The sequence below is a fragment of the Silene latifolia genome, chromosome 9 (assembly GCF_048544455.1).
Source record: "Silene latifolia isolate original U9 population chromosome 9, ASM4854445v1, whole genome shotgun sequence".
Lineage (NCBI taxonomy): Eukaryota > Viridiplantae > Streptophyta > Magnoliopsida > Caryophyllales > Caryophyllaceae > Silene > Silene latifolia.
In genome coordinates, this window is record NC_133534.1 from 60,152,995 (window position 1) to 60,225,083 (window position 72,089).

General features: G+C 35.9%; 3 protein-coding genes across 5 annotated transcripts; 2 read left to right on the top strand and 1 right to left on the bottom strand.

The window, feature by feature from the left end:
• Positions 1–10,482: 10,482 nt before the first annotated feature.
• On the top strand, positions 10,483–12,157 carry LOC141599822 (cyclin-dependent kinases regulatory subunit 2-like). Its single transcript, XM_074419945.1, has 4 exons — positions 10,483–10,664; positions 10,752–10,828; positions 10,906–10,966; positions 11,752–12,157. Exons 2-4 carry the CDS (start codon positions 10,776–10,778, stop codon positions 11,911–11,913), a joined length of 276 nt encoding a protein of 91 aa, XP_074276046.1. The 5' UTR covers positions 10,483–10,664; positions 10,752–10,775; the 3' UTR covers positions 11,914–12,157.
• Positions 12,158–14,676: 2,519 nt separating this feature from the next.
• LOC141601097 (uncharacterized) lies at positions 14,677–25,872 on the top strand. The gene is made up of 7 exons (XM_074421362.1): positions 14,677–14,839; positions 16,575–16,900; positions 17,797–17,983; positions 18,109–18,236; positions 18,517–18,629; positions 24,975–25,239; positions 25,329–25,872. Exons 1-7 carry the CDS (start codon positions 14,677–14,679, stop codon positions 25,557–25,559), a joined length of 1,413 nt encoding a protein of 470 aa, XP_074277463.1. The 3' UTR covers positions 25,560–25,872.
• Positions 24,683–52,091, bottom strand: LOC141599824 (glutamyl-tRNA(Gln) amidotransferase subunit A, chloroplastic/mitochondrial). Of its 3 annotated transcripts, none has more exons than XR_012523961.1 (11): positions 51,445–52,091; positions 48,966–49,277; positions 48,037–48,216; positions 47,843–47,937; positions 46,406–46,481; positions 46,202–46,279; positions 41,694–41,787; positions 41,554–41,603; positions 41,205–41,309; positions 32,482–32,653; positions 24,683–25,232 (listed from the first exon to the last, which is right to left on the bottom strand). XR_012523961.1 is itself a non-coding variant. In XM_074419947.1 (10 exons), exons 1-10 carry the CDS (start codon positions 51,994–51,996, stop codon positions 32,570–32,572), a joined length of 1,626 nt encoding a protein of 541 aa, XP_074276048.1. In that variant the 5' UTR covers positions 51,997–52,091; the 3' UTR covers positions 32,220–32,569. The 3 variants fall into 3 exon arrangements, 1 of the variants encoding a protein (XP_074276048.1); XR_012523962.1 differs by lacking the exon at positions 24,683–25,232 and adding an exon at positions 32,220–32,262; XM_074419947.1 differs by lacking the exon at positions 24,683–25,232 and having other exon boundaries at positions 32,220–32,653.
• Between the last annotated feature and the right edge of the window lie 19,998 nt (positions 52,092–72,089).

The following is a 72,089-nucleotide window of genomic DNA, read 5'->3' on the forward strand; positions in this document are numbered from 1 at the left end:
TGCTTAAATATAATGCCTAAAAAAATCACCCTTTTCTAGCCACATATAAAATTGCCTACCCATGTTGAGCTAGTGACTTGCTACTTGTGTTGGGGTGCTCTCTTATATGGGATATGGTTATTTGATACTATTGTGAGCATTTTTGTTACGGGATTGCTGATTCCCGTAATTTGGTGAATGGTGGTAAAGAAAAAAAAAGTTGAAAAAAGATAGAAAAAAAATATGAGAAAATAAAAAAAAAAAAAAAATGAAAAGAAAGTAAGAAGCATGAGAAAAATGAGAAAAATGATAAACAAAGAAGAAAGAAATGTGAGTTGCTTCCATGTTTGAGATATATTGTTTTGGGAAGTAGTCTCTTTTGCTATAATGAAAAAAGGAGTCATCATCCTATTTTTTGCTCTAGTTCTTGCTCTTGGGAAAGGTTAAGGTTCGGAATAAGCATCCTTGTACTTTTTGGTTAGTTACTAGCTTGACACTTGCTCCACATGACCAGAAACATTTGTCCACCTTCTTACCTATTTCCTCTAAGCCTTCTTCTTTGTTCTTGGCTTCTTTTCTTGTGCATATTTGATCATGATTAGCATTATCTTGTTGACTTGGAATGTTTACCATACTAGATTGCGGGTGCATTCTCTTGAGTCGTAGATAGGAGAGTGTCACATTCACATATAAATTGCCTTGTTCATTTTATGAGTGTGAGTGAATCCCGTGAGGAGTCCGATGTCAATAAGATCATGCAAAAGTTGAAATGTCCATGTGAAGTCCTTTGTGCTACGCCGTCATATAAATCTCATCCATGTTGTTGCATTTTCCCTATGCCCAGGTTGTTTCGGGATTTGATTCATTAAGCTTTAAAGTTACTTGACGGGAATTGCATTTAGATGGGATGATTGTTGTTCTTACCCTTGTCCTTGTCATACATTGTATTGTGTGCTTGATTGAGGACAAGCAAGGGTTTAGCTTGGGGGAGTTTGATAGGTCCATTTTATATACATTTTAGCCTCCTATATTAGCTCTATTTTACATGTCATTTGCACTAATGTTAGTGTTTGTGAGCTAATTCCGTGTTCTAGTTGTGTTTGCTTGTTTTCATTATGTTTTGTAGGAATATAAATTTTTATTAGCTTTTTCCCGTCAAATTAGCAATTACCCAAGTTCACGAGGCTAATGAGAGCAAGTCTTGACCATGCAAAGGTGTTTCGGGAAGTATAGGGCATTTTGGGAAGAAATTTGGAAACCCGAGCAAGAAGAAACCAATCTTCGTTGGTGGATATTTAAGTAAATGAAATACAAGTAAAAGCCCAAGCCATATGCAAGCATTGGATGCCAAATGATGCTTAGGATGCCTTAGACGGACGCATTAAGAAACAAGCATCGGATTCCGCATCAACAATAAGTCCAAAGTTAAGACGAATTTAAGAGAAAAATGAGAAAAGTCACGGCCCCGATAGGGGTTGGTGGCCCCGATCGGGGTTACCCCTCTGTAGCTTATTTCCGTTACTCCCTTCACTCCTATAAATAGAAGCTTTGGTCGAAACTTCTTACATACTTTCTACACCACATTTATACTCTCATTTTAGTTCTTAGTTTAGGTTAGATTATATTTCCTTTTAGCATTTCCATTTTGTTATAAACAATTTTAATTCAAGTTATATATAATTTACATATCAAGTTATTTATATTTGCATTGTTCTTCAATTCCATTTCCATTTTCATTTCCATTTCAAGGTAATTCTATTCTTATTTTCATTATGTTCATCATTTCAGTTGTCATTAGTTTAGTTTACATTTACATTATGCTAGAGTAGTCTACCTTGTCTAGGGAATGAAGGGAGCCATGCATAAAAAGTATTTGTAACATGATAAACTAGGATGTTATAATATCGTTTCATTGTTTCTATCACATGTTTGTATTGTCACGTTTAATCTTTGTTTAAAGGCCTTATTCATTGATTAAGTTTGTTACTTCGTTCTATAAGTTGAGAGGCATGGAATAGGATTAGACTAAGCATGTATAGTAGGACGACCTAGTCATAAACGAGAGTTTCTCTAGGACCCGGTCTATGGTTGACACTAATATCGTGAGGTGGGTGTCTCTAAGCCTAAACAACGATTCATCAACTCCTATGTTCAATTTAAGCATTTACATAATTAGCATGTGTGACCTGACTTCCCTAGACTCCTTTTATCATATAGTTTACATCTTAATATTTGCTAATCATCAAACCAACCAACAAACCAATTCAAACGTAATCGACCTTGATAAAATTCACCCCATAACAACTAATTTATAACTCCCGTCTCTCTGTGGATTCGACCCCTACGTAATACATTAATTTGTGTCTAGGGTATTTATTTTTTCATAGGTGTGCGATAGCCTATCAAGGTGTAAGGAGCTTTCTAGGCCATGCGGGGTTCTTCCGCCGTTTTATTAAGGATTTTTCTAAAATAGCTAAGCCCCCCCTACCGAGCTCCTTTTAAAGGATGCTCTATTTGTGTTCACTAATGCTTTTCTTGAGTCATTCAACAGGATTAAGAAGACTTTGATCTCCGCACCTATCATCCAATCACCGGATTGGAATTTACCCTTTTAATTAATGTGCGATGCAAGTGACTATGCGGTAGGTGTCGTGCATGAACAAAGGAAAGACAAGGTGGTCCCTGCAATCTACTATGCGAGCAAAACTTTGGATGAAGCTCTAATCAAGTATGCCACTACCGAGAAGGAGCTTCTTGCAATTGTCTATGCCTTGGACAAATTCCGCTCCTATTTGATTGGGTCCAAAGTCACTGTCCACAGTCCACACCGATCATGCCGCCTTGAAGCTGCTTTCAAAGAAGGAGGCAAAACCATGGCTTATTCGATGGATCTTGCTCTTGCAATAATTTGATCTTGAGATTCGTGACAAGAAAAGAGGCTGAAAATGTTGTTCCCGATCACCTTTCCCGATTAAAAGTTGATGATGGAGGTATTCATATACCTATTGATAATTCTTTTGCCGATGACTCCTTGATGATGTTGGAAGCTAACACGCCATGGTGTGCCGATATTGCCAACTATCTTGTTGGTCATGAGTTGCCACATAACCTTTCATATCAAGAAAGAAAGAAGTTCATGCATGATGTCAAGTTTTATCTTTGGGATGATCCTAATTTATTCAAGCATTGCTCCGATGGATTGTACCGTAGATGTATACCACAATGGGATGTGAAAGGTGTATTAGAAGGTTGTCATTCTTCTCCTTATGGTGGTCACCATGGACCATCTAAAATCGTTGCTAAGATTCTCCAATCCGGGCTCTATAGGCCTACTATGTTCCAAGTTGCCAAGAATTTTGTAATGGCATGTGATGCTTGCCAAATAATCGGCTCTATTTCAAGAAGGCATGAGATGCCTTAAACCGGGATACTTGAAGTTGGAATTTTTTATGTATGGGGTATCGACTACCAAGAACTACTCTTTCCTTTATCAAAAGGTAATCGTTATATCTTGGTTGTCGTTGATTATGTCTCTAAATGGGTAGAGGCAATTTTTACTCCATCTAATGATGCCCGAGCGTTATAAACTTGTTCAAAAAGATCATATTTCCGCGCTTTGGGGTTCCTCAAGTTTGATTAGTGATCATGTCACGCATTTTTATGAGAAACAACTTGATGTATTGCTTGCTAAGTACGGGGTTTCCCATACAAGAGGCTTGGCCTATCATCCACAAACAAGTGGCCAAGTTGAAGTATCAAATCGTGAAATCAAGTCCATACTTGAGAAAGTTGTTGTTAAGTCAAGAAAGGATTGGAGCATAAAGGTAGATGACATCTTGTAGGCATATATGACCACTTTTAAGATATCATTTAGCACCTCGCCATATAGGTTGGTCTACGGAAAAGCTTGTCATTTGCCGGTGGATATGGATCAAAAGGCTTTTTGGGCAATTAATGAGCTTAATTTTGATGCTAACCTTTGTGGAGAGAAGAGGTTGTTGCAACTCAATGAACTTGATGAATTCCGATTGCAAACTTGTGAGATTTTCCGTCTCTACAAAGAAAAGACAAAGCGTTGGCATGACAAGAAGATTCTCAAGAAGACACTGAGATTGGTGACAAAGTGCTCTTGTTCAATTCCCGTTTTAAGCGTTTTCCGGAAAATCTAAGACCTAAGTTGTCCGGTCTATATATCGTCACCAATGTCAACAAACTTGGTTCCATTGAAGTAATGACCACTAATGTGGAAAAATTCAAAGTCAATGGTCATCGTTTGAAGTTATATCATGGGAATGCTATTGTTGGAGTTGTATGAAGGAGGTCTTCTTGAAACCTCCATCTTTGAAGTGATTTTCTCAAGCTTCAGTACGTCGTGCGGGACGTAAAATTAGCGCTTATCAGGAGGCAACCCGTGTTTTTGTTTTAATTTTTGAACAATTTATTATTTTTGTAGATTTAGAGACAATTTTAGATTAGTTGTTTCTTGAATTGTGATTTGTAGGTGAAAGAAGAAGAAAAATGAGTCGCTAGAGGATTTGGCACGCTTCCCCATCCTGTCAGGGACGTGGCCAAATTAATTTGAGGAACAAATGACAAAAGAAATTCGAAGAATTCGGCCTCCCGAGGGGTCGGGGACGTGGATTCCTGGGTGCGGTTGTTTTGTTTTAAAATACGATATCCTCTATTTGCTCATAACGCAATTCGACGGTATTACTTCCTTACTGTTTCTCTCTACTTCATATTTTCTACCTCAAATCACTTCTAAATCATCACACATCATCATTTTCTCATCGTAGAAGATTATTCAAGTAAGCTTTCATGCTTATTCTTTTCATTCTACTCATTTGTAGTCATTAATTCCAATTTTCTCAATTTGGGGTTTTTTGAAAATCCATTTATTTGGATTAAAATTTGTTTTTTAGTGTATATTGATTTCTTATAAGGTGAAATTAACACTTATTTCATCCTATTACTTGAGATTTGAGTGCAAAATGCTTGTCTTAAACTAGTTTCTTGAATTTTTCAGAAATTAACATGGCACCCAAGAAGAGTTCTAGGCCACCAAGTAAGAGAGTAAGAAGCGTTCAAAAGGAGCTTAGTGAGGAAGAAGAAGTTGAGGAAATTCAAGAAGGTCCCTAAGTTCCCATCAATAGTGGTCCTTCGGATACCGACTTTCCGGATGTTGAATTTGCTTCTCAATAGCAATGGGAAAATTGGGTCCTCCTTAGGAGCAAAAGTATGAAAGCTACAAGGTTCATTAATCGTGAGTCTTTGTGTAGTATTGGCATTGAAAAGTATGTGGAGAAATTATTTAAAGATATGAGAATGAGTTATGCATATACCATGAGCTATAAAACTTTCCCTCAACCCACACTTGAATTCCTTAGCTCTTTTGAATTTCATAAGTCTAAAAAGAAGAAATTTATCTTTGGTGTAAGTTTCTGGTTATCGCGACTATCGCTTGACCTTGGGTGCTTTTGCGGAGATATTTGGCTTAAAACATGAGAATTTACATGTTGACTCACCCGACTTCTACAACCCCATGTCCACTTGGAATACAATTTCCCAACACCTGATTTCTGGTTGGAACCATGTACCACACCATTGCATTGACAACCCCGCCTTCCGAATTTGGCAACGCTTCATGGGTTGGACCTTCTTGGGTAGAAATGAACCACATTCGGTGAGAAAGACCGAGGTTGAGATACTAGGTTCGTTTTTAAATGTTGGTGGTGATGAACCTTGGGGGATCAATGTCGCATATTATTTTGCCGTCCAATTGACCAAACAACATAATAAGAAGACTAGTGTCATCGTTTTTTTTTTTTGGGGGGGGGGAGGGAGGGGGGGGTGTTGGTGACATGAATTGCTCAAGCCGTTTGTCGATTTAGCAAACAGACCACCCGTCTTAGACCATTGCTTCCCCCTACCGATGTGCGAGTTGGACTTGGTTATAATTCTTTTGCCTTATTACAATGGTTTATGAGCTCTCACCCCCACATGATTTGGAGAATTGGCAACAGTGACTCCATTCGGTTTCCCGATGAACTATCCACTCTCCCCGTGATTAAGCAATGCCCCCAATACATGGGAGCGGTGAAGCTTTTGTGAAACCCACTTACTACTTGCCTCTAGGAGAAGAGACCCCTATTGTGCCACCTACCGTTAGTACTTATACCTTAAGGTCCAGTAATTCAATCTCACAATTTTCAAACACCTCATTCTTTTCAGATTACTGATTACACACCTCTTTCATCTGATAAGGAAACCCTTAATTATAACTACTCTCTTTCGTTCGTTCACATGGTGACGTTCCTGTTTGAAATCCGTCCATTAAACTTACCCACACATCAATCCAACCGTTAATCTTCACTCGTCCCTGCTCATCCCGTTGACAAATATCCCCCTTCTAAAATCCTTTTGACATCACAAATGGACGGGCCAATAATGGCGGAGGTATTATCGTTGGCTCACAAGACCAAGATATAAAACATTCTAAACTAACTTATAAAAAAATAGTTTATCTTTGTAGTACATTTTTTACTCATTACAATACTTTTTCTATTTGAATTTCCATTTGCCTACCTCCAGCTATACAAAAAAAAATATCAATCATAATTCTCTTTGTTGTTAACACTCTACCTCCCCCTAAAATATTAAAAGCTTCAATTATTGATGATAATTTGAGTGTATTTACTTCACTAATTGCATTATAACTAATTAAATTGTTGTCTTTCTTATAATATTCGTGTTTTGAAAATTTATTTTGGGGTTTATGTCAAAATTAATTTAAGGTTTATTTGTGATGGAGAAATAGTGGCAGGTAATGGTTGATTGGCTAGTCGGCGATAATAGGGGTGGGTGTTGTCGGCGAGAGGGGAGGGATAAGGGTGTCGGGGACCGGCGGGAGTAAAGGAGAGGGAGAAGCAGAGTGTAGACAAGGGGTGTGCGGTATGTGCGTTTTGCAGTTTTACTTGATTATTTTATTTGTTTTGATATAATACGTAATCCGTATATTTATGAAATTTATTTATGCAGTATACGTTTTTAAGGCAATACGTTTGTTTGTATGTAGAATTAATTTATTTGTCCATAGCGTTTATTTGTAAAAATAATTTAGGTTAACTGCGGACGATTGTTGACAGTGCTAATCTGTGAAAGAGGAAATTAGAGGGAAACAAACTAAAAGAAAATGAGAGAGAAAATGAGAAGGGAAATGAGAGGGGTATGATCGTTAACGGTGTACTGGGATGAGTAATTGTGTACTGTGAAAATTAACACCCTAAGAAATATGAGAGAACTTAAAACTAGATTATATGAATACTTGAATACACGTGAACAAACTTGAGCATAGTATTCTCCAACATATAAACTTTTTTTTTACAATCTATCTAAAGGATGTGTTGTACGACTTCTTGTATCTATTTTAATCCTATCACTTTTGCTATTATTCTGTATATTATTTATGTTACTGACTGATAAAATTGTTGTTTTCGTTAAGGAGTATAAACTAGGTATATCCTATTTATCTGAATATGTTTCAATAATTGGGGAGTTTTGGGAACAAACTATTATGAGATTTAGATGAGTGACAATAACTTTATACTAACATTAACAATTTAACCATTTATTTTACCGGTATAATTTTGATTACAACAATGATAAAAGGCAACGACGAGATCACAAAAATTTAGAAAGCATACCAGTGCAAATTTGCACGAATTTAGGATTCCATTCTCGTCCTTAGTTGCAGCTAGAGCTGGCAAGTCTTTGTCTTGATCCCAGTGACTGGACCCTATAGAACCCGAGAATTTCATGAGTTGTTTTTGGGCTTGGAACCAGCAAAATGTAGGCCATTTTTTTTTGTCTACCAAGGCGTAAGAATTTGGTCATGGATGGAACCTGCATGAAGCAATGGTTAGGTGTGAAGATAATGGATGAGGTCAGATCTTTTGTGAGTTGACCGATGGGTAAGAGTTTGAATTGAAAATCAGGCACATATAAAACATTATTTAAAGTGATATTTGGTGTAATTTTTATAACTCCAACACCAATAACCCGAGTCTTAGTTCCATTAGGAATGGTGATATGACAGGACTCTTTTAACTTAATGTAGATATGAAAAAACTGCAAGTTTGGTGTCATGTGACTAAAAGCCCCACTATCAACAATCCACTCATATTTCAAAGAACTGTCAGGGATTTGAGAACCACCTGACATCATAGCAAGTTCAGAGTTGGAAAACTTGAGATTAAATTTGCTCAGCGCATGTAGATTTTGATCATATTCCACATGACTCTGGGTGCTAGAAGACTCTCCATGTTTTGATTGGTTGTTGACAGTAACAGTAGCAGTTGCAGCCATCCTTCTCTTTCCCCTCAGTTCTGGGAGCAGAACATAACATCTTGAGTCACTAAGTTTATCCATATTGCAGTAAGTGCAATGGTAGTTATTCCTCTTGAATGGGGCCTCATTTTATTGTTTTGATTCTTAATAGCAGAGTTCATATTTCCCTTGTTGTTGTCATTCCTGAATCCAGTGTTGCATTACCACTAGTATTTCTGCTGTTGTAAGAGTTTTTGTTGGTATTGTTCCACCCCACACTGGCCATAGCAAAAGCTTCTAGGTTCAGGTCATTTTGAGAAGAATTCTCTCTCTTCTTTTCTTCTTGAATTAAAAGAGAATAAACTCCATTAGTGTGGGAATGAGTCCCATTAGAAATTTCATAAGCTTTCGATCTTCTTTATGTTTCATAATGGTTTTGTAAGCTCCACAGGTGCACCCATATGTACACTTTGCCATGGTCCAGATGTTCCTGATTTCCTCCCAGCGTTTTTTGAGATTAGTGAAATAGGTTGAAATAGCGTCAGAACCTTAGAATATTTGGTTTAAGCCATCCGATAATTGATATGTCCTTGCACATTATATTGTTCAAATCTCTCTAGTTCTTCCCATATTCCATTTGCAGTCTTAGTGAAAATGACACTAGCCTTAATCTCTCCAGAGACACTACCAAAAATTCATGAGATGACTATGTCATTGCATCTATCCTATTGCCTTATATTAACAGCATTAGTAGTAGGCCTAACCAGATCCCCAATTATAAAACCAATTTTATTTTTGGTAGAAAGAGAGATAAGCATAGATCTCTTCCAAGAAGCATAACCTTCACCATTGAAAGTGGAAGTAACCAGGGATAGGACATTAGTATCAGCAGGATGGACAAAAAAAAGTTGGATGTTGGATCTTTATCAGTCATTTTAGAGATGACAAGCAAATAAAGCAAGAAACTTTCAACACAATAAATGACATCACAAAGTCAACAAAATGAGATAAGCAGAAATCACCTGAACAAATTAATGAAGAGGCGGATTTTAACTCCCTCTGATACCATGTGAAATTCTTTGATAAATAGTCATATTGAATGTTGATAATGGAAAACAGAGTAATTGTTGTATTGAGTTTGGAAATTGTATAGATTGATGTTGTTCTTACATTTTTACGGCTGCGTACAAGAGGTATATTATTTAGGACATATGGATGACACAAATAGCAAAAACCAAGGAGAATAAAGTCTTTGCAATAGGCCTAGAGAATTGGGCACTAATTATTTGTTATGTTGGATCAGGAGCCTTAAGTGGGTCATGTGACATCCGTGCCTTGGTGTGTGAAGGACCGCTACATCGTTTAGTCATAGTATTCAACAGTCGACTGGTACGAATGAGCTTGGTGTGTTGATTTACAGCGGCGACATCGGTGAGGTCGTGAGTAGAACTTGGAAAGAGATGTGAGAGAATGGGACAGATTGGGGGTGTAAATGAGGTTTGGAGTCATTTAGTTTTGGTTTGAGATATCTAATTTTACTTTGACACCAACTTGACAATTAAGTTTAGTTCTCGATTTTCAACCAAAATGTTAATTATTTTATTTTTCGATATTATTTTAATAATTTACCCTCCAACAACTATATGCATCAATAGAGCTGGCAAGCCTGACCCGACCTAAACAAAACTAGCCTGATAGAACCTGAGAATTTTGCGAACTGAAACAAACTCGACCCGACCCGAAGACAACTCTTAACCCGAGATGACGCGATAATCAGTGACCCGAATCAGACCGGACCCAATATTGACCCGATTAAATTAACGACAATGATTAAGTTTAATATTGATCAAAATGAAAGTGATTTACTGTTTAGATTTGATAAGTTTGACTTAATAATGAAGTAATTAAACCAAATAATAGTTAAAACTAATTGAAGTAATTTGATAAAGTAACCCGACCTGATAATGACTCGACCCAAACCGAACCCGGCCCGATACATTGTTTGACCCGAAATGACTCGACTCGGAAGGATAGACCGACACGTTCTAACCTAAATCTAAATTGACCCCACCCAAACTCGACCCAATTGCCAGATCTAGCCTTAGGCATCAATAAATCCAACGGTCAAATAATCCAATACAAGCCTCGATTGGGACTTGGGAGTATTTGGGACTATTTATCGACGGGCTTTGGTGAGATTCAAATTTGAAATATATTTAGATAAAGCTACTCAATAAATGAAAATCCCCAATTAACAATTTGAGCAGACACTCACTCGACTAAATCAATCAGTTTCCTAATCGTGCGAACTCTCATAAAATCTCCATCTCCCATTTCCGTCTTCTCCAGTCCTCCTACTGGTGATCATTCTCTCTCCAGTCTCCACTAATTCTTGACTAATCATTCTGCTTAACTTCTCTAATGCTGAATTATGTTTTAACATGTAGATCAACATAGAAGAAGGTGAAGATATGAGCCAGATTCAGTACTCTGACAAATACTTCGACGATACTTACGAATACAGGTATATTTTTCTCTTTTTCTGGGTTTTCTTCCCCAAATCTTCGAGTTTATTTCAATATTAGGGTTTTCAAATTGCAGGCATGTTGTTCTCCCTTCTGAAGTTGCCAAACTTCTCCCCAAAAACCGTCTTCTCTCCGAGGTTCCTTTTTCTTTCCCTTTTTACTACTCTATTATTTTCCCGATTATTTTTGTTTTCAGTATTGCTATTGCTATTGCTTACATATTGTTGCTCAAGTGTATTATACTCCCTCTGTTCTGGTCATTTGGTTTTGGCACAACCATTTGTGGTGGTTGTTAGTGGATGACAACAAGTGGACACTACAAATTGTAAACAATTAAATAAGACACCCTAAAAATGGAATAGGTAAACAAATGGCCGTGACGATGGGGGAGTATCTGCGGATAGGTTTCGGAATTATTTCATCAGTACAAACTTTTTAGTATTCCTGTAGAATTTCATGTTCCGAAATTAACGCCCTGATGATTGAATGTAAGTGTTTTTATTGAGCTTGGTGGAATGGTGGTGCACTGGTGCTAGTACATGTACAAGAGTTGCATTTTTCGGGTCTGATTTTCTTGTTTTCAGTTACTGTGTTGCTTATATTTTCACAAAATGACTAGTATTGAGCGGGACCTTCCGGGATTTTTTCAAACTTAACTGAGGGCTTAATTAAACAGTAATGACTCACGGAACGACATAGACTGTGAATTATTTCCAACATTTTGTTTCAGTGAAATGTAAATGTATGAGAATGATTGAGACTAGAGCACAAGACTACAGAGACTGAGATTTGTTTCAACAATTGCTCTTTGAGTGAGCCTGGACCAAAGGTTTACTACTGCGGTGGTTATATAATGCTTATATATAAGGCATAAGTATTGAAACCTTTTATAAAAGTTTTATGTATAATGTGTGTTGTTCAGAGTGAATGGAGGGCAATGGGAGTACAGCAAAGCCGTGGTTGGGTGCACTACGCAATCCACCGACCAGAGCCACACATAATGCTGTTCAGGAGGCCAGTTAACTACCAGCAGCAGCAGCAGCAGCAGCAGCAGGACAATCAACCTAATATTATGGCCAAGTGAAATGACACCTTAAAGTACTACTGTTGTTTCATTTCTATAACTCTAGAAATGACAGTTCAGTTCCGCTATGGTGAGAGTCACCTTAAAGAACCTGTTGTGTTTGCATCTGTTGGTTTTAAGTAGTACAGTATGCTTTTAGAACTATAGACATCTTAAATATTGTTTTTTATTTTTCCTTTGTCGATGTTGATTGTATTAAACGTCCCTGCTTTCTGATTTGATAAAATGCATTTTTATCTTGTGATTTGTTTAGCTGAACACACATGACCCAAAATTGATTGGTGTGAAAAAATGGTCACGCTTCTAGGTCTTGAATTCTACAGATGAAATAACCAAACTTGGTAGAGGTCTCTGTTAAATTGAGTTCAATACCACCAATGTCATTATCTCGGTTAGTAGGAATACTTGGATCAGCGGCAAAACGTATAAAATAGTTGTATACTTGTATTTGATGTCGAAGGACAACTTATATTGGTACTCAAAATACATTTCGATGCATCTGAGTTTTATAAGCTCTATCACTTACTGTAACCCTATGTATAAGACATAATTTTTTTCAAATGCTAGACTGTAGTATAGACAAGCTCATTCCGCATGATATAAGCCTACAACGTAATAAGATCCTACTTCGTAATAGATTTTTCATAGGTGAGGTTTAGATGAATCGCGAATCATACATGGTCAAAGTAATAGGATAAAAGATTTAGGGCGATGATATCGCCACTACCGTTTTGTTTAATTCCACACAAATACAAACTAATTTAACTCGATTACAACTTGAGTGTCATTAATAAAAACGGTAGTGGATTTATCATTACTCATGATCTACTATGCCGGGATGGCAGCCTACTGTTTTTCAATTTAGACCTTTCTATCAATTTATTAGCTCATCTCAAAGATTCCTCGAGTAACAACATTCTTAAGATTCTTTTTACAAAACTGCTCCCCGAAACTCTCGGCAAATGACTAACGGCCCATACGATCAAAGCTGAATCGCATTTAGTAAGATCAAATTTAGATGTGTGTTGCCGTCTTACCTTGGCAACACTGGACATGGAGTCGTTCTAAATTCAATTACTCCAAAATTAGGGAATTTATATTTGGACCCAACGATTCCGAGCTACACCTCAAGTCTAGTTTTTACCAGACATATATATCTCTGTTATGAGAAAAAGTATTGCCAGGCGGAAAACAGAGTACAGGCTGTTACTTTCTGTTACAAGGTTGTTGCGAGTTTGTTACAGCTCATAGTTAGCTGGCAGATAGTTACTATTGGCGGGAAAACAACTAACTCTCTTGTAATATAGTCGATTGTTAAGCGGTAATAGTTAGTTCATTTCTGTTAAACATTTCTCCTTCTTTCAATTCAATCTCACTGTAATCTTTCAACAATCCATCAATAAAATACTCAATTCGATTCCCTTCTCGATTTAGGGTTTCCTATCGTATTTTAGAGTTTTCTCGATTAAATTCCTGATTTCCTTATACCAAGTGGTATCAAAGATCCTTCCCGGATTCTCTTGATTAAAAATGGCGCCGCGTAATTCAAAAAACTCTGATAATGTGCTTGAAGAAGTCACCCAATCAATGGAGAGCAAGGTGAAGAATCTGGGTGAATCAATGATCAATATCGAGGCAAATTTGGGGGAATTCGTGAGAATTCATACTTAAGATAAAGCAGAATTGAACGCAGTAATCCAATTACCGCAGCAAGGTTTAAATGACAAAATGGATCGCATGAACTCAAGAATTGAGCAAATTTTGGGGCAATTGGTTGCAATGAGTTCTAGGGTTGTGAATTTGGAGAAAAATTCTGGAAATTCTGGGCAATCTGGGTCTTTAATTTCTGGTAATACCACAACCCCTAATTCTGGTAATTTCCTCAATTCTAATTTGAATTTCAGTCGTTTTTCTAGAGTAGAATTCTCAAAGTTCAGTGGTGATAATGTTTTAGGATAGATTTATAAATGTGATCAGTTCTTTGAAGTTGATTCCACCTCTGAGAATATTAAAGTTAAAATGGTGTCAATTCATTTGGAGGGAAAGACATTGCTATGGCATCAATCTTTAATGAAAACTAGAGAATTTGGAAATTGGCCTGGTTGGGATGAATATAAGAGGGCTATAATTGCTAGGTTTGGAACAAATTCTTTTGATGACCCCATAGCTGAGATCATGAACCTCAGATAGACTGGTACAGTGGAACATTATCAGGACCAATTTGATGGACTGTTAAATAAGACTGATTTGTCTGAAAAACAAGCTTTGAGTTGTTTCCTTAAGGGTCTGAAAGATGACATACAAAACACTGTTAGAATGCATAAACCCCAATCTTTAATGGATGCATTTTCTCTAGCTAAGCTCCAAGAAGCTACTGTATCCTCTTTTGCTAGGAAGAGTAGATCCATTTTGGATAAACCTTTTTCTGTTCCTCAGCACAACAGACCATATCCATCTCAACCACACTCACAGAACCACAGACCCACTGGAAACCAGAAACTTGTCACTGCTAGATTAAGTGAAAAGGAGATAGCAGAAAAAAGGGCAAAGCATCTATGTTTCACCTGTAATGAGAAATGGTCACCTCTACATAAATGCAAGGCTCAACTGCACAGTATGGAGATGGTGGTTGTGGCTGATGAGGGAGAAGTTATAGGTGAAGGAATGGACAAAGAAGGGGAGGGATAACATGTGACAGTGGAGGAAGACTTACCCCTTATCATTTCCTTGAGTGCTATTACTGGAAATACAACTTACCAAACAATGAGGGAAACTGGCAACGTGAGGGAAAATCCTATACACATTTTAATTGACTCAGGCAGCACCCACAATTTTTTAGATGTCAATACTGCTACAAAACTAGGATGCAAGCTTAAGAACACTTGCCCATTGGTTGTTTCTGTAGCTAATGGTGAAACAATTTTGAGTAAGTCAACGTGTCCTCATTTTTTTTTATTTTTTTTTTGGCAGCAACTATTTTAACTTCGTTTAACATTATAGCTGAGTTATTGATTTTATCGTGATAATTTCCGTATATTTATTTTTCATGAAACATATTATTTCAAAAAAAATGATAATAGCCGAGCTAAATGAACTAACAGAGGAATAATATAATTTGTTTATATATTCTAAATGCATTATAATGCGTAGTATACTGTTTATGGGTTTTACTAGTTCAAGACACCTAATAAATTTCGCTTTATAAATTTAGAATACTTAATATTTGATAGGAGTAATTTAAAATTACGCTGTCGTCAAATATTAAAGGCATCAAATAATATGTACGCATTTGTAAAACTTGGAAATTATGAGATGATTATGACAAGGGTCTTCATATAATACAGAAAAAATTACATTTGCATATAACTTGAAAAGTATGAGACGATTATGACAGGGGCCTTTATATAACATTTGGAACAGGGCCTCGAAATTCTATTGGCCGCCCCTGATTACTTATACCCCACGAGATTACATATTTTTCGGGGTGCTAACATTAACTTGTGATTGTCCACAAGTATAGACAAAGACAGAGACAAAGTGAGGATTATACTTGCTGACCAAGTTCTTAGCAAGTAACGGTAAATGTAATTTCTTAGATGTCGACTAGCTATATGCAGTTTGTCATTGTTTATTACATTAATCATCTTGAACTAGGCCTAATGTAATACAGGGGTGTCTAAGGCCACGGGCAACCACGAACGTGGGAACCGGATCTCCGCTTTTGATCACCATATTATAAGTTTTTATTAATGAAATTCAATACAAATCTCGAAGTATAATATACTTGTGCATTCATTTTTGGGCCTCATTTTTCCGTGTCGCACTGGGCCTCTACTTGGTTTAAGACGCTCCTGATGTAATATAATCCGTACCATTAAAGCCACCAGTTCAACTCTTTAGAGTTAGTTGCAATCAGTCTCACTATAAACGGGTATATCCGTCTAAAATGTAAACGGATCAGTTATGTCACCAATTACATACAAAATAATGACATCTCACTTGTTGTTTATCTTATTATAAAAGTGGTGTGATATTTAACCCGTATATAACTTTAGACGGATAGTGTCCGTCTAAAGTGAGAAATTGTTTAATAGTTTTGATCAAAGTTTCCGTGTAACAATATTGTTCAAGTGGCTTTATTTTTGAAAAGTTCAACCCTAATCAATTACTCTAACGTCATAGTCATTTGTTTGTCTTTGGTTTTGGTACAAAAACCAAGGAAAGAGGAGGGAGCTAATCATTAGATGATGAGTAGACCAAATTGAGTGTGGAAGATTCAATTGCCCATCAAAAACATTACTAAAATAAAAAGACAAACAAATAATGGCACCAAATGAAATACTTGATTTGGTCCAATATTCACCATTACAAGGAAACAATCATGGACGACTTATAATTTTAATCACTGTCTTTCTGTTTGTATGATAATCCAACTCTTAAAAAACTCCATATTGGTATCTAATCAATGTTACTGATTGAAATGGTCCAACTCGAGGAATTATTCAAATACTAAGCTCTTAATCATATATGTTTACTTACGACTGACTATATATGTTCCAAAAACTCCAAATGAGACTAAACTCAATTAGTTTGCTGCATGCAAATGAACTCTCAAATTGTTTTCCTCATCCTTTTAATTACTTGGATACCAACTTCTTTAGCATCATCACTCGCAATTCCCTTATTTCAGACACAAGTATTTGGGTATGATGTGCCGGAAACCGCTACATCAACGTCATCTTTGTTAAAGGGTTTGAAAACATTTTTCTACAACCAAACTATTGATCATTTTACGTACTCTCCCGAAAGTTACCAAACTTTTAGTCAAAGATATTACGTGAAAAGTACTAACTGGGGTGGTGGTAATTCACCCATTTTCGTCTATCTTGGCGATGAGCAAGCGTTAGACCTCGAGGTAGGTGGGTCTAATCTTGGGTTCTTAGAGGAAAATGCGCCCAAATTCAAAGCCCTAACCGTGTACATAGAGGTTTGTTTTTTTTAACTCAAGGACATGCATATAAAACTAGCATAATTTTTAGGGCCTTTTACCAAATTAATCATTATTATGACTAAACTATTTACCAAATTAACCATTTTTTTATAACTATTTTCTAAACTAATCATAATTGACCATTAATGAATGTAAATTGAAAGAGTCTCTCCTCTTTCCTTGCTATGTTGTTCTCCACGGTAGATCTATATTCAGAAATCAAATTCGTTTGTTGTATGCTAGAACATACCCAAAGTTAATTTATCTACATCACCAATATAAAAGAAACCAAAAATTAACCCTAATTATCTATAGATCCGAACAAGTTAAATCACTATTTGTACGTACTTTGTGGTAATTTAATTTTGACCAGAACAGCTCGGCCAGGCCCGAACCCGGCCCAAGAATACCTCTAACAGGTAGCTGATACTAATGAATATTCCTCTTTTACCCCTTAAATATATAATATTAAATAATTGCTATTTTTTTTTTACGTCATTTTACTATAACAAGCTACCTTTTCAGTTAATTTGTCAAACAATTTTTTATGTAATTAGCTAGCTTATCAACTCCTAATTATCAGTTAGCTTGTAGCTACATTTTCAGGTTTCAGTTAGCTTTTCAATTTTCAGGTACATTTTCAGAGTTTAGCTACCTTTTCAGCTAGTTTATCAAACCAAGTCTAACTCAAGCGAAAACCTACCCAACCAACATGATTGACCTCCTTTATTAGTCTATTTATGTGTTAAAAGTAACTATAAATAAATGATAATAACGGAGGCTATAATAATTACTCGTAATTATATAAGGTCGGTATTACCTTTGGTGGTGAATTATAGTTTGTACATACAATTTAAAGTCTCTAATTTATATTGAATTTATTTTCCGTGCAGCATCGTTTCTATGGCAAATCAAATCCACTTGGTTCTATGGAAGAAAGCATTAAAAATCGAAAGGTTCGAGGTTATTTTAATTCCGCACAAGCTTTAGCAGATTTTGCAGAAATAATTTTAGATTTGAAGAAACGATATTCAGCAACGCATTCTCCCATTATTGTATTTGGAGTATCTTATGGGGGAAGTAAGTTAGTTAATTTACTATTCCATCATAGTATATCATTGTTTTGTTTCACACTTATTTATATATTGTTGCAATTTATATCATCCATTTACTATTGTCAAATTGTATGTGATGCATTTATACAGTGCTAGCAACTTGGTTTCGGCTGAAATATCCCCATATCGCTTTGGGAGCTCTCGCTTCTTCTGCTCCTATTCTTAAACACGTCGTATCCAATGATGCTTACCTTCAAGTTGTCACCAAAGATTACAAAGTAAGGACACAATGTTTTTTGTTTTATTACATATATATTTTTCAGCTTATAACAACAGAACCAAACAATCAAGCATAAAACGTAGTTATTCGGAGCAAACATTAAGCTCAACAAGGCGTTTATATAAGTTTTTACCGTAACTAATCAGTAGAATACTTTAATTTGAATGCATGATAGGCAAAAATTGAACCTATAACTAAAAGTATAATCCTACTATTCCATCACAGGCGAACTTTAAGATGCACTTTTATGACGGTATTTGCAATGTTGCTTGATGCAGGATACAAGTGAGAATTGCTACAAAACTATAAGGGAATCATGGACACAAATTATTAATTTAGTGTCACAAAGTGATGGACTTTCGATCATTAACAAGAAAATCAACACTTGCAGGTGTAGTCAAATGTTTCTCATCAGTTTCGTACAATTATAACTAGTCACTTGAAAAGTTGTGCATAACTTGTAAAGTTTTGATTATAAATTGGATGCTTTCATTAATCACAAGAGCATTACATCAATCAATCAATACTATATATTAATTCCAGAAACCAAGGGACTTCAATGTAATTAAAGGAAGTTATACAAATTAATTATACTATATAGTTTTAAATCACTAGCACCGTGTGATGTACCCGATTAAGGGATCCCAATGCAAATATTATATAATTTGGGTTAAAATTAAATTATATAGAAGCTTGGTAATTTTCTTAAATATGGTCAATTTCCTTAAAATAAAATAATTGATTAAGATGGTCAATTTCCTTAAAATAAGTACAAAAATATAATATAAGTAAGTTATAAATAATTCAAGTTAGATTCCATAATATATAATATTGCACGATTCTTTCGATTTGATTTAATGCATATATATAATATATTTATATAAATATATAATCCTCTTAAAATTGCATGTCTAAGTAGTAAAAGTAATTTCGTCAGTAAAGAAATGAATTGTAGTAACATTGGATATAGTTATATGATAGTAATCACTCATTTGAATGGTAAAAGTAACAATATTATCAGCGAGATTAGTGAAAGTGGTAGAAACAACGGGAGTAGTGAAATAATCAATATTATTGCGGCAATAGTAAAAGTAACAATTATTACGGCCGGAGTAGTGAAATTATCAATATTAACGCGGCAGTAGTGACAGTAACAATAACTACGGCGGGAGTAGTGAAAGTAACAATGATTACGGGCAAGTAGTGAAATGTTATTACTATTGTTTCATTAATAAGAGTAAAATATTAATAACGGGAGTAGTGAATTTGTCTCAAAATTTATTTAATCGTAATTTTAGGATATGCCATAGAAAAATATATTAATGATAAATTTGTGGGTTATGCAACTTTAAGAATTTTATTTAATGAAAAAAAAACTTGATGGTGAGTAAAGGTAGCCCGGGCGAAGCCGGGCACCAATACTAGTTTATACAAGAATAAGAAAACCCTAGAGCTTGAGTAGTAAGCCAAGTATTGCTGCAACTAAAGAAATACAATATACGGAATATCAGAAATAATACAAAGATAATAACTAGACGATAAAAAGAATAATATACAATAAATATCTAAAATATATAATTTACGAAATATCTTTAACACGCTCCCGCAAAATGGAATTTCCTTGGACTAGACCAATCTTGGAAATCAACAAATAGAACCGAGCACTAGAGAGGGACTTCGTAAGAGCATCAGCGAGTTGCCCATCCCCGGAAATATGTTGAACTCGAAAAGTTCCTTGTTGAACCCGTTCACGCACAAAATGAAACGCCAAGGCAAGGTGTTTCATTCGTGAATGAAATACCAGATTAGCGGAGTAATGAGTGGCGGAAAGATTATCACAAAAACTGACTGGAGTAGAGGATGAGCCATACCAAGTTCAAGAAGCAAGGACTGAACCCACGAAAGCTCAGCAGCGGTGTCAGCCACATCCCGAAACTAAGCTTCTTAGAGGCACGGAAGAGAGCCCGTTGATTTTTGGAAGACCAAGAGAGGGGATTTCGACCAATGTAAACAGGGTACCCAGTGGTAGATATGTAATCATCTTTATCACCCACCAAATCAGCGTCACAAAACGCATGAAGAAGAGAAGGACTAGAGCGATACAACATGAGACCATAAGAGATCGTGCCTTTTCAGTAGCGAAGTACATGCTTCAAAGCAAGCCAATGAGGAAGACGGGGAAGTTGCATATATTGTGCCAATTTGTTAACAGCAAAGGAAATATCGGAACGAGTTAGTGATAAATATTGTAAGCCACTAACCACAACACGATAATCCGTTGGATTTTCTGTAGGGGCATCTTCATTATCCTTTCGAAGAGAGGAATCAGACGCAAGGGGAGTAGAACAGGGCTTTGATGCGAGCATCTTGTGATAATCAAGAAGATCATAAATATATTTCATTTGTGATAAAAATAAACCAGAGAAGGTGGGACAGACTTCAACACCAAGGAAGTACGAAAGAAGACCTAAATCCTTTAGTGAAAAACGAGCAGCAATATGCGAAATAAATCGAGTTACTGACTTGAGACACGGACCCAAAACGACAATATCTTCGACATACACTAATAAATAAATTGGAGAGGAATTATTTAAAACAAAAAGAGACGGATCAGCTAAGGACCCTTTAAAACCATAAGAAAGTAAGTAATTTTTAAGTTCAGTATATGAGGCGCCTTACGCCTGTTTTGGACCGTAAATAGATTTAGAAAGTTGAAAAACATGGGAGGAGCGAGAAGCATCAATGAAACCAGGTGGTTATTCCATATAGATAAACTCATGAAGACGACCTTGAAGAAAAGCATTATTCACATCGAGTTGACGAAAATGCCAGCAATTAGTCACTGTAAGAGAAAGTAGGGCACGGGTAGTAGTAGGTTTAACCACGGGGCTAAAGGTTTCAGAGAAGTCGATACCTGCACGTTGATGAAATCTTTTGACGAGTCTAACTTTAAATTTGTCAATGGTGTTATCGAGTAAGTATTTGTTGCGATAAACTCATTTGCAACCAACAACATTCTGAGAATCCGAACGAGGAACAAGAGACCATGTTTTATTACGAGTGAGGGCATCAAATTCATCTTGCATTGATGCGCGCCATCGGGTGTCAAGGAGGGCCTGTTTTGTAGTAGTGGGCAAGGACGGGTTATAATTAGAGTGAGGGAGAGGGCATATTTAGGATTTGGTTTCACAATGTCATTGGCAAGACGGGTAATGACAGTACGAGGGATAAGTGGACGAGATTGATAAGATGGACGAGGTGGAGGCGGAGGAGGAGGGGGCGAGATAAGGGAGGTAGGTGTCGTGGCGGGGGAGATGGGTGAGGTAGGGTCAGTAGGTTCAGGGGGAGCGTCATTAGTTGGTGGAGGGGATTCAGAAAGAATGGGAAGAGAAAAATTCCACCAATGAGAGGGTGAGGAAAGGGCAGAGGACGAGTCCTTGTAAGACGGAAACTGCATTTCAAAGTATTTGACATGCCGTGATGTATAAATTTTCTCTAAGGCAGGGTCGAAGCAGTGATTTGCACTTTAAGTGGCAGAGTAGCCAAGAAAGATGCACTTAGTGGAGGGAGTGTCGAGTTAATGAAACGAGTAAGGGTGCAACCAAGGGTAACAAAGACACCCAAAGCAACGCAATTTGTTATAATTCGGAGGGTGATTAAAGAGAGCGATAATGGGGAAAAGAGAGGTTATTAGTGATTAGACCTGTCAAACGGGTCGGGCGGGTCGGGTCCCGGGTCGGGTTAGAATACGGGTCGGGTCAAATACGGGTCGGGTTATACGGGTCACGGGTCGGGTTAGGGTCAGAATACGGGTCAAGAAATAATTTTTAACGTCTTTTTTAAACGATTTTTTTAATTAAAAAAATATTTTTTTAAAATGTAAATCATATTTAAAATTAATATTTTAATTATATTCAACGTTTACATTAATTATATTGACATAATTATTAAAATAAAGTTTTTTTAATAATTGTTTTATTATTAAATATTATAAAAGTTATATAAAATTAACTTTTTAATTGTTTTTGTAATTTTAAGTAATACAAAAAATATTTTTTTAACTATTTTTTTCAAATATAATATATAAATATTAATATTTTAATAAAATTCTTGATTTACCTTTGACCCAACGAATCGACCCGTTCGGGTCGGATCTCGACCCTAATATAACGGGTCATTTCGGGTTCGGGTCAAACGGGTCGCGGGTCGAAAAAACCGGGTCTGTAACCCTAAAAAACGGGTCGGGTGGGTCGGGTTTTTGGGTCTGGTCGAGTTTTGACAGGTCTATTAGTGATGTTGTGCGTTGCCCCACTGTCGAGAACATAAGCAGAATGGGTGGTGGAAGGAGAAGCGGTAGCAGTGTATGCTTGGGGAAAGGAGGTACGAGGACGAGGAGGAGGTTTAAGGAAGGTGATGTGTGGGAATTTATTTTTGAAATCCTCACAGTTGGAGAGGTAGTGTCCTTGGTAGCGACACCATTGGCAGGTTCCATGTTCCCTTAATGGGGATGGAAGAGGATGTATTGGGTGTGGGAAGGAAGGGTGGTGATTTGGAGGTAGGGAGGGGCACGGTTGTAGGAAGGGCGATAGGAAGCGACGTGGACAGTGGCAGGGAGGGAAAGCGAGGCAGGCGAGGGAGAAGTACGGGCAAGGTTGATCTCGTGGTTAATAACCTTCTCATGGAGTGCCATAAAAGAGATAGGGGTGTCCCGAGTACGCACAACTTCAATAACGGGTTGATAAAGCTTGTAGTCAAGGCCACGGAGGACCTTTTCCACAACATCTTCAACATCCATCGATTCCTAGGAGAGCAAGTTCAGTAACACACGTTTTATTAGCTTCATATAGTCGTTCACAGATTGATCATTCTTGCGGATGTTATCAAGACGGTTTTTAATCTGAAGAAGGTGACCCCTAGAAGAGTTAGCATATGTCTTCTCAATAATAGTCCATACATCGCGAGATATAGTGGCCTTGAGAACAAGAGGGGTAAGAGAGTTGTGAAGGGTGCCGAGGAGAGCCCCCCGAATGAGGCTATCCTGACGTTTTCAGGTAGAGTGAGCGGGCTTAGTAACAACCTTAGCATCAACATCGGTTATTATTTCAACAGGGATGGGGTGAGAACCATTGACAAACTTGAGCAGATCAAAGTCGTAAAGGATTTCACCAACCTGCATTTTTCGGGATTGGTAAGTTTGGGGGTGAATTGTGTGCAAGTCGAAAAATTGATAAGGATAAAAGAGGTATTGGGTTCATGAGGATGTGGGGAGGAGACGCCTGAGTTGGCCATTGGAGAGTAGTAAGGAAAACAAGGAAGTTTGGACAAAAGAGGAAGGTAAAGACCGTAATTAGGATTCAAAGGCTCTGATACCATGTAAAGTTTTGATTATGAATTGGATGCTTTCATTAATCACAAGAGCATTACATTTATACAAGAATAAGAAAACCCTATAACTTGAGTAGCTAGCCAAGTATCGCTACAACTAAGGAAATACAATATACGGAATATCATAAATAATACAAAGATAATAACTAGACGATAAAAAGAATAATATACAATAAATATCTAAAACATATAATTTACGAAATATCGTTAACATAACTAACAAAACAACACGGTCTATCGCTCTCTTCATATATACATTAGTATAGATAAATCTAGCTCATACAATATATGCACGGTATATACAGAGTTTTACTTTTTAGTAAACCTGACAATACTAACCAGCTCCGAATAACCCGAATTTAGGGCTTGAATCTGCCCTAATTCAACTCGACCCGAATATCTATCATCGCAAAGTGATCGTTATCTCAAATAACTTGAAAAACCTACTCTAAAATGGCCCGACCGGACCGGACCGAATTCTTTAAAACTCGAACCCGAATTGTCAAGACCAGATTGACTTGTTTGTTAAGTCTACTTTTTAGTGTATTATTTATAGATTTTAAATTGATTTATTCATTTTTCATGTTTATTATCATTGTAGTTTGACTTGAGAAATAAAAACTAGAATCTTAAGAAGTCGTGAAATGAGTATATTAATTAAAGTTTTCTTTTTACCGAAAAATTAGTGATTATTTATATATTTTACTAATAACATAACTTTTAGAAGTGACCTCTTAGGCTCTTATCCTATAAAGTCAATTCCTTTATATCGTAAAAATTTTTAAACAAAAACAAAAGAATTTCTTTATCATAAAAAGATCGGAGATAAATTTGTGCATGTGAAATATTAAATGTTATTAAAGATTTAAATATGAAAGATTAGACTCATTTACTACAATTCATGGACTATACTACCAGTTATACCAGTTGTACGGTGTTGAACTGAGTTTTGTAATAAAGTATCCGAGTTTTATTTTAAAGAATATGAGCTTTATTAGAAAGTATCTATGCTCATCCATTTACACATTAAAAATATGAACTTTGGATTAGCTCAGAAAAAATAAGAAACTCAAATACTTGTACTTTGATTGTACAATGCTTATATACAACTGGATATATAATCTATTTGTGTATTTTATTACCCATCATATCTACCAATTCTAAGATATACGAAGTATGTGTTAGACGGAAATAATAATAAGCCCAATTCTTGTTTTTTTTTTTTTTTACATAAATTACTCCATTGATTGCCATCCTCCCAAAAGCTTTTATCTATGTTTTCGCACCCCGTAACTTGAAATCTTACCTTCACCGCTCGTTAACATTTATTTTTGTTGTTAAACATTGACAGCCCTCTAAGCACGGAAAACATTATGTACGATTTCTTGTTCTCAACATACATACGTGCAGCTCAATATGATTTTCCACCGTACAATCCAGTAGAAAGCATATGCAAAGGTATAGATGGTGCACCAAAAACAGCAGATGCCATTGACAAAGTGTATGCAGGCCTACTTTCCCTTTTTGGCAACATTACTTGTTTTTCTGGTTCTGAAGCATCTCAAGTTCCTGCGGTTGATACTCCTACTGATACAACTTTTGGTTGGCCCTGGCAGGTATATACTCATAGTATTACTTACTTAGTTATTACTTAAAAAATCAAAAACTTCAAAGATTGATTTTAGCATTATATATATATATATAGGTGTGTAGCGAAATGATTTCTTTTGGGGTGGCTAGTGTAAAGATGAATGATACAGAGACTATGTTTCCAATGATCCCACCATATGATCCCAAGGCCAAAATGCAAAGATGTCAAGCAGCGTATGGGGTACTCCCACCACCTAATTGGCTCCAAACTTATTATGGTGGTCAAGTATGTTTACTTTCTTATATCCTTCTTTTTTCTTTTCTACATTTACACTTAAATTTTTGACTTTCTTAATTATTCCGTAGTCATTCCAAAATAGTTCGTGTTTTCACAACATAGGCATTAGGGAGTACTAATGATGTATCGGCCTAATGGTAGTGCTTGAGGTCCGTTGTGTTATAGTTTACACTTAGAGCATCCCAAATGGTAAGCAACAACCCTACTAGCTTAACTTTCCGCATCACATTTTTTAGCTATCACACTTTTAAACAACAAATTCCTCCAATGGTTAAGCTATAAGGGTTGTTGTTTTAATAGACTTATATACATTTATTTAATTGGCACATATCTCTTTGTGGGTCGATTTGAGCTACTAGCATCATGGACCTAGTTGCTCAAACTATGTTAGTCCATGTGGAGCTCTCCAATGGTTGAGCAACTAGCTTGAAACTTTTAGAATTTGCAAGCAAGTCATTTTGATCAACCATTAGAGATGCTCTGACATGTATCTGTGGTACTTGCCAAACAGTAGACTACTCCAAAATAATAATTTATCCATTTTAATTTTATGTAGTTTATTTTCACAATACGTTCTTTTACCCCCAAACTATTCTTTTTGCACAATAATTTCCTTTTGATACCTTGGCTCAAAAACTTACCAAACCACAATTCTCCGAATTTCAACAACCCTTTTAAGTAAGTCAAATTTCTTCAATTATAATCCTTACTTCTTAAATGTAAATTATTGAACAAATTTATATTTTCATCTATATTTCGTTTTGATAAAAAAAAAATCTATTATTGTTGGTTTTAGGGGTTAATTTGTGTAATTAAAGTCTGGTATGGTAGTGGGTTGGTGGATAAGGTGCCCCTTATAAAGGCCTGGTAGACGATCGATGGGTGGAGGGACGACCTGACATCCAGCGTATCGTGGGAGGTGCGGCGGATATTGTGCAGCACGGTGATGGTGGTGGTGGGTAGTACAATGCATGTGTGGTGGTTCTTGGTGGGGCAACGGTTTGTGTGGTGGACGATGGTACAATAGATGTGGTGGAGGGAAGGGGGCTGTATAGGTGGTTGGTCAGGCGTAGCAGTCGTTGGCCTCAGGACGGTTGGTGGGTGGTTAAGGGAAATGGGGTCGAACCGTGAAAGCCTTATATTTAGTTTAAATTTTTTTTTTTCTTCGCCATGCAATAGATTAAGGCTTTTGCTCAGCACAGTACAGCAAAGGAGGATAAATGAGTGGGGAAATGAAAGAGCTAATATGAGAAAGTCCTATTGCAAGGAGCAAAAAGTTTACTACAAAAATCAACACTTATTTAGTGTCCCTTTTATCTACTTATAAAATTTATCTCAAAATTATTATCCTTCTGAAAAATAGTATGGGAAAATGCGAGTATTCAGTCTTTATATTATCATTATATATTTATAAACGTAACAACGAGGTTTTTGATGTGTCAATAACCAATTAAAAGAGCGAAATTCAAAACACAACTTTTATTTCGATTTGGAATAAACTCTTTGTTGGCAATGATGCCTTAGAAAAGGCAAAATGATCAACTTTTGGTATTGTGTTTGTCTCACATTGGTGGACAACACTTACCAACTCTTGTTTATATATCTCCTTCCAATAGATTGGCTAATTGCGTGGACCAAAGGGGCTTTTGTTGAGAGTGATAAGCATGTGGATTTAGGTCCGAACACACACGCGTGCGACAGCTTGGCTCGGCTCGAGTTTGGGTTTGGATAGAACACCTGCGGTGCGGACCTTAGCCCACTTTTAATATTTTTTTGGGCCTGTGTGTCGGGGTTTGTCCACGTTCAGTGTATCATTTTATGGTTGTAATCTATAACAGTCAGTCAATCATGACTATTAGTGGCTACGATTAAGAAGGCTAATAAGCTCTACTAATCACGTCTTTGACTGTGATTTTGTGGATCCGTTTTTTGGCTCCTTTTGTTGTTCTATTTTTAATAAACAAAGCAGTTCTTCACTCCATTAAAACACAACTCACATTCACTTTCCTCTCTCTCAATGCTTCCTCTCTTCTAAAAGCGTTTGGGTACTATTTTAATAGCCGTTCCAAAACTTTCAGCTTCGAGTGGAGTGGCGGAGTGGCGAGTCTGGGTGTTGCAGTGTCAAACCTTAAGGAACTACTGACACTTGTTGAGTGCCACAACGGCCGAGCCGAAATAGTTTTCAAGGAAGAGGCCTTTATACCTTATTGCTCCAAATCGGTTATTTCGTTCTCTTCTTATTTCGTTGAGAGTGTTGGGCATGTGGGTTTGGGTCCAAACACACGCGGGAGCGTGCCGGCCCGACTTAGGTTTAGGTTTGGGTAGAGCACTTGCGGTGCGGGCCTTGGCCCACTTTTGACCTTGTTTTTTTGGGCCTATGTATGTTATGAACTGTCCACGTTCATTGAATCATTTTATGTTTGTGATTTGTAACAGTCAGTCAATTATGACTGTTAGTGGCTATAATTAAGGAGGCTAATTAGCTTCACTAATCACGTCTTTGACTATGATGTTGTCGAACCTTTATTTAGCTCATGTTGCTGCTTTTTTTGCTAGAAATAGAGTAGCTCTCCACTCCGGAAAAACACATTTCACATTCACTCTCCTGTATCTAAATGCTCCCTCTCTTCTAAAAGCGTTTCTGAGTACTGTTTTAATGGTCTCTCCAAATCTTCCAGCCTCGAGTGGGCGAGTATGGGTTTTGCAGTGTCAAATCTTGGGAAACTACCTGCATTTGCTGACCGCCACCACGGTTGAGCCGAAATAGTTTTCATGGCAGAGGCCTTTAAACCTCATCGGATCGAATCGATTATTTCATTCTCTTCTGATTTCGTGGAGATTATTGGGCCTGTGGGTTTGGGGTCCAAGGGCAAAGACACACGCGCGTGCGCTTGCCCGGCCTGACTCGGGTTTGAGCTTGGGTAGAGCACTTGAGGTGCGGGGCTTGGCCCACTTTTAACCTTTCTTGGGCCTCTGTGTTGTGGACTGTCCACGTTCTTTGAATCAATTTATGTTTGTAATCTGTAACAGTCAGTCATTGACTGTTAGTGGCTGCGATTAAGGACGCTAGTTCGCTCCACTAATCACGTCTTTGACCGTGATTTTTGTTGAACCGTTTTTTGGCTCCTATTGTTGCTCTATTTTGTCTCCACTCCAAGAAAACACAACTCACATTCACTCTCCTCTCTCTCAATGCTTCCTCTCTTCTAAAAGCGTTTCTAGGTATTGTTTTAATAATCGTTCCAAAGCTTCCAGCCTAGAGTGGCTGAGTCTGGGTGCTGCACTGTCAAACCTTGAGGAACTACCGGCACTTGCTGATCACTGCCAAGCGAGCCGAAATAGTTTTAAAAGCAGAGGCTTTTATACCTCGTCGCTACAAATCGGTTATTTCGTTCTTATTATCTCATTGTTATTGCTACATTTCGCACCAATACCCTTTTGCTCATTGCAAAATTGTACGAATAACTAACATTCAGAACATTATTATTGATACTAAGATATTTTGTAGTTAATAGATTATAACATGCCAAAATTTAAATAATTTTAATCTCATCAGAATAATTATAAATTCGGAATCCAACTTATATTTATGAACATGCCAAGATGATCTCTACCCTTATGTTTTTACGTTTTCTCTCTCATAACATTGCGCTATTTATATACACACTTATACCCTTATATTGTCCCATTCCTCCTCTACACGACCTTACTGCTTTTTTCCATTTCTTTAATTTCGTTATAGGCCGTATTTCCCTCCATTTTGACAAACCTTTATCATTTATTATCACCACCCTCACTTCTTGAATTAATCTTCTTTCGACCACCATTTCTAAGACCATCTAGCTTAACTAAAACTACCTCACTGGAAGGAACAACTGATCTATGTTTGCATTATAGTAAATTTCTTGCTGTGTTAGAAGGATATTGTGATGCGAATTGGGTTTTAGGTAACAATGAGATTTTTTCTACTAGTGGTTATGTCTTCACCATGGGTGGAGGTGTTGTATTCTGGAAGTCTACTAAATAGACTAGTATTGCACACTCTACCATGGAATAGGAGTTCATACCTCTTCAATTCGCAGGACAAGAGGTTGGTTGATTGAAAAACCTACTAGGAGATGTACCGGTGTGGGGAGGACGGTAGACACCGGTCTCCTTGCATTGTGACTCACAAGCATCTATCGGTGTTGCTAAGAATAGTGTCTATAATGCGAAGAAACAACATATTCGAATCAGGCACGCTGTAGTTAAACAACTCCGTGAAAATGGAGTAATCGCTTTGGATTATGTGAAGTCTGGAAGCAAACTTGCTAATCCCCTTACTAAGGAGTTGACTAGGAGACTAGTCATTGACACGTTGAAGGGAAATGGGCTTAAGACCTTAAGTCAAGTTAAAGAGTGACACTTGACTAGGTCTAAAGTTTCTATTCATTTGGCATTGTATGATTCATAGGCTTCACGGTGGTGCTTTTGAGACGCACTTGATGAATTATACACCAGGTTGGACTTTTGTCCTCAATGGCTCGTGTGAGAAATGCTACTAGGAAGCACTTGAGCCACCTATGTAGTTGTGATAATCACAAGACTATGAGAAGTCTTGTAAACACATCTATTAGTACCAAGGTAAACACATGGCTCTAAAAGAGCGTGTTGCACGTTGAATTCGCGGAACGATCAAAATCTGAAAGTATGATATGTCTTATGAGGGGTATCGACCAAAGCTTAGCAACGATTTCAAATCACAAGATATTCTCTCGCTGTAAGTAAGTTCTTTCCTCATTTCCTTAAGCTGTCAATTCAAATCAGAAGATATTGATACCTAAGAATCCAATCCTTCCTTTACCAACAAATTCTCTTAATTCTTTTCTTCGCCATCAGTGGGGGATTGTTGGCAATAATGCCTTAGAAAAACGTAAAATGATCAACGTTTGCTATTGTGTTTGTCCCATATCGGTGGACAACACTTGCCAACTCTTGTTTATATATCTCCTTCCACTTGATTGGGTAATTGAGTGGACCAAAGGGGCTTTTGTTGAGAGTGTTCGCCCTGTGGGTTTGGGTCTAAACACACACGCTCACGCACCGCCCCGGCCCGGCTAGGGTTTGGATTTGGGTAGAGCACCTGGGTGCGGGCCATGGCCCACTTTTAACCTTTTTTGGGAATGTATGTGTTGTGGACTGTCCACATTCAGTGAATCAGTTTATGTTTGTAATCTCTAACAATCAGTCAATTATGACTGTTAGTGGCTGCGATTAAAGAGGGTAATTAGCTCCACTAATCACGTTTTTTACTGTGATTTTGTGGAACCGGTTTTTAGCTTTTGTTGCTGCTCACTCCACAAAAACACAACTCACATTCACTCTCCTCTCTCCCAATGCTTCCTCTCTTCCAAAAGCGTTTCTGGGTACTATTTTAATAGTCGTTCCATAGCTTCCAACCTCGAGTAAGAGATATGCATCTACACAAATAGAGCAATTCTCCACTCCACAAAAACACAACTCACATTCACTCTCTCTCTCTCTCTCAAAACGCAATTATTGTACTCTAATTTTTCAACCTAAAAATTAGTTGATGAGATATAAAGTTGTCAACAATACACAGAAAAATGCATGATTCAAAATAATAATTTATTCAAGTAAAATATAGATACAAATAGATGTGCATCAATAAGTGCTTTTATTTATCTTGCTTTTTTACATTTAGGGGATCAATTTGAGTGCATAAAATGAAAGTGCATGATATATATGCCGTAGATGTTTTTGGACTAGTCTTGTTATTTGGGTTATCTTAAAAACTATGTTCCTGATATTATACTATTTGGTTAATATAGGATATAAAATTGGTGCTTAAGAGATTTGGTAGCAACATAATATTTTCAAACGGACTACGAGATCCTTACAGTTCATCAGGGTAATCCTCTCCCCTTGTCACATACTCACTGATCATCTCTTAAATTCATAGTTAGATTGTTTAACGTGTGTGTATACCTTGAAATTTTATAATTAACGATCTTCTTGTGATTTTTGTTAAGAGTTTTGGAGGACTTATCAGACACATTGTTGGCCATATCTACCCCCCAAGGTAACTACGAAACGTCATAATTGTAATAATTTGTCGATGTTAAAACTTATAATTTTAGTCAAGGAGACTGTTAAAGTTTGAACAATTGGATATTTTTTTAAAATAATACAGGGGCACATGGTTTGGATATGCGTAGAACATTTACAAATGATCCGGAATGGCTCATCTTAATGCGAAATAAAGAAGTTGAAGCCATTCAAGAATGGCTCACTCAGTATACTGCTGACTTGAATTCTCAATACTAAAAGCAATCAAAATACTCATCTGCAGGAACTTCAAGTATATTACACCATAATGCTGAAATGTAAATTAAAATATTACTAGTTTTAACCCATGCAAAATTGCAACGATATGTTTTAATAAGAAAAGAAATATTGATAATACACATAAATACTTTATATTCTATTTATTTTATGATATAATGGTAATTAAACAATATTACAGTAATTACTTTGGGGTAATGTTAACGCCACTACCATTTTTGTTATTGCCACTCTATTTATGAGAGAGTGAATAGTAAAATACCTATATACTCCGTAATTGACTTGTAATTGAGTGGCATTAACAAATATAGTAGTGGTAATTAAACAGTTATGCTGAATGCATTCTCGTAATTACGATGGCACTGAAGAAAGCAGGCCTAAGTTAAGCCCATGCCATTGCTTGATACTTTTTCCGAGAACATCCACCATTTCAACAATTAACAATTAGCTTAACCTTGAGTACAAAAACTTATATGAGACGATCTTACATGTGAAATTAACCCGTTAAACTGGTAATTTACCGAGTAATGCATAAATGATTTTCAGTTGATCTAACATACGAGACCGTCTCATATAAGACTCGCCTAACTTTGAAATATCTTCTAGTAGACAATGTATGCAATACCTTTCTCGATATAAGCAAACTGTTGACTGTGAGTCAATAAGATCCTTTCTTTGAATGTGGATGACAGCGCCGATGATCAATGGAGTTATCACACAGCGTTCACTATCGAAGGAACAAAACTGTGACCTTCCAGTGTTTGCTCAAAAATATGGCCAATTCTGAGCAATTTTTCCTGCACGAAATGAACTTGTACATTACATCAGATATTCCATAGGTGCTGGTATTATGAATCCTTGAACCAAATAGGTAAATACACAAGAATCAGTCTACAGGATGATTGTCCAGAATACTTTTAAAAAAGTACGAATAGAGAGAAAATGAAACAATGAAACATCCTAAAACATCACCAAGTACTTTTTATATGAGTTACGAACTTAAACCCTACCTCCGTAATATAATGTTTTTTTACTTCTGACTATACGCGGTCTGCAAGTTGACTCTTTGATTATGTCGTGCTAATAAAGGTAATGTATAACTGGAAAAAGGAGGACAAGGATCACAGTTCCTCTAACAGCTTGTCGGAGAGAGGGTAACCCCCATATGGCCATATATATGTCTAGTAAGCAGTTGTTCGTCACTTCTGAAAATATATTTTAACTTATGCTCCAGATGAAAGCAACAAATACATTTGCAACATCGGCTCCCCTAGAAGGTTTGGACGGAAATGTAAATTTAATTTCAAAAGCAACGTCCTACCCTGCATAGGCATACGCTATAACACCAAATATATTGAAAAAATGTTAAGGATATTTCTTCTCTTGCTATCCCTTGTCTACTAACACATTAGAAAAATCTCTTAATTTTCCCGCCTAAAATACTATCATCTGAAATGGGGCCTAATTTTTGTAGTATATCATATATGTATGTTGGGCTACAAATTGGCATATTCTTCTACATTGAAATATTTATAACTTTCAAAAGCTCACAATATGTATACAGTCTTTTTATGATGCAAAAAATTCCTCAAATTTATGATAAGAAAACAGAGAAAAAAAATATGTTGCTAAAAAATTTAAAACATAATATAATTACGTTTGTGTAAAAAAAATATTTCATTAGAATACACATTATCATCTGAAATTGGGCATAATTATTTTGCTGATTTCAATTTTTTTTCTCAAAAACAAAATACTGAATGAGAAACGTTCAAAGTTAATGAATTGTCAACTTAACATTTATAAGTAATAGTGTAATACTACAATAAAAAGTACACTTCTATATATACCCTGCATACACTACATGGGGACGGGGTTTATACTAGTAAGTTATCAATTCATGTGATGTATCATGTTGCACACTTATGCAATTATATTGTCCAACACGTGATTGCCCGTATTTATGCAATGATGATGTCCGACAGATGGTTAAGTCATGTGTGGCTATTATATACACTTAAGATTAGAGAGAGTCACATGAAGTCGTTCCATTTTGTTTGAAGGAATAACAAACTATAGCATAAATGGGCTACTATTTTGGAGGCCTGATTTCTTTTTCAACCACATGCACAATATAGTGAATCATGAACATTAATGTAAAAGACGAGAAAAAGACCACGAACTCAAACCCACCCCGCCCTCACCAACCCAACCACCCCCACGAACAACTCTCCTTCCTCATTAACACCACACCAACCACCAGCCAACCTATGACCAAAAACAAATACCCCCCACAACCCAAAGACCATCATATAGATGCCGCCCCCACAACTACCACACCAGCCACAACTACCACACCAGTCCACGACCACCATATAAAACACCACTGCATGGCCAACCGACCACTAAATTAACGGGACTACGCAATCACCACACAAAACCACCACCAAAACACAATATCGCCCAACCACAGCCATCACAAGAAATCATCACAACGCGGGAAAGGATGCGTGTGGCCGAAGATAGAGGAAATGATTGGTCGAAGAGGGTGTCGATGGAGGAATGTTTGTTAAACTACTAGATCCGGTGGTCGTGGGAAGGATGCGTGTGGCCTGGTGGGACGGTGGCGAGATAGTGGTGGTGGTGGTGGGCAGCTAAATTGTAGAGGGAGGAGAGGGGTAATGGAAAAAAGGGGTTATAGTATTTTTTTGGTAATTAAATAAAGTTGTAAGGACAGTTTGGTAAAAAGGTATCAAAAAGTTATCAGAAAAAGGAAAGAATGAGAAGTGGGAAGAAGAGGAGAATTCCCAAAAAGGAAACTGGGATGAAAATATGAAAATGGAAGGAGTACATTAGTAACATAACCACCACCACCACTCAAACACAAACAATGGCTATTAAGCTTTGTAAGTGACAAAAGATAAATAAGGAGTTAACCATACAACTGGGGTCTAAAGTTTCATATTTTTTTGTAACAAGGACCCGAACTTTAAAAGTTTATCACTAAGGACTTGAATAGCTAATCTGGAGAAAAAGGATTGTACATCAGATGTACCACCTCACACTTAATGACTTTCTGAGTTTTTGTGTATTTTGTTTGAGTTCTATATACAGAGTTTATAAGTTACATTTTAGCTTTATGATGTCAAAAATCAAATTTTTCTGAGCTTATAATGTAATTTTTCTGAGCTTATATGTAATTTTTTTGAGTTATAATGTAACTTTTTGAGATTAATGTTTAAATAAATGAATTCAAAAACTTTATAATCAAACTCAAAAATTTTAAATTAAAACTCAAAAACTTTATCTTAATGCTCAAAAACTATACCATCACATGTACTACATCAGATGTATAATCCACTTACTCGCTAATCTGATAAGTATTCCGTTAAGTATTGCACTTTACTTTTATGTAATTTGTCCTTTTATCTTGTCTCTCCTTCTGTCTTTCACTCTCTTCTACCTTGCCTCTTTTACTCCCATTCAATAATATGTTAAACCCGTTTGGATTTTTTAATCAGTTTGGCTATAAAAATTTTCTCGAAAGTTCCGTACAAAGTGCATACAAGATTTGATATAAGCTTGATTTTCAGCAATGAAGCAGTGACTATCCTCATATGCCTAAAAAATACTCCATATAAGTCTTTGGTGCTCGTGCTTTTTCAAATTTTGCACTCTGGTGTGTTGTTTTGGGTATGTTGGCTAAATTTTTTCTTAAAATAATGTATAAAATAATGATTATAAATTTTGGTCAGTTTGAAAATATTTCTCACACCACGTGACGACTTTAGTGATGATTGTCTTCGAAGCTTCGTTAATATTATTGTTGAGCTTCAAATGCAATATTAGCATACGGTCTCTAATATTTTTTGAGACGAACCTTAATTTACAAAGAGTCCCTATAAGCATCCAACTAACAATCATAGTCATAGTTACCTATGGTTGTAAACGAGCCGATCTAAGCTCGATCTCATACGGGCTCGGGCTCGAGTTGGAATGTTGAGCTCGAACTCAGGCTCGGCTCGCTCGAGTTCGACAGGAACTCGTTCTCGTTTTGTCATCATATTCTTTTCACTTTCTCGCTTTTTGAATCTAACTAAATATATATATTTTTCAATAAATAAGATTATAAAATAATACTCCCTCCCATCCACTCTTTTCTTCCCTATTTCCTAAAACGGATTATTCAGATTTTTTTTCCCTTTCCTTTTTGAGAAAGTTTTTATTAATATTATACTCCTACCTCTCTCAACTCATCAAACATTCAAACCCCACCATATCCTTTATTAATATTTAATTCTAATTATTCCTACCTCTCTCCAATAACCAAACCCCACCCATATCTTTTATTAATATTTAATCCTAATTATTCATACCTCTCTCCAATTACCAAACTCCACTCATATTTTTATCAATATTATACTCCCCACCCTTGCGTTGCGGTAGGTCTGTGGCAGCCAGCATAAAAACTTAGTCATATTTTATGGACATGAATTGGAATTTGAACATCGTTGGGGCGTCTCCTCAGATGCGACGCGCTGCACTTCTTAGACCCGGGTGTAGTGAAAAGTATGTGAGGGTTGCTAGGTCGTCGCCCGGAAGCGACGCGCCATCTTTACATCTGGGGGTGGTGTCAAATAGGCAAGGGTGCGCTACATCTTCTAGACCCGGGTGTAGTGAAAAATATGCAAGGGTTGTTAGGTCGTCGCCCAAAAGCGGCGCGCCACCTCGAAGTATGGGTGTGGTGTCAAATAGGTTTGGATCTAGGAAGCATGGTCAAGAGCGGGTAAAGAAATCAGGACATGACTTTAGGAAGGGTAGTAGGTTACGGTTTGGTACTTGGAATGTTGGCTCTTTGTGGGAGATTAGTTTGAGGTAGGGGAGGTTATGAAAAGGAGGAGAGTGCATATATTGTGTCTACAAGAGACAAAGTGGGTCGGAGATAAAGCAAGGGTGATAGCGCCTTGGGGTTATAAGCTTTGGTACACGGGTAAAGACAAAAGTCGTAATGGAGTGGGTATTGTCATTGATAAAGATTACATTGATGATGTGGTAGAAGTATCGAGAGAGAGTGATAGGATTATGAGTATTAAGCTTGTAGTCGGGGATGAGGTGGTGACGGTTATAAGTGCTTACGCACCTGAAGTAGGTTTGGATGCTTCTTTTCGACGAGCCTTCTGGGAAGATTTGGAAGAGGTTGTAGAACGAGTCCCTATTGGAGAGAAATTGATCATTGGTGGTGACCTTAATGGGCATGTGGGTACTAGTCGAGTTGGCTTTGAGAACATTCATGGGGGTTTTGGGTTCGGGGAGAGAAATGAAGCAGGAAGTGACATATTGGATTTTGATTTGGCATATGACTTGGGTATAATGAACACTTGGTTCGAGAAAAGACATTCTCATTTGGTGACTTATAGAAGTGGAGGTAATGCTAGTCAAATTGACTTCTTTTTGGTAAGGAATGTGTGGAGGAAAGAGTACACCGATTGCAAGGTCATACCCGGGGAAAGTGCCGCAACACAACATAGACTAGTGGTTCTTGATTTTCGGGGTAAGAGAGACTTGAGGAAGAGAAAGATAATCGGTGAGGCACGGATCAAGTGGTGGAAGCTACAAGGGGGAAACCAACAAGCGTTTTTGGATAAGGTTGGAAGTAGCGATATTTGGTCGGATTGCGAGGAGAAAGATATTGATGCAACGTGGGATAAATTGGAGCATGTTCTAAAGGATTTGGCGAGGGAGGCGTTAGGGGAATCTAAAGGGAATAGACCATCAAGTAAGGACACATCTTGGTGGAACGATGTGGTGAGACAAGCGATAAAGACTAAACGTGAATGCTATAAGGTTCTGGGGAAATGCATGAGTGATGAGAACTTTGAAAAGTACAAGGAGGCTAGACGAGCCGCTAAAACGGCCGTACGGGATGCGAGGGCAAAAGTTAACCAAGAAGTGTATGCGAGGTTGGACACGAGAGAAGGAGAGAAGGGTATCTATAAACTGGCTCGCATAAGAGACCGAAAGACGAGAGATATTGGGAGAGTTAGGTGTGTGAAAGATATGGACGACAAGGTTCTGGTTCAGGATAACGAGATAAAGGCTAGATGGAGTTCTTACTTTGATAATTTATTCAATGGACATCAAGAACAAGGTTTTGGGGATGTAGAGGTAACACCAAGCATGGTTAATCGGGAATTTGTGCGTAGAATACAAAAGAGTGAAGTTAGAAAGGCGTTAAGGAAGATGGGGTCAAAGAAAGCAGAGGGACCGGATGGTATACCCATAGAAGTCTGGAGGTGCTTCGGGGAGAAAGGGATTGAATGGGTAACCATGCTCTTCAACAAGATTTGGAGGAGCAACAAGATGCCATCGGCTTGAAGGAAAAGCACTCTTGTCCCTTTGTACAAGAACAAAGGTGATGTCCAAGAGTGTTCCAATTATCGGGGAATTAAACTTATGAGTCATACAATGAAGTTATGGGAGCGGGTAATCGAGCAAAGGCTTAGGAGATATGTAGACATCTCGGAAAACCAATTTGGATTTATGCCCGGGAGATCGACTATGGATGCGATTTTTATCATGAGACAGTTGATGGAATACCATCGGGACAAGAAGAAGGATTTGCATATGGTTTTTATTGACTTGGAAAAGGCATATGATAGGGTACCAAGAGAAGTACTTTGGTGGGCTTTGGCGAGAAAGGGTGTGTCGCGAAAATATATTGACCTCATAAAGGACATGTATGAGGGGGCTAGTGCAAATGTTCGCACTAATGTTGGGAGAATGGAAGAATTTCCTATTACCATTGGGGTGCATCAAGGTTCCGCACTTAGTCCTTTTCTCTTTGCTATAGTTATGGATGAGTTGACAAGGGATATTCAGGACGACATCCCTTGGTGTATGATGTTTGCTGATGATATTGTGTTGATTGATGAGACAAAAGAGGGGTGGAGAGAAAGTTGGAATTGTGGAGGCAGACTTTAGAGACTCGTGGGTTCGAGCTCTCGCAGAGTAAGACCGAGTATTTGAGGTGTCAGTTCACTAAGGTGGCGGGGTTGAGATCGACAGAGGCGGGGAGTATTATTTTCGATGGGAATGTTGTTGAGGGTTCGTATTTCTTCAGATATCTAGGATTTATTATTCAAAAAGATGGGGAGTTAGACGGAGATGTGGCTCACAGAATTAAAGCGGGATGGTTGAAATGGAAGAGTGCTTCAGGGTTTCTATGCGATAAAGATATGCCCCAAAGATTAAAGGGAAAATTTTATCGCACGGCAATTAGGCCTGCCCTACTTTACGGCTCCGAGTGTTGGGCCGTGAAACATTGTCACATTCAAAAGATGAGTGTGGCGGAGATGCGCATGTTGAGGTGGATGTGCGGACATACAAGGAAAGATCGGTTAAGGAATGAGGTGATTAGGGAAAAGGTAAAAGTGGCGCCAATAGAGGACAAGATGATGGAAAACCGACTAAGATGGTTTGGCCATGTGAGAAGGAGAACTATGGACCTTTTGATTAGGAGGCGGGAGACTTGGAGAACAGAAAAGGTCCCTAGAGGCAGAGGAAGACCGAGACAGACATGGTTGAGAGTGATAGAGCACGATATGAGAGTTCTGGGGCTTGAGGAGAGTATGGTGACAGAGAGGGCACAATGGAGGGAAAGGATACATGTGGATTTTTAGTATTTGATTTTTTTTTTTTTTTTTTTTTGTGACAGATTTAGTGTTTTTTTATTTATTTATTTGATTTAAAGAAATTAATTTATTTATTTTTCTCTCCTTTATTACACACTTTTTCAACAACCACTTTCTTATAGATTTTACCTGGTTCATTCCGGATCCTTAACTGTATTTCGGATTTTAAAAATCGTTTTAATCTTTTCTCTCGATTTAAATTTTAAGTTTTTATAAAAGAAAGACGTAATTCGATTTTAAAACCCCTTAGTTCACCTTGACTTTACATTACATTTTCGTTCTCCCTTTTTGTTTTTCATCTTCCCTTTTTTTATTCGCATTTTGAGGCGTGCGTTCACCCATGGACGATTCGAAAGGATGATTCATGTCAGCCGACCCCAAATCATTTTGGGATTAAGGCTCTGATGTTGTTGTTGTTGTTGTATACTCCCCACCCTTAATCCCCGTGCCCACTTCAAATGGGAAGAAAAGAGTGGATGGGAGGGAGTAACAGATAATATACTTTTAAATGCGAAATATATAATTTTACAGTAAAATTAATATTAGAGTATAAAAAGTAAAAACAATTAAAACAAACTACAAACTACAAACGAATACAAACGAGCCTCTGAGCTGAGGAAGAGCCTTGCTGAGCTCGAGATAGGCTCGGAGTTAGCCAAGCTCTGCTCGAAGTTAAAAGAGAATGAGATTGAGGTAATACCACATGAAAAAAAATATACTCCCTTCAACTATCTTTAAATTTCATCGCATTATGGGCACAAGAACTAAGAAAGAAGAATTAAACAAAGGAGAAAAAATGGAAGAGGTAGTAAGAATTAAGAAGACAGTGAGGGGTGGTGGGTTTAAGTAACTTTGGAGGTTATATCAATAACAAAGTAAGGACAAATGGGTTATTTAGCAAGTGAAAAGGTGTCCAAAAATGGGTAGGAAGTTTAATCTAAGTTCTTCAAGACGGGGAATGAGGGAAGTATGAAGTTTAATCTGAGTTGGAGTATTGTATTTGAACAATATTCACAATCAAAGTTGAATCTTTAACATTAAAAATCAAATACGAAAAAACTATGGAGCAAAAGTACTCCCTCTACTTGTTTGATTTCTTCCACCTCCACGACAGCACATTACTTAAGAGAAAAATATTAACAATACGAAGGTAGTAAGGAGAAAATGTAGGTGAGCGTCTAGCACGAAAGAGAATTAAAAGACCAAAAAGAGAAAGTGGAAAGAATCAATGAAACTGACCTACAAGAATAATTGGGAAAAGGCAATATAAATGAGGGAGTATTTTAGTTGATACTCCTATTTAGCAAAAATATACAAACTTCCTCTCATGAGGGAGTTTGAATCCTCGTCATTTTTTTCATTTCCTTTAATAGAAATATTATAAAATATATTCACTCTCTACCTCATTAAACAATTACTTTTTAGGATAAAATTAAGGGCGTTAGAGCGTGAATATAATCTAGATCATTGAACAAATGGAAGGCAGTGTAGTGGGGAATCAATGATGAGGATCCCAATTTACCCCTGAGGTTCTTACTTGTAGGGAAACGCACGTCTCTTAGATTAGTTTAGATTTCATAAGAAGCAGACTCGCAGGAAATGGACTGGTTGAAAATTAACTAGCCACATGCTCTCAAAAGAAAATTGCAATCAATACCTCATCATATGCAGGACCAATCATCTGTAGACCAATGGGAAGACCGGAAGGGCAAAAACCACATGGCAAGACTAATGCAGGCAAACCAGCCAAATTAACATTGACCTGGAAAAAAAGCTGTGTTTAAGGAAAGATTGCACAAAGCTGTAACGTTACCTCTTTACATGAACATTGAATTAAAAAAAGGAGGGAAATTTGTGAATTAAGAATTTGAAATGGTAGAGAACCGCGCTGAAGAAAGACAACACGTGCTTTTTTTTTTTACTTTTTAAGAAGTACAAGACATCAAAACCAAATTTCAATATTTCATAACAGGGAAGTTTACATAGAGAAATGAATAAACCCTTACCGTCATTATGTCACCAGCATACATTGCTAATGGATTATTCTTCTTTTCACCTGGAAACGTCAGATGCAATTATCGCACCATGAAAGAGAACATTGCATTCCCGAGAAAAAGACAATGCACAGAAATACTGTAGGCCATACCAATTTTGTAAGCGGCAGATGGTGCAGATGGTGAAATAAGAATGTCATTTTCATCCAGAGCAGCTTTGAAGCTCTTCTTAACCAAAGTCCTTACCTGGAAAATCCTAACAATCATAAGTTTCCTTTTGAAGGTTTTATAGGACCTCAAAATAGCCTAATGTTGAAGAATACCAGTATACTACTACCTCCAGGCTCCAACCCATTAGTATTATACTATTATCCTATTTTGACTTTGATGAAACATTAAGCTCTTTAAATGTACGTATAAGTGTTTGTCATGTTTGAATCATCAAAACATCCATTTCTCATATTGTTTCTTAAAAAATGTTGTAATACTATATATGCTAAAATAGCAATCAAAGTTACCTGCCAAATTCAAAGGCGAATATGACATAAGATGAAGCACAAGTGATGATGATGCATCTTATCATCAAAATATATGCTGAGCTCTAGAACTTACAGGCCTGACTCTTTACCAGAGAAGTGGTCTGACTCTGTATACTATTGTGATTACATGTAGATCAGGCAGATTGGTTTATCTAGGAAACAATACTTTTTGTGAGCAGCAAAATCATACGCCGAAGTTGATCATCCTTACAAAGGAGGGAGCGTATAATCTGTTAGTACTTTGTAGCTGACTGTTGTCTGTTAGTATCAGAAAGAGAAACATCTAGCATTTACAGCAGAAAAGAAAGGTATGTAATATTTTGCAAAGCTGATTGATTACCAGGACGTCACATGAGAGTTGAGACTCTCAATGGTTAATTAAGGACAACGATACCACTGTCGAATTAGAGATTTGGAGAGAAAACTCTCCACCTCCTCCTCCTCCCCCCTTCTCTTCCCTTCCCTTCCCTTCCCACCCATTCCCTCCTTCCCCGTCCCCTCCCTTTCTCTCCTCTTTTCCTATCCAAAAAAGGCCTAAAGGACTCTGTGTAAAAGAAGATTTTGTACAACAAGAAACTATACCAACTGGAATTGATAATGATAATACTGTAAAATACACAAAAACTTGCACAAGAAGCTTTTAAGAAAACGTGTAAGGTTTTAGTAACCAAGATGAGTTGCTACAGAAACCATATCTCATTAATGTTTCTATAGCTCTATTAATAATACTTCCTTTGTTCCAATAGAGTGTATATGTTTGCTTTTTGCACAGTTTTGCAAGGAAGACCACAACATGTGAGGTAGAGGTAGCATTAAGCAAACAAAATACTTTAAACCCTTGAAATAAAGCCATCGCCTCTAACTCTAAGTCCCTCTCTCCTCCCTCGCCAAATCTCATAACCACCTTAGCAGCTTGAACAACTGTTGTCCCTACCCAAAATCAACAACTTGAACACACTTTCAACCACAATCACAACCATCTCCTCTTCCTTCATCCCCACACCTTAGCGGCTTAGCCCTTAGAGACACCAACCCTCTTGATCTCCACCACCATCAACTACCTCGGCTCCTCGCTACGCAATCCCCATACCGCCTCCTCCTTTGCCTCCTATCAACAGCCACCACTACCCATACCAATCACAATTGACACCGTCACAACCAAAGCGAGGAAAATGAAAGCCAAACTGACGAGGATGTCGATTATGTGTTAGTTATTTATAATTATCATTTTAATTTTCAAGTTAAAAGGGAAATAAGAAAAGGCAGGCGGCGAATGTGGCAATTGTGTGGCAGGCGGCAAGTGTGGTGAATGTGGAATGGGGTGGTGGGCGATGATAGGGATGGTACAGTTTGGGTGAGGGCATCCTTAGGGGTGGAGGTGGGGCTGAGTTGCAAGGCTCCGAAAGTGGTGCTTAGAAGTGGAGCAAGTTTTGGAGAGTGGTGGTGGTTATGGAGGCAGGGTTGGGTGATGGGATTGGGTGAGAGATGTCGCAGTAGTGGGTGGTGGGGATGGGGCTGAGGAGGGTTGGGTAAAATAATAGTAAGGGCATGTCATCTTACACCTGAAAATTTGTCCCAAAATAGAAATGCACTAGTATTGGTGCCCGGCTTCGCCCGGGCTACCTCTACTTACCATTATTTTTTTTTTTCATTAAATAAAATTACTTAAAGTTGCATAACTCATAAATTTATCATTAATATATTTTTTATAACATATCCTAAAATTACGATAAATAAATTTTGAGACAGATTCACTACTCCCGCTATTAATATTTTACTCTTATTAATGAAACAATAGTAATAACAGTTCACTATTTGTCCGTAATCATTGTTACTTTCACTACTCCCGCCGTAATTATTGTTACTGTCACTACTGCCGCATTAATATTGATAATTTTACTACTCCCGCCGTAATTATTGTTACTTTCACTATTGTTGCATTAATATTGATTATTTCACTACTTCCGTTGGTGTTTCTACCAATCTCACTAATCTCGTTGATAATATTGTTACTTTTACTATTCAAATGAGTGATTACTATCATATAATTATATCCAATGTTACTACAATTCTTTTCTTTACTGACGAAATTACTTTTACTACTTAGGCATGCGATTTTAAAAGGATTATATATTTATATAAATATATTATATATATACATTAAATCAAATCGAAAGAATAATTGCAATCAATACTATATATTAATTCCAGAAACCAAAGGACTTCCATGTAATTAAATAAATCTATACACATTAATTATATTATACTTCCTCCATTCAACTCTACTCTACCACTTTCTTTTTTCACGTTTGTCAACGTGTGTTTTACGCGCTAAATATCGTTAGTTACGTATTTGCAAAAATTATAAAAGTTAGATATTTTTAATGTACTCGTAAAGACGAATCAAACAAGATCTCACATGAATATATTTCCACTTACGTATCGAGAGAAAATCGAAATTGAATACACAATCGTGAATAGTGCACAAAAGTGAAATAGGTAGAGTGGAGTTGAATGGAGGAAGTATAGTTTTAAATCGCTAGCGCCGTGTGATGGACCTGAACACGGGACTTCAATGTAAATATTATATAGTTTTGGTTAAAAGTATAAATTTAGAGAATATTAGATTATGGCGATTTTCCTTAAATAAACGGGCCCCACTTATGATATTAATTAGTATAAATATGTTAATTATTTAACATACATAAATATAATATAAGTATATGTTATATTTTGGAAACTATTAAAAGGTAAGTAAATCAATTCAGATTTCCAAAAAATATAATATTCCATAATTCATTAGATTTGTAATTTAATTAGTAAATAATAATGATTGCTCTTAAATAATATTCTAATCTAATATTTCAGATTTATTTAAATATATAACTCTAATACAACTAGATAATCAACTATTATGATAGTAACCTTCCATGTGAGTAGTAAAAGCAACAATAATATATAGCAATGGGAGTAGTGAAAGTCATACTAGCAGCAACGGGAGTAGTGAATTTAACAATAATAAATGCGGGAGTAGTGAAAGAAAAAATAATAACGGCGGGAGAAGTGAAAGTAATAGTAGTCACAACACATGTAATGAAAGTAACAGTAGGAACAACGAAAAGAGTATGAAAAATTGATTAACAATTCGATTTTAAGAAAATATTAATTTATTTAAATATACGAGCTTGACAAAACTAACGGGTTAATCGTAAAAATAGCAGGAATAGTAAAACAAACAACAGTAACCGAACAAGTAGTGAACGTAATAGTATTAAAAGGGGATGTAGTGAAAATAATAATATTAATAGTAGGAGAGGTAAACGTGTCTCATAATTTGTTAACTAAATATAGAGAAATCATATTTCATAGAAAATAAAATTTAAATGTTAAATAAAGGTAGCCCAGGCGTAGCCGGGCACCAAACCTAGTATTATATATTATGGAACCTAACTTGAATTATTTATAACCTACTTATCATATTTTTGTATGTTAAATAATTAACATCTCTATACATCTAATAAACTATAAAGTTTAATAAAATTGCATAGATTTTAAATTTAATATATAATTTTATGATGATAATAATTAATACCATAAGTGTGCATGTTTATACTAATTAATTATTTTATTTTAAGGAAATTGATCATCTTCTAATCTTCTATAAATATTTAGGAAAATTACCAGGCATCTTCTTTCTTTTACTCTCCTTGAAATTGACCATTTTAATTAATCAATTATTTTATTTTAAGGAAAATGACCATTTTAATTAATTATTTTATTTTAAGGAAATTGACCATGTTTAGGAAAATTACCAAGCGTCTATATAATTTAATTTTAACCCAAACTATATAATATTTGCATTGAGATCCCTTAATCGGGTCCATCACACGGTGCTATTGATTTAAAAAACTATATAGTATAATTAATTTGTATAACTTTCTTTAATTACATTGAAGTCCCTTGGTTTCTGGATTTAATATATAGTATTGATACGATCAAATGGAACAACCCAACGGGAATACATATACAATCAATTGAAACAGAGTAAGTAATAAACATTAATGAAAATTGAAAACAAGAGTAACTAACAGAAAACATAAAAACGCAAAACGATATCAGACCTGCTGAGCACGCTTGTAGTATGCATCATAGTAACCCGCTGAAAGTGCATATGTTCCCATCAATATCCTCCTTTTTACCTACAAAAACGAAATGAAGGTCGTTGACAGACGCGTTAACTCAATTGCAAAAACGACCAGGTATATATCACCCAATGCAGGGGAGTTTGGCAGCCAGATTATCCGGAGCAATTCCTAACACCACACCTCAGCGCCAAAGCCTTTAGCCCGGGAATCCCCATACAAGGAAGCTAGTTCCTCGCCAGCAACCTGGGTTCCATACCTACAAATCAAGAAAATCACTTTAAAGGTACTTGATAAAAATTGTGATGATGGAGCCTCTGGGAAGAAAAAAAATGACCTAGACAAGCAAATGAAACCCATCTCTTTGAAGCCCTTGGCAAACAATGTAATTAGCATGCCTACAAACCTCAAACCAAAAGCCAATTTAGAAAAAAATTAAAGTGACCTCCAGGATAAAATCTGTCATAAATGCTGACTTTATGTAGGAGGGACGGTCCTTCATGATAGAAATTCGCCGGAAAGTGGCTTAACTTTACTAAAATTGGCTTTGGGCACGAACGAAATTTTAATACTTCGTATATGATATGATAATCCTTCCATTTCCTTGTGTTCTTCACATTTTTCAAAATATGTGCGGGGATTGTGAAAAATGGGAAGAACTATATTAAGTTCTCAAAGAAAAATGTACAGTATAAGTTTCTAAAGTGGTGCAGAAAAGGTACTTATATAAACGAACTCATAATTGTAATAAAAATAAAATAATGAATTGCCTGATCTGAGCTTTAAATTTTCCGTGCTGTACCTCAGCTTCAATTTTTGGACTCAATGACCTTGGGCTCGAGCCCAAATTTTCAAGTCCAATTGGCTCCTTTACACCTCTAGGCTTTGCCAACTCACAATTAGCCACTGCTTCAGCTAAAACAAGGTCGAAGTTTTGTGGTAGAATGATATTGGTAAATACTAAATAGGTGTATAGGCAATCGGAGGTGAACCTGAGAGAAGGGTTATTTTTTTTTTAAGACTGGGAGAAGGGTTATTGATGTGGTAGATAACTTATTACACTTGGATGGATTAATTTTTATTTATTTTAAGACATGCGTAAATGACAGGTAGTTTGGATTAGCACACAAAAACTTTCCATAATAATTTTTCTTTTTACCAAACTAGCGTGGACAATCTTCTGTATCCATAGGGTTTGACCCCTTTAAGGCTTAGCTCCAGTTTGTGAATTTGAATCAGCATGAGATAATGGTCGACATGCGTTCATGGGACACGTCTGCTCATGCCTCATCACAGAAAAAATTCCTCCCAAATAAATTTAAAGAGGCAAACTTGTGGGGTGACATACTGGCTAAGAGGTGGTGATGGAGATCAGGACATGAGTAACTGAGTATGGGCTGTGTGACACTGAGAGTTGGACCTCTTACCTCAGTTTACCTTAACAAAATAATTCTGAGAACTAGTGTTAATAAGGTAAAATCAACGGATGAGGAAAAAAAAAAAAACTAAAAACTGAAGATGACAACAGCTTTTAGTTTTTGAAAACTAAAAACTACGAAGTGGAATCAGTATCAAACAAAGCCTTGGTCTTTTTTACCAACGGTATAAGGAGACGCTCACCTGACACCATCATATCGTGATAGGTTAGATGACGACTCAGATGAAGCGAGTACATAGTATGCTGGAAGCCCATGGGAGAAAGAAGGTAGAGATAGCTGCACATAGCAGTTACGTTTCAACCCTGTCAGTCAATTTTTATTTATTTTTTTAGAATTTTACTGAATAGGCAGGCAATTCAATGAACAGACAACTACCTCTGTCACAGAGCATCCTAGATTTTCCAGATGGGAAGCAGCTTCTCGAATCGAAGATACAACAGTTCCATCAACACCATCTTCGAGAGTCTCGCGAATTACACCAACTCTGACACCTTGGAGTGGTTTAGACTCAAAGAAATTTGGGGAAATGAACTGCGACGCAAATTCTGGAACCTCCTGGAAAGCAGAGTAAAACCTAGTTGAGAATGCAACAGATCAACAGCTCAAATTTTAGTGTGCACTAAACTTCCATTTCTGGAAGACAAGTTTTTGAGTAACTCCTTATTTCACCTTTTCCCCTCACTCCATAGCCATCCCAGCCACAGGACCACCACCCTTTAACCGAACTAATCAGAACACTCGAACATCTCGTCACCACCACAAAAATACCGGCCCCACACTCCTTTTCCCACCCCACAAAAACCCACCCTAACTCCCAAAAAAGGGAAAGGAGTGGTGAGATCGGATGGGGAAAGGAGTGCTACACATAGGAAGGTATGTCTGGCCTGATTGGTAAGTGATTGAAGGAGTGCTACACATAGGAAGGAGTGTAGTGAGATCGCAAGGGGGTAAGTGGAAATATAATGTTGGAAACAATAGCCCAAACCCCACTTGCATTTGCTCACCAAAAACATATCCGAAACAAATGTAAGCAAATGGATGAGGCACAGACACACAGGGAGTATTAAGAACAACAATGGCAAAGAAGTATGTCGATAATAATTACTTCCTAAATTCAGTCCATTTCACTACAATTGCAAAAATCTGTGAAGGAGATCCCGAATTATATAATGAAATTGATCAAATAGAGGGCGTATATCTTTGTTCCTCATCAGTTAAAGGAGCTTAAAAATTAAAGCGAAGAAAGGTGCAAAGGTTAACCCTATAAGCCTCTGAAAAAGCATGTAAAATAAATGAAACCTTACTCGCTTACTGCTAGTAGCATCAAATCTATCATGACCGGAAATTGCATGAAGAAGAATCCCTGCATCAGCAACAGATGTGCCGAAGCATCCTATGACATCCAAGGATGATGCATAAGCCACAAGTCCATATCTTGAGACACGCCCATAAGTTGGTTTCAATCCAACAACACCACAAAATGATGCCGGTTGTCTGACACTTCCACCAGTGTCACTTCCAAGAGACACAACGCACTGCCTGGCGGAAACAGCAGCAGCTGATCCACCAGATGATCCACCTGGTACACAGGACTCATCCCAAGGATTGGCAGTCACCTATTGATGAACACACGCATGACCTGAGTAAACCAATTAAATCATCATAGAGAAAAATTTTAAAAAGAGCATTATGCGTATAGGATTTTAAGCTAACTTAAAAGCTGCAACAAGAGATTCATTGTTAAGAAAACTAATTCAAGATGGAATTTAGGATTTGAAGAGTTGAGACTATAAACATATCATCTAACTGGCTGCATAAAATTTCTAGGAAATCAAAAAATGTTCAAACACAACTTTGATGGCTTAATGAAGCAATGCCTCAAGGTTCATGATGATAACTCAATGGCCGAGGTTGAGTTCAACCTAGATAAATTGATTCATATATTTCTTTTCTTCTTGATGATTTACTTTGTACTAGATTATATTTTTAGCACCAAATTACGATAATATAAACAAAATGGTTTACTAAAAAAATTGTTGCTCTTTTTTTTTTCTTTTTATTATGAAATAGCCGTCATTTGATGCAACTATAGACACAATAGCATAGCCACTCTGTTTAATATTGGTAAAGGATGCGCACATCCGACCCCTTCTTCCCCACCTTAAGCAAGAGCCCTTAAGGCGCTGAGGTAATGTTGTTGTTGAATGATATACTAAACTTCACTCACTTGTCAGGTAGGTCCAGAGTTCTATCCAATAAAATAAGCATGAGTGAAGATGATATAGGGTCATTGGTTCGTGCTTGAATGATACTGTAATCAAAATTGATGCATCCTTATTTTTCCTCATTTATCTGAGTAACATAACTCAGGTCATGTTTTTAGAATGCAGTTATTGAGTAAAAAACTACAGAAACTACTAAACAATAAATACCATCCAGTTCAATGCAAATTTATTGGTTTGCAGACATAACAAATGAGTCTCATCGTAACCTTAAGTAGATGCATGGTCATAATCATCTTGACACAACTTCAAAGTAATTCTGTCATAAACCATCATACACATTGAATTTCTGATTTCATTCACCACTACGATAGCAAATTATGATCATTTTGCCGGCTTACAGCCTTTATATTCAATGCCTATAAGCTGAACTGAATTCTGGTAAACGGTAGTCACTTACACATTGTTTAATAGAATGTGTATAAAAAGGGGAGGGGAGGAAAAGGAGGGTGGGCACTTCCCTTACTTGGTTAATAATTTGGATTGTAGGAAAATGGAGGGATCCATTTTCCCACATACAAGGCAAATCAGAATCTTTCAAAAATAGGAAAGACTTGGACGGAAAATGACATCGGTTCATTACACCACCACCCCTACCTCCATCCCCCTCCAGTGCCCTCCTCAATATGTATCTAAACAACAATTAGAGTCTCATACCCACACCAAAGAAGTAGCACGCTTGATAATAAATAATACAAATGCAAAGCCTCATCCTTCGGCCTCAAAACCCCAGGAGATTCCACATTTCGAAAAGTCAGATCATTCTACTACTTTCCAAAATATCAATTACAAAACTGCGTTCACAAGTTTGAAAAACTGCTGCGTTTGTAAGTCTACTTGCAAAGGTATAAATCTAAATATCCACAACAACAACAACATTACCCCAATGCCTCAATGGCTTCCGCAAATTGCGGGGTAAGGGGGGGTCAGATGTACGCAGCCTTACCCTTGTGTTAGTAACACAAAGAGGCTGTTTCTGAATGACCCAAGATGAAAATTACGTGGAGAACTACATCGAAGGACCGCTACTTCACAAAAGAAAGAAGGGCAGCCATATTAGTGAGCCATTTTGATTTATTCCATCATAATCCATAACCAAAGAGTAACAAGTCTTTGGCTCCATTGGAAATATGGAAATTATAAATCTAAATATCCATCAAAAATAAAATCTCTCTCCATTATAAGCCAAGCTTGCGAAAATTTCTACTTCTTTCAACTTAATCATATCTTCTACCTTCTAGTAGCTATTTTTTCCAAATAAAAAATTTGACACTATATCCTCGCGCAAGTATGGAGATATTAATCGTCAAAAATGCGCATCAAAGTGGAAGTGTGGAATACAACTGAAATCTTCCAAATTAGTTGAGTATGGATCGAATGTACGCAACCTTGAACCTTTACATGTTCAGCATCCAATTAATCCAAAATGAAATTGCTATTTGCGCAAGCAGTAGTAGTAGTAGTAGTAGAATGAAGGAAAAGGAGGAAAAAGGGTGTAAACCTGAAAAGCAGAAGCTTCAGTAGTACTCCCCATACCAAATTCATCCAAATTAGTCTTCCCAACCACAATGGCACCCAACTCTTTAACCTTCCTGACCGCAGTGGCATCGAAAGGCGGTCGATACCCTTCCAAAACCCTAGAGCCGGCGGTAGTATCCATATCCGCCGTACAAATATTATCCTTGACGCCAACCAACACACCGGACAAGGGACCCACTTCCTCACCTCTCTGAATCCTCAGGTCGACCTCAGCGGCGGCCTTGAGGACAGAATCCTCATCGGCGACATGGAGGAAGCTACGGAGAGTGGGTTCGGCGAGGCGGAGGCGGGTCAAGTAAGACTCGGCGACGTCGACGGCGGTGAGTTGGCGGGTCAGAAGGGCGTGTCGGATGGAAAGGATTTGGGAGGACGGTGGGGATTGGGTGGGGACGGGGTGTGGGGCGGTGGAGAGAGATGATTTGGGAGAGAGGTAGTGTGGTGGTGGTGGTGGTGGACGACGTCGGTTTAGTAGCAGGATGCTGTGCTGGTAGTGGTTCACGGTGGAGGATAGCATTTCTTATGATCCTCTCCAACTCCTCTTTTTTTTATGGATAGGGTTTTTAGCTTTGGGGCTTATGATGATGGCCGTGAATTTGTAAATTGTGAGATGAAGTAGTCTCATAAGTCATAACTCACAAATGTATTAGGTGTATAACTAGTTTTGTGTGTTTTTATTCTTTTATTTTTGCGGTATCGTTCATGAATGCGCTATTCGGCTTGTTTGTCCTTCTTGCTTATTATCTTAGAGATATTTTGGTAAGATACCTAAGCAATGCAATAAAGAGGGTCCTGCCATAGGTCATGAGGATAAGATATATTATATCTAAGGGGGTTTGAAAATTTATTATATTAGAATAGTTGGAACTTGTTGGAAATCACAAACTCTTTATTGAACAATGACACCAAAACCCATGAATCCCTCATTTTAAAGAACATGTGAATGTCAATTCTCTGATTTCGAATGCTGGTATTGCATATAGATTAAATGGAAAATTGTATTGTCTTGTGTTTCATCAGAGCACTTTAAACAACTTATTCTCAAAACCCAGAAGCAAAAGTCAACACAAATTATGGAAAAACGTAAAATTGTATTCAAACAGTGGAATATTAAGTTTGCAAACTAATACTCTTATTTTGCTACGGTCATCATTGTCTTTGTCTTTTTACTGATTGTTGTCTTGTTGTGTTAATCACTGTCGGTCCCCTTTCTATTTTTGTTCCTTGCTTTTTTTTTTACGGTGTTTAGATTGTCTCTGGATTTCGAGGGCGCTTGACTTTGTCACGGTGGTTATTCAGTTCACTCAACATTGACGGCTTTTGGTATTCTATTACTTGATATATTGTTTTAGTGTTGTTTTGGTGCGTTCTAAGAACCTTGATCCCATTTTTATCCGGAAAAGAAACAAAAGGTTGGACATTTTAACATCTAATTTCATTTCTTATTACCTAACGTATTCTAATGAAAAAAGAAATGTAAAATAAAGTAAAAGTGTAAAATATATAAATGAATGGATAATAATGATATTTTATAACTGAATTTTACATATTGTCTTTAGTCAATTAGAGACGATATGAATAATACGTAGAAAGCGTTCTGTTAAAATACAACTTATGTTTATCTTACTAATTAGGCTAAAATTACAAGTTTATTTTCTTAAATGCAAAGGAGTTTGTTAAACTTTTTCAGCAAATAATACATTTATAATTCTTGTCGATTTGTCGGTCTTGCAAATCGTCCTTGTAAATTCAATTGATTTCCAACGTATTGGGAAAAATATTATTGAAATGATTTTTGTATAACGAAAGACCTAAGTGATATACTTAAATTATTAGCAAGGAGTTGATGACATGTGACTTATACAAATAAAATTTTAGAATAAATACGCATTCATTGTTTTTTAAAATAAATTTTATGTGAGCAATTTTTAGGAGGATACACGAGAAAATGTATCTGTTCAACAATGACATCATTCTAATTTCATTTCTATATCTCTTGTCAATTAGAGTCATCTCTATATCTCTTGTTGTTGGTGAACTTTTATGTGAGAAGTTTTAACGCCTATCCTAATGAATTCCAAAGAAATAAGGATGCACAATTTGTATTATTATACTTCCATTTTTTTTAATTATCACCTCATTTGCTTGTGCGCAATAATTAAGATTAGGAAAAAGTTTGCAATTGGTGGACTAATGTGAGAATTTTACCCTTAAACGATGACATTTATTTTGTAATTTTTTAAAAAGTTATAAGAAGCATTTGGTAAAAAGCACTGTAACACCCCCATACTCCAAGTGCCTTACCAGGACCACTCAGGTATAAGGATGCCACCATCTCGGTTACCCGAGGCATGATAATCATAAGACAATGAAGAAACATACTTATTAAATAAGTTTAAGTGATTACATTACAAAACCAACTGTAAGCAAAATACAACTGTTCTCAAACTATAAACCAACTGAAAGGAACTGTCCTAACAAACACAGCGGAAGACTAAAGACTCTGATATGTGATGACTCCATCCCTGACTAGATCCCACGCGTATTCAAGATATACCGCTAAAGCAATCGCTCACCACCCCGAATGGATCACCACGATTTTAAAACATTTAAACGGGGTTAGTACTAATCACACAATTAATATACATGTCGCAATAAGATAAGCATGTGACTTAAGCATCACACATACACAACCAACCAACTCCAATCATCTCAATCATCGATCGTCCACTGGACCCCCGCCAGATGGGGGACCGCCTGTTCCCACCTAAGCCCCACTCATCATACCGAGCGATAACCCTGTCCCATTAATGTGCACATCCCTTCCGTGGCGGGTTCCACGAAGGGCGAAACTAGGGCGTGAAGTCACTCCCGCAAGTGACTCCACTCAACCGAGAACGCATCTCGAGAACCATAGACAACCAATCACAATCACAAAATCAACAATCGTCCGAATCTATCAACAAAGTGTACAATCACAATCACAAAGTAGTCACAATACAATTACTATATCAAACAATCAATCTTAACACATCAACAATCATCCCATTATGGGACTAATACCGAGTAGAAATCCTACCGGAAAGCAACACAATCATTAGACGATCTAGCAAAATTGTCTCAAAACCTCTCCTTTACAAATCCTTCTCCTATCACATAATCACATAATCACAATCTAACCATAACAAATCATAAAAACCCCCAATCCCAAAATTAGGGTTTAACCAAATCAAAGGAAAGACAATAAAAAGGGTACATAGATCTTACCCTCGACGCAAGGAACTCAACGGTATAAACAACGACAAGAACCGACCGTCCGAACCGGAATTGCTAAGAATGCGATTAAGAAGATGAACTTGTTTGCTTTCTCTCTTAAACAGAAATTTAGGTTTTGGAAAAGTGATTTGGAAACAATGACTGAAGTGTTTTATACTTTAATCGCATTATTAACAAAACCCGACAAAACCCCAGAATGGCTACTCGATCGAGTAGCTAAGGTACTCGATCGAGTGCCCCTTACTCGATCGAGTACCCTAGTTACTCGATCGAGTACCCAACAGTCGAAACTATTTTATATCGCAAAACTCCCTTACTCGACAGAGTAAGGCCTACTCGATAGAGTACCCCAAGACTCATAAATACGGAGTATTACAATCTTCCCTCCTTAAAAAAAACTTCGTCCCCGAAGTTCAACCCATACATGAAAACAAACATACTAACTCGATCAAGACACAACAACGTGACTAAGAACTCAAAACAAAACTCCAACCCAAACATGAACTCGTAACACCAACTCCACTAACTATTCCTACCTCCACAACATGGCTCACGATATCGTATCCACTCCATTATATCTCTCTTAACACTAACTCCATACACTACCAAAATACTCATAACATCAAACGGAATGTTACATTCTACCACCCTTAAAAGGAACTTCGTCCTCGAAGTTTACTCAGACTCATAACACCATCCTCCAACCACAACACTATATAAAATATTCCCACACTTCAAGCATCACACTACTACAAGTACGGCCATGGCCTTTTATAAGTATCATCCACAAAACAAATCCCTCCTTTACGCTACGCTAACACTCTAATTCCAATTATATTACAACATGCACCACCATGAAACTCTCTTTTATCGCATCCTACTCCACTTAAGACAAATGTTACGTCCTCGTAACTCACTAATACTAAATCCTAGCTATATCGTGTCATTATCCTCATCACCACCGCATGTAAAAGATAACCACTTATAATCTAAACACTCGCCATGCATATATCCAAGGCTCTCTTACTTAAACATTCCTCATACCTCAACTCATTCGTCACACCACCTAACCTATACCTCAAAATCTTTATCTTAACCCAAAACTTCAACTTTTCCACATTACCGCAACATGACATACCTCTCTATATAAAGCACCTATCTCCCAAACGCATAACTCACGATCCACACTCGTTACGTACACTCACACTAGATCCTCCAGTTCTTTCCTTCATTACCGCAAGACTCATACATAACCTAATATGACACTAATTCCCCCAACACCCTACACTCACTGTCCCAACAAAAGATTATGAACCACCTGCAGACTTTCGGATCATTACCACACATGTTCTACGGACCACTTGTCATTACCATGTCTACTAAAGCCTTATCTAGAACAAGATCAAAATTATCAGTAACAACCTCTCACAACCGTGTCCCATCAATAGAACATCACTATACCATGACAACAACGAAAACATATACGACTCTATTTCATATCATATTATACCCTCATTCCCAACTTAACTTGGTAAAGAAAACATCAATAAACAAGACAACCGTCTATCTGCAGTAAACCGAAACTCGCAGGAGCAACATCAAACAAAACAACAAACTATGAATAATCGGTATGCACTTTCAAAACTCGAATCATAATCATCCCGCCTACTCCACCACAACCGGTGACGGCATCACAACACCGCCACCAACAACCACACCGTAGTGCGAAAATACCCGCATCACAACATTATGTACCGTGCCCGGATCACCACCCGAGGCACCACAACCACACCGATAGACATCACAACTGCATACGATTCCCATAAACACCGATCGAGCATAACTTCTCGATAAGAAAACTTACTCAAATCCACTTTATTAAATCACCACGCGACATATTATATGGATAAAAAGATAAGCATCTCATGAACATCATCTCTACCATTTCACGGAATACACATGTGTTATTAATACACATAAAATTATAACTAGCCATGTCAAATTAATCAAGTTATTACCTTTTTGGATATTATTCAATTAAATTACCGTGTCCAACCTATATATTACAGAACATTCATAAAACAACTTTATAATTATCACACCATACCACTTCTTGTGAGGTCGGAACCTCACACAAACATTTACACATATCATAGACCCGTAATCACAACCAACTAGTCAATCCCGACCACGTAAGTTACCACTCAACATAGGTTACTAGTCGCCCGAGCTTAACTCGTATACACCTCATAACATATTCTCCCTTTCGCATATCCATCACCCTTTGCCAAATGTAGCCACACCATTAATACTCAACTACTAACAACCGCCTCATATAACCACATCTTATACTCTTTCATAATCTGTACTTATCAAACTGGTCTCTCGCAAAATCAACCTCTTTAGAATTGTTACCTTTCTAATATACCATTACCCTTAACCACTAGTCACAAACCATAACACTACCGCATTTGTCAGGGCATCAAACCTCTTACACTCATCTCTAAACATCACGATTTGTTTCCTATCTTTGGTTGACATCCCAAATAACGAACATCCAATCCATTAACAAAATTACCTCAACATTCTTCCCAATACTATCCTTAATTGTATCATCATCTAACTCTCCACCAAAAATCTCGTATCGTGCAAATACTCCACCAACTTCATACTCCCTTAATTCCTCGAAACTCATGATTAATCATGTTGTCTGAAACTTCGTATAACTATTAACTTACTTACCCTTGATAGTATCATACATCTCGACGATTCCTTACTTTATGTCACATAACTCCGGTGAACTTTTTCTCAACTTACTTTTATCCTTCTTTTCTCGTTATACTCAAAAATACCATTAATAGCTCAGCTCCTTATTACTTCTATCTAACTCTTTAGTGCTCCGATTATCTTTTCATTGCTCCAAAACTCAAATCCCATTATTTCATATCGATATCATCTCACTCTTTCTTACCATAAATATTATCTTATTATGCCATTAATCACTCTTGCCTCTAGTTTATCCATAAAATCAACGTTCACTGTTCTAACAATTGCATCTCCTTTGTACCTCTCTAGAAATCAGAATTCCTTTTGTACCATTAATTGCCCAAGGAAATCACACAATAGTTTCATCTCTTAATAAACCAAATCTCCCAAATCCACCTCGCGACATGTCTCCACAAAGTTCACTATATACTACTCTTCTCAACTCCTTTAAAATGCACTTTCACTACATATATCCTTACTCAACTCTATTTCTAACCATCTCCCTCCATAATTCGTTACACATCTCAAGCTGCCACTATCCGCATCCTTACTTTTCAATCTTTTTATTCTCACGCTCATTATACTCACATCATCCCTTGCCCATATTCTCTTACTTTTACATTACTCAACACACAATCATATCACTCATCCCGTCTCGCAAAACGTGCTCTATGCCTCAATAAACTATACCAATCTTCCTTTTCTTTTTCCACCATCTATCATAATCACATATAACTCATGTCCTCCCCACCGAACTCATATTCATCATAAGTGCCACTCTTTACATCTTAAGATTGGGTAACTTACGCTTCAGGACCAACACATACGTAAAACAATGCATAAAGAAGTAATACAACACCTTTGGATTAAACGTAATATGCAACGAATGTCAAAAATAAACATATGACCAGAAACACGCATATGACCTGCACAGACCCCACTCGATCGAGTACCAGAACCTACTCGATCGAGTTGAGGCTACTCGATCGAGTGCCCAACATGCTCGATCGAGTGCCCCGACTCCAGAACCCAAACAGACCTTCTGATCTCTGACTTACTCGACCGAGTAGCCAGGCTACTCGATCGAGTGACCCCATACTCGATCGAGTGCCCGAGGTACTCGATCGAGTGCCCAAAAACACGATTTCGGTCAAAATAACGACAAATACCCACTCGATCGAATCATGTAGACTCGTGAATACTACCCGCATGTTATCTCACATACCCCCAACGTACTATGCATTCATTATTATTTCAACATTATGATTACAACTATGCATTCAAATCTGCGCGACTCCTCATACAATCAACATAATAATCTACTTCGTGTTATCAAGTGCCACGTTATAAACAACCATCATGCTTTTCATCCAATTTGTTATACAAAACACATATCATTGAACCTCTATTCTTCATGTTACTACTTACCAAAAGCCAAACATTACCATCTATCATGCTCATATAACATTCAACTTTCAATCATGTATTACCCGCATGCTTTTAATTTTCATAACTTTTCATGACACAAACCACACCCTTACACTACAAATCCTATTTCCATGTTGCTAATACAACAACATTACAAATCCACTTCATCACATAAACACTTCCGTAATCAAGAAATTCATATCCTTACGAAATTGCCACTTCATCTTTTCCAATCAATTCATCTAGTTCAATCACATACTTGACTAACAAGCGCATATGATACGATAGTAGACAATTATACGAACTTAATATATAGCTTTACGCAAACAAAACTATGAAAACAAATCTTATCACACCCCCTATCCACATGTTATTAGAATTGCCTCATTATAAATCATTCATCCTACACATCATTATTCATCACATATAAACTATTTCCTTTTTCCACCACATCATTCGTCATTCTCACATACTTTTCCAACTATTCCAATCAACATGGTAAACCAATTATCATTCAACATGCTTTCAACCAACAACATACAAAATCACCCTTATACATGCCACACATCACCATATTGTTACACAATTCACAAAATAAACACATAGCGATCCCGACTCATATCCCATGGTGACCGGTTCAAAATCGTAGGGCGAGTTCGCGACTTTAGGACGTCTCCCAAGTCTTTGCATTAGCTCCTACAACCTTTACCCCGGGTTCATTTTAATTAGACTCCCTAGGTTCATTAGATTCATTGGTTACAGGTTTCAGGATCGTCGCTCTGATACCATTTGTAACACCCCCATACTCCAAGTGCCTTACCAGGACCACTCAGGTATAAGGATGCCACCATCTCGGTTACCCGAGGCATGATAATCATAAGACAATGAAGAAACATACTTTATTAAATAAGTTTAAGTGATTACATTACAAAACCAATTGTAAGCAAAATACAATGTGTTCTCAAACTATAAACCAACCGAAAGGAACTGTCCTAACAAACACAGCGGAAGACTAAAGACTCGGATATGTGATGACTCCATCCCTGACTAGATCCCACGCGTATCCAAGATATAATCGCAAGCAATCGCTCACCACCCCGAATGGATCACCACAGTTTTAAAACATTTAAACGGGGTCAAGTACTAATCACACAATTAATATACATGTCGCAATAAGATAAGCGCAGACGACTTAAGCATCACACATACACAACCAACCAACTCCAATCATCTCAATCATCGATCGTCCACTGGACCAGCCCGCCATGGGGGACCGCGGCCGTTCCCACCTAAGCCCCGCTCATCATACCGAGCGATAACCCCGTCCCATTAATGTGCACATCCCCTCCGTGGCGGGTTCCACGAAGGGCGAAACTAGGGCGTGAAGCCACTCCCGCAAGTGACTCCACTCACCCGAGAACGCATCTCGAGAACCATAGGCAACCAATCACAATCACAAAATCAACAATCGCCCCGAATCTATCACGATTGTACAATCACAATCACGGTAGTCACAATACAATTACTATATCAAACAATCAATCTTAACACATCAACAATCATCCCATTATGGGACTAATACCGAGTAGGAAATCCTACCTGGAAAGCAACACAATCATTAGACGATCTAAAATTGTCTCAAAACCTCTCCTTTACAAATCCTTCTCCTATCACATAATCACATAATCACAATCTAACCATAACAAATCATAAAAACCCCCAATCCCAAAATTAGGGTTTAACCAAATCAAAGGAAAGACAATAAAAGGGTACATAGATCTTACCCTCGACGCAAGGAACTCAACGGTATAAACAACGACAAGAATCGACCGTCCGAACTCGGAATTGCTAAGAATGCGATTAAGAAGATGAACTTGTTTGCTTTCTCTCTTAAAGTAAATTTAGGTTTTGGAAAAGTGATTTGGAAACAATGACGGAAGTGTTTTATACTTTAATCGCATTATTAACAAAACCCGACAAAACAGCCCCCGTAAACCGGCTACTCGATCGAGTAGCTAAGGTACTCGATCGAGTGCCCCCTTACTCGATCGAGTACCCTAGTTACTCGATCGAGTACCCAACAGGTCAGAAACTATTTTATATCGCAAAACTCCCTTACTCGACAGAGTAAGGCCTACTCGATAGAGTACCCCAAGACTCATAAATACGGAGTATTACAAGCACGTCCCAAAGTAGAAATTAAAGAAAAAGGAGTGATAATATAAAAATAGACAAAAAAAGAGAAGTGGGATGATAATTAAAAAATATCGTAACAATTGATTATGAGAAAAGAAAAATATATACAAATCATTACAAAAAAAATAAACATTTCTCGAAGAAATATTGGGAGTGCTAGAAGAAAATATTTGATGGAAAACAAAAAATGATTTAAAGGCTTGAAAGCATTCAAAGTTGAAACAATGGATTGGAGAATGAGCATCAGATTCCAATCAAAAACCATACAAAATATTTACCTTGATCCACATGAAAAGATCCCATTCATATATTTGGAGCATATAACTTCAACACTTCCATTAAAACATTTGATTTATAATCTGTTTGTTGACTAAGATATACGATTTATAACCCGATTGACAAAATACAAATTAAAGAGTACACGGAAAACTAATAAAGTGCACGAAAGGGTGTAAGACAATTTAGTACAATTTATTAATTTGTCAATTAATATTCCAAGGGTTGGAATATATAATATAACATGTCACCAATAATTAGATATTATTCATACTAAAATTTGATATTGCGCATACACCATAATAATAAAAAAAAAAAACTCAATAAAAATGAAAAATATATTCAAGTCAAAAGATAATTGCAAAGAAGTTCCATAACCATTATTCCAGATTTCATGCAATGTTTTTGATATGTGAGTATATGTCATCCTCCTGCAATTTTAATACAAACACAGCAATAATAATTAAATATGATTCTAACTTTTAATTAATTCAAAACATAATAAGAATAAAAAATTAAATAATTCAATTGGTTATATATGCATACTTTACCCACCAACTTTTTGGATGAAAATGAAAAATAGGATTGTTGTAATATTTATATAAGAAATTTTTTGTAATTAATTATCTAATTATTTTCAAGAATTTATTTGAGAGAATAAGAAGAATGGTTTGTGAACTAAGGAGGAGATAAAAAAAAATTATGGTGAAATAAATACAAAGTATAAAAATTGTGAGAAAAAATCAAAAGACCATCTATTAAATAGAAGAAATAAAAATTAAATGAATAGGTAGATTGATACCAAACTTGTGAGAGGAAAATAAAGAGTTTGTATTAATTTGGTTTTGTGTTTGCAACTAATATTTGTTATTTTGCTTGTATTTTATAAGCATGGTATTTAGAGATTACTTTTAGTTAGATAATCAAGTAATTTATATAATTGAATTATTATTAACCAATAGAAAAATTACAAAAAAAATAATTAAATATGATTCTAACTCTTAATTAATTCAAAACATAATAAGAATAAAAAATTTAAATAATTCAATTGGTTATATATGCATACTTTACCTACCAACTTTTTGGATAAAAATGAAAAAGAGGATTGTTGTAAATTGTAATATTTATGTAAGAGAATTTATATAATTAATTATCTAATTAATTTCAAGAATTTATTTGAGAGAAGAAGAATGTTTTGTGAACTAAGGGGGAGATAAAAAAATTATGGTGAAATAAATACAAAGTATAATAATTGTGAGGAAAAACCAAAAGACCATTTATTAAATAAAAGAAATAAAAATTAAATGAATAGGTAGATTGATACAAATTTGTGAGAGGAAAATAAAGAGTTTGTAGTAATTTGTTTTTTTGTGTTTGCAACTAATATTTTTTATTTTATTTGTATTTTATAAGTATGTAACACATGGTATTTAGAGATTACTTTTAGTTAGATAATCAAGTAATTAGTATAAGGCAAATGATAAAAAACGCCCAGGGCGTTTGTTTAGCTATTATTACATCCTGCGTAATTGACTAATTGTGCTGTGCCCACGCATCTCTCCTCCCCATTTATAACAAAATATTCACTAACAAATCTTCCGCTTTCCTTGCTGCCTTATTTTCCTGGACCTTTCTCAACCAATTTCTCAAGCTACAATGCTACATCTCTTCCCAACTTTGTACCTTGTCAATGGTTTTATTAGTTTTTTTAACTTCCTTCCTAGGGTGTCTTTTGGTTCGGAATCCGGCGGCGAAGCCGACGGAGTCACCCGGAAAGGGGTTTATAGGGTTCAATTTTACGGGTAATTTTCAGGTATGAAAAAAGGCGATTTGATTTAATGGGTGGTTTATATGGTGGTTGTGTCAGTTTTTTATCGGTGAATTGAAGTGTACGCCTCGAGATTTACGAGGGGTTTCGAGTGGTTGGGGATGAATATCGTTGTGCAGCAAGGCGAGGCATGGTTCTCGCCGGAAAGAGGCAATCATGGCAGTGGGCTATGGTGGTGATGGTTGGGTTGGTGGCTTAGAGCATGGTGGTGGCTGGGTTGGTCTAATAGTTTGGTTGTGCGGGGGTTAATTGGGAGAGGGAGTAAGGAAATACGGAGTACAATCATAAAAGCGCTCAAACCATAACAACTTAATATTGTTTGTAATTGATACGAAGGATAATGCTATTATGGATAGTATCCATTGCCCCCGGGGCATTCGTTATCAGCTTCGAAAAATTATTATTAACCAATAGAAAAATTACACGTGGATTAAAAATTAAATGCTTTAAGTAGGTTTTTAACTATATTGTATAGATTTTAGTTATTAGGAAAATTTAATATAGACATAAATATAGAGTAATGAGAAATGAAATATAAAAGGTCTACTTTTTTTTATTATTTTTTTATACAAAATCCACATTGCATGAGAATTGTTTAGGGAGTTATCTTACCAACTAAAAAATGGTAGATATTTTATCTTCCTTTTTATTTATAAATCATATTTATAGATTTACATATGTATTCAATTTAATGAAATTGAGCAAGTTTATTGCAATAATATTTAAGAAGGAGTTGCAAATATAAATAATTTAAAATTAAAGTGATGTAAATTTTTATTTTTCGTTTAACCAATTATAGTTTTAAAAATTAAAATGTCAATGTTTAATGTTAAGTATGTTATTATTTGCCCTTAATATTTACAAATTCTTTATTACTTCATAAACGGCGTAAAATTAGAATTATGTGATATTTATTTGTTACTTAAAAGAATAAACGTAGAAATTTAAAATTTAGTATGAATTTTGATTCTTAATTGTTTTTTAATTTATCTAGAAATTAAAAAGGCCAAAATTTAATGTTTGTTATGCTAATTTATTTTTTATGTAAATATTTTTTAATTTGTGTATCATTTTAAATGGATCATTATAAGAACATGAATTACCCTCTTAATTAAACACGTCATACTAGATGGAGGATTGATGACGTGGAATTTTGTGAATGCAAGGTGGCATTTAGTAATATGAGGTGGCATTGTCTACGTGGCTTTTAAGGTTTACCCTTTTAATAATATTTATAGATTTTGATTCTGCAAAAAAAAAAGGCGGTATAATTTTGATAAAAAGTGAACTTCAACTTGATTTTTTATTTTCAACTAAAATTGCACCAAAAAATTCAATTTCATTCATCAATACAATTTATAGGTATACGATAAAACTTATTAAAAATTTAAAATTGTGTATGCAAGTTATTACACATTGTTGGAAACAAATATCTGAATGAATTAAATAAATAAAATTGAAAACTTGTAAACGTACTCTCATATGTGTGTGAATTATAATAAAATTAGTAAAAAAATATTAAAAATATTCTAAAAATTATGTTAATAAATTAAATAAATACTTTTAAAATGTTAATAATTATTTAGTGTACAATGAACTTATATATAAAATGATTTAATTATATGATTTAAGTTGAAAAGAGAAATTGAGTTAGATTTCACTTTTTGACAAAGTTATGGGGCATAATTACTACATTTGTAAGTTATGGGGCGTAATATTATAATTGGCTAAAGTTATGGGGGTTATTTACCACTTTTGCGATAATAAAACAAATTATTTTTAAAAAAAAAAATCGAAAAGATAAAATGAATCAAATAATAAATACAAATATCTTAAAGAATTTGTCAAATTTAAAAAATAATCCGATAAAAATTGAAAAAAATCATCCAATAACAGAACATTTACTAGTTGGAAAGCCCTTGCAATGCACGAGGCTCCCATTGGGATTATCTATATAAATATAGTTTTAAGTTGATACAAAAGTTCAACTATCTAGAATCATTGAGGAAAAAAAAGTGTGGTTGTTATAGGTATAGCTGATCACCGATGAATTATTAGTATTTTTAGTATAAAAGCTTTGTCATTCAGTAATATAACATCAACTGACATAGTTATAGTATGTAGGTAGCTTTTTCATTGTTACAAGCAAAACCGGTTTTAATTAAATACAAAACGCTATCTCTATAAATATGGTGCAGCTCACCAAAATTAACCCTTAATAACGAAGATAGGCTTTTATGAGTTTTGCAATTTATAATTACGTAAATTTGAATGATGTTACGCAAAATAATTGGTATTATAATTATATATATTTAGTGTATAAGAGAAAAATTTAGATCTATTACATATAATTAAACCTTGACTATATAAAATTAAATGTATTTGCTCCGATCCTTATAAATATCTCACAAAATCAATTTCAAACGAGTCAAATACAATTAGCAGTCTCTAAACAACAATCAAAATTATCTATGATTCTATCACATAGAATGATTGTTTTTTTTGTTGGGTTACCAAGTTAGTATATATTTTATGGTATCGTTGAAAATAGTTGATTTACGTTACCATGGTTTAGTCATAGAAAACTATTAAATTTAACAAAAAAGCAAACTATGCTAAAAAGGGAGCCAACAAAATTTTGGGGGTTGATTTAGATGAGGATTCGTTAATCCTCATTTCATTTAACAAAAGCGCAACAAACACGTTGTGACATTTGGTATTAACTATATCAGTTGTATAATATTCAGAGACATAGTTGGATTAGGGTTATCGTTCTTATTGTCTCACCCACCATCGATTTTTAACTGTAATAGTTTTTGACTGTATACAGTTAAGACTACTTGTCCTTAAAAGCTTCTTGCAAAATATATAATACGACACCTAATTTTGTAAATTTGTGAAGACTTCTTTGTAATCAATGTCCTTCATGTGGCCTTGATACATTTGGTCTATATCATCGATGTAGAATCTTAATCCCTCGGATGACATTGTTCTTGATGGTTCTACGTAAAGCTAGCCATTACTAAACCTGATTTCGGCAGATAATTCTGATGTGTCCATTTTATATATACTTTTACCCCATATTTTAAGCTCAAATTCATATGATTATTGCACTAACTTTAGTGTTTCAATGAGCTAATATTGTATTCTACTTGTCTTTGCATGTTTTGTCACGTTTTGTAGGAAGTTGAGCTTTTAGAAGCATATTCCATCACTTGTGCAATAAACTAGAAGTAAGGCTAAAGTGAGAATCAAGCATTAGATCAACCTTGAATTATTTCATGGATTTGCATGTATAAGGATATGGATTTGAAGGAGAAATGCAAAATGAGTCTTATGCAAAGTCATGCCCAAGATTTAAAGTCCAACTAAGATGGAAGCTTAGGATTCTAGAATGCATTGGATGCCAAGTTTAAGGATCATTATCGGACGCTTAATAGGGCATTTATCGCTAAACATTGGATTCCATGAGCATTAACTAGAGGAATTAAGGTAAACGAGCTAGAAAGACACGACCCCGATCGGGGTTGGCGCCCCCGATCGGAGTTACCTTGCCCATTGTGTTTACGTTTTAACTCCTAGCTCCCTATAAATAGGGAGCTAGGTCCGACCTAGTTAGCATCCAATTTTTATCATACATTCTCATATTCCTTGTATTCTTTAGCACACAAAATCCTCTCTTAGTTTTCATATTAGTTTTAATATTGTTAAGCATTTGGTTATTGTTAAACATTTGGTTCTAATTTATTCAAGCATTTGGTTCTCAATTGTTCTTCCTTGCAAGTTCCTAGTTCAAAGTTCCATTGGTATTTCGGTAATTCTAAATTCTAGTTTATTTAGTTTACATTTCTATTTTAGTTATCACATAATTTTATTATTAGTATTTCAATTATATCACATAATTTATTACCACATTTTATGATTCATCATTTAGTTTACATTATTTCTATAATCATGTCTAACATTTCATACACCATAGTTGGTAGTTTACATTTTAATATGAGTAGCAAAATTTTCTTCGTCTAGGGACTAGGGAAGCCATGCAATAACTAATATATGTAAAATGATAAATAAGGTTGAAATAATATTGTCTAATTGTTTCTATCACATGTTTGTATCGTCACGATTAATCTTTGTTTAGAGGCCTTATTCATTGATTAAATTTGTTAATTCGTTCTATAAGTCGAGAGGCACGGAATCGGATTAGACTAAGCATATGTAATCGGACGACCTAGTCATAAACGAGAGTTTCTCTAGGACCCGGTCTATGGTTGACACTAATATCGTGAGGTGGGTGTCTCTAAGCCTAAACAATTAACAATGCTATTATTACCAAGTTTAGCAGGAACATATATATATATATATATATATATATATATATATATATATATATATATAGAGAGAGAGAGAGAGAGAGAGAGAGAGAGAGAGAGAGAGAGAGCAGTTCTCGTAAGTCCCTCATATATAATGAGTCCCTAAGTCCTTATATGGACCATTGGATGAGGGGAATGGAAGGATGGGATTGCATCTCATTGGATGGCTACAAACTAATCTAGTCTAATTACCTCCTCAACTTAATTATCTCCCTCATTAATCTCTTCATTCTCCTCTCATTATCACAAACTCCTACCCTCTCTACATCTCACATCTACCTTCTCTCATTTACTCTCATAAAACAAAACCAAACAAAAACCAAACAATAAAAAAAAAACCCACCTTCAGCCAGCCCGACAACCTTCAGCCGGACCAACACACCACCACCACCTCCTCTCCCTCTATCCACGCCACATCCACAACCGCGAACACCGCGACCCACATCCACGACACCACACACCACCAAACGACTGTCACAACCTCTCGGATCTGCAACAACCGTCACCACTGCACCGACACCAGAGGCCCGACAACACCAACACCGCACCACTACACCATCAGCTTCGCCGCAACCACCTCCATTCACGAACTCCCTTCTCCTCTTCCCCAAGCCGCCTCTGCCGCACACCACCCACACCACCAGACCCGACTACCACCGCCAACCGTAGTTCTCCTTCTCACCTGCCGCCACCACTACAACCAACAACAACAGCCGAGATCTTCTCCGGCACACACCGTCCCCGACCAAAAACCAACCGTGTCAAATCTGGTTTTTTATTGGTCTTTTTTCTAAGTTTTTCGTTTGTTTATGCTTTTTTTTATGGTTCTTTTTTTATGCTTTTTTTATTGGGTTTCTTTATTTTTTCACTAGAAATGAATGAAGTTATACAAATGTATAACTTCACTAGAAATTTTGATGGTTTTCAAATTTTTTTTATTGGCTTTCTTTATTTTTTCAGATTTGGTCTTAGTCGTTCAATATTTCGTTTGTTTATTTTTTTATTTTGATTTCGATCTAATTTTTTTTTGTTTAAGTTTCGTTTTTTAATATTTTAATTCCGTCACATGTTCGTCTCTTTTTGTAAAATTTCATATTTTATATATAATTTGAAAAAAATAATTTTAGATGGGTGCTGGTTGTTTATTTTATTAGTTATACAATTTGAATTTTGAGTTTGTGTTGGTTTTGGTTTTGTTTATTTTGTTTTTTGTTTGTTTTGTTTTATGGTTTTTGGTTCTTTTTTTGTTTTTTGTTTGTTTTCTTTTATATATATTTTTTTTTGGAGTGTTACATAATTTTTTTGTTTTTAGATATTGTTACATTTTTATTATTGTTATTTGGTTTTTATTATTGGTATTTGGTTTTTTGTTACTGTTATTGTTATTGTTATTGTTATTTGGTTTTATTATTGTTATTTGGTTTTTTGTTTTTGTTATTATGGTTTTTTTTGGTTTTTGTTATTATTTAATTTTTTTTCAGATTTAATATTTGTTGATTAATTACGATTTTTCATATTTATTTGGTTTTTATAAAAGTTATACTATTTACGACTAAAGTTATACACTTGAAACATTAGAGTTATACTATTTACGACTAAAGTTATACCCTTAAAACATAAAAGTTATACAATTTACGACTAAAGTTATATCATTTAAACATTAAAGTTATACTATTTACGACAACAGTTATACATTTTATGACTAAAGTTATACATTTTATGACTAAAGTTATACATTTTATGACTAAAGTTATACCCATGAAACATTAAAGTTACAATTTTTATGACTAAAGTTATACATATTGTCGATTAAAGTTATACACTGCGTGCATTAAAGTTATACACACGATATATAATTTTTTGAGAATTTGGTTCGACTATTATTTTTTTTGGCCTTTTTTCAGTGTTTACTTATTATGGTTTTTTTTAGAAAAGGATTTTTTGTTTTTCTAGTATTGTTGGTTTGGATTTTGGTTTTTTCTTTTATTAAAGTTTATTTTTTTTGGATTAAAGTTATACAATTTTGGACTAAAGTTATACAAAAAATGGACTAAAGTTATACAAATATGGACTAAAGTTATACAAATAAGGACTAGAGTTATACAAAAATTAAAGTTGTACAAAAAAGGACTAAAGTTGTACAAAAATGGACTAAAGTTATACAAAAACTGACTAAAGTTATACGAATATGGACTAAAGTTATACAAACAAGGACTAAAGTTATACAAAAATGGACTAAAGTTATACAAAAACTGACTAAAGTTATACAAATATGGACTAAAGTTATACAAAAATGGACTAAAGTTAAACAAAAATAGACCAAAGTTATACAAAAAAAGACTAAAGTTATACAAAAATTGGACTAAAGTTATACAAAAAATTGGGCTAAAGTTATACAAAAATGAACCAAAGTTATACAAAAATGGACTAAAGTTATACAAAAATGAACCAAAGTTATACAAAAATAAACCAAAGTTATACAAAAATGAACCAAAGTTATACAAAAAATTGACTAAAGTTATACAAAAAATTGGACTAAAGTTATACAAAAATGAACCAAAGTTATCCAAAAATGAACCAAAGTTATACAAAAATGGACTAAAGTTAGTCCATATTTGTATAACTTTAATCCATATTTGTATAACTTTAGTCCATTTTTGTATAACTTTGGTTCATTTTTGTATAACTTTGGTTCATTTTTGTATAACTTTGGTTCATTTTTGTATAACTTTAGTCCAATTTTTTGTATAACTTTAGTCCAATTTTTGTATAACTTTAGTCTTTTTTTGTATAACTTTGGTCTATTTTTGGATAACTTTGGTTCATGTTTGTATAACTTTAGTCCATTTTTGTATAACTTTAGTTCATTTTTGTATAACTTTAGACTTTATTTGTATAACTTTAGTTCATATTGGTATAACTTTAGTCCATTTTTGAATAACTTTGGTTCAGTTTTGTATAATTTTACTCCATATTTGTATAACTTTAGTCCATTTTTGTATAACTTTAGACTTTATTTGTATAACTTTAGTTCATATTGGTATAACTTTAGTCCATTTTTGTATAACTTTGGTCCAGTTTTGTATAACTTTACTCCATATTTGTATAAATTTAGTCCATTTTTGTATAACTTTAGTCCTTATTTGTATAACTTTAGTCCATATTTGTATAACTTTAGTCAATTTTTGTATAACTTTAGTCCTTATTTGTATAACTTTAGTCAATATTTTAGTAGATCTTACTCATCTTAGTTGAAAAAAACTACATCACCAAAAAAAATGATATTTAAAACCCAAAATTTTTATTTAAAAAACGTATAATAAGAATAGATTTGAAAAGAATAAATAACAACAAAAACTAACAAAAATTAAGAAATAGAATAAACCGACCCCAAACAACTAATTTAACACAAAATCTGGAAAAAAAAAAAAAGACGAAAAAAAAACCGAGACGCAAAAACTGAGAAAAAAAAAAAAAAACGAGTTTATATAATTACCGACGGCGGTGGTGGAGGTGGCGGTGGATGTGGGCGGTGGGTGGTGTCGGGTGGGATAGTGGTGGGTGGTGGTGAATGAGGAAGAGAGAAATGAATGATTTATTTGGTTTTTTGATTTATTTGGATTTTTTGATTTATTTGGATTTTTTGGGTTTTTGATATGTTTGGATTTTTTATTTTTTGGATTTTCTATTTATTTGGTTTTGTTGGGTTTTTTTATTTATTTGGATTTTTTGGGCTTTTTTATTTATTTGGATTTTGGGGTTTTTTTTATTTATTTGGATTTTTTGGGTTTTTTATTTATTTGGATTTTTTTGGGTTTTTTTTTTGAGGTTTTGAGAGAAGAGAAGAGTGAAATGTGTGAGATGAGAGAGAAATGGGTGGGTAGAAAACAAATATATAGTAAATTAGTGGTTAATTAGGGTGGATTAGTAAAGTGTGTTAATTAGCTTGTATAATGATTTTGGGTGGGTTCATCTCATCCCTCCATCTCCCTCTATCCAATGACTCACAATAGGACTTATGGACTCAAATATATAAGTGGCCTTAGTTGATCCTTCCTCTCTCTCTCTCTCTCTCTATATATATATATATATATATATATATATATATATATATATATATATATATATATATAGAGAGAGAGAGAGAGAGAGAGAGAGAGAGAGAGAGAGAGAGAGAGAGGTGGGATCCGGTGAGAACAGTGAGAACGAGCTAAACTGGCAGACTTAACTAAAACATCACGTGTAAGTTGTAACCGCGAATCTCAAATATATCACCCTATTACCAATAAATCAAATCAACAATTCAACACCATGCCTACTACCACCGCACCACCACCACACATTTCTGACGAACACCTCCAACCACCGACAATCATCTCACCGCACTTTCGCCGTCGAGAAACCGAACAGCCATCGTCGCCCCATTTTAAATCTCCAAATCTTTCTCTGGCCTGAAATTGGGTCGCA

Bases quoted from the DNA above. Each gene is read 5' to 3' on its own strand.
- LOC141599824 (XM_074419947.1), bottom strand. From the start codon at position 51,996: ATGCTATCCTCCACCGTGAACCACTACCAGCACAGCATCCTGCTACTA. The intron at 49,278-51,444 runs GTTTACACCCTT...GTTCATCAATAG, and splicing joins CTGAAGCTTCTGCTTTTCAG to GTGACTGCCAATCCTTGGGA. The intron at 41,788-46,201 runs GTCTGATATCGT...AGGATTTTCCAG, and splicing joins ACTACAAGCGTGCTCAGCAG to GTAAGGACTTTGGTTAAGAA.
- LOC141601097 (XM_074421362.1), top strand. From the start codon at position 14,677: ATGAGGGAAACTGGCAACGTGAGGGAAAATCCTATACACATTTTAATT. The intron at 17,984-18,108 runs GTAAGTTAGTTA...GCATTTATACAG, and splicing joins TGGAGTATCTTATGGGGGAA to TGCTAGCAACTTGGTTTCGG. The intron at 18,630-24,974 runs GTGTAGTCAAAT...AAACATTGACAG, and splicing joins AAGAAAATCAACACTTGCAG to CCCTCTAAGCACGGAAAACA.
- LOC141599822 (XM_074419945.1), top strand. From the start codon at position 10,776: ATGAGCCAGATTCAGTACTCTGACAAATACTTCGACGATACTTACGAA. The intron at 10,829-10,905 runs GTATATTTTTCT...TTCAAATTGCAG, and splicing joins GACGATACTTACGAATACAG to GCATGTTGTTCTCCCTTCTG. The intron at 10,967-11,751 runs GTTCCTTTTTCT...TGTGTTGTTCAG, and splicing joins AAAACCGTCTTCTCTCCGAG to AGTGAATGGAGGGCAATGGG.